The sequence below is a fragment of the Thalia democratica genome, chromosome 8 (genome assembly GCF_965202585.1).
Source record: "Thalia democratica chromosome 8, ktThaDemo2.hap1.1, whole genome shotgun sequence".
In the NCBI taxonomy this organism is placed as follows: Eukaryota; Metazoa; Chordata; class Thaliacea; order Salpida; family Salpidae; genus Thalia; species Thalia democratica.
In genome coordinates, this window is record NC_139172.1 from 21,031,358 (window position 1) to 21,092,305 (window position 60,948).

Sequence of the window (60,948 nt, forward strand, 5' to 3'; positions counted from 1 at the left end):
CTTAATTTCGAAAATTTTATAGTTTTTTTATCTTAATTAATACAATTTAAATTTTTAATTATTTTTTTTTAAACTTCAAAGTGAAAAAACTTCATAAATTATAATTAAAATTTAGATTTAAATTATCCAAAGCTTTTACTTTCTATCTTTTTAGTTATTTTAAAATGAAATTTTAGCTTTTTATTTTCGTTTTCAATCGTATTTAAATTTGACACTGTTCCGTTATCTTGTCATGGACATAATGTTAAACTGAAAGTAATACTAAATAACAGAAAGGTTTTTTGAGTCTTATTTTATTAAAGCTCTAGCAGTCTAGCTCTACTAAGGTGTTTTCTCAAGTATTTGCTAAGTCAGCAAAAGAAAAACTTTTTTCATGTTGTTCTTAAATAAAATTATCAAAAATTTATTTTAATTAATTTTTATCAAGTTTGGGTAAAGTGGGTTAGGAATAAGGGTATAAACAAATAATTTTCAAGCTTTAAATATTGCTGATTTAGCAAATATTAGGGGAAACATCTAAATTTTTAAATCGGATTTTTTCTTTTTTTTTTGTGTACTTTAGGTTAAATTTTTTGAATACTTTTTTTTGTCGTTTTATTAACCACCAGTCGTCGATTTATAGATAAAAATAAACAAGAGGTATTTAGAAAAAAAATGCTTTAATTTTCAACAATGAGACTTTTTATTAATGTTTAGTTAGTATGCAATTTTTTGTTTAAAAACTACCAATCTTAAAACAAAAGCTTTTTTCTAACACTTAAACTAATGTATGCTAATTTTTTTATTTCATTTAAATCATTTTTCTTGCTAAAATATACCCAACTATATATATTTTTTAAGTTCTAGACCAAAATATTAAATTATAATGATGATAATAGCAAAAACTATGTGCTGTTTTTTCTATCCCCTCTCAAAACACTTGTATATTTTGTCTTAATTGAAAACTTTGTTTTATTATATAGCAGAGAGAGAACACATTACGATACAGGACGATTTCAGAAATAGGGTTACTTAAAAAATTTGGGCAATTACAGGACTCTTACTTATCAACTCGCTATCTTTTCTCAACCTTGATATGATAGTCAATTGCGCTTAGTAGCTAATTAATTTTATTAAGATAAAGGCTGCATTATTCTTAACTTCGCTAAGTTTTAGGCATCTACTGGTAGTTTTGTTTTTTAATTAGTTTTATTTCATTAAAATGCAAAAACTTTACTAAAAAGCTTTACATATATTTTTCTAACTTGTAGAGTTTTTAAGAAACGTTTTTAAATTTAAAAATTGAACACTACATTTTATGGTAAAATGTGCCTACTCATTTGAAAATACTTAAGAGGAAAGTTACTGTAATGTAAGTCTTTGGAACACTGTTTATTACGATTTGTTATTGTTACTTAAAATAGAAACTTATAACATAACAAATTTAGTACGTATACGTTTTATTAATACATATAAATAAACAAAGAAAAGATTAGTCGGAACAAAAAAAAGATTTAGTCTAGCTATATTGCTTTACATTAAACTAATATTTAAAAATAAGTTAAATTGTAAAGATGTACAATTTGAAATAATATAAATAAAACACAATCTAACTATATTTCCTAAAAGTTATACATAAGAGTAAATTCCAATTTTTTATTTCATAAGTTTATTGCTCTAAAGTTAAAACAGTTTCATTATAAATTTATAAACAACTTACTTAAATAGTTAGCCACATTAATAAAAACTAAAAGTTATTATAAAAAGTTATTTGTTTACTCAAATATTTTCAAAGTTAGCACCTTAAACTAAAATCATATGTATTACAAGCATGTTGTTTAACGCTAAATTTAAATAAAACATTAGAAAAAGTATTAACAATAAAAAATTATAAATTAAAGAAAAAATGGAATTTTTTTATATATTTCCGTTAAAAAGAAATTGCAGTATGATTTAAAAAAAAAAAAGTTACAAAACAATAGAATATTTTTTTTTACATTTAGAGTTTATCAATTTAATTATTTAAGAATTAACATGTTTTAAAAATAATAGAGCTTAAGTTACTTTTGATGCAAGAAAATACATATTTTTTAAATAATTTTGTAAACCTTTCAATAACATTTTATTTTAACAAAAACAGTGTAATTCAGTTTTAGCCAACTATATCACACTTAACACATGTTTACTTTAAAGTGCTGTGTAGTGTTGCCCAAAGTATAAAACTTTTTACAAACGAATTCTTGTTCGTAATAAAGTATCATACGACTCTTTATATTGCCTTTTGTTTCAAATCGTTTTCTTTCTGGAAAAACGTTTTATTTTTATTATCACTGTTACCCCTATCCCTTATACTCAGTCAGTGACTTTTTTTTTTCTTTTTGTTTTTTCATTAATTTATATATTTTTATTTTGTTCTTTCATTTTTTTTTTGTTTTTTTTACTCTCGTGCAAAAATGACCCACCGTGCAAAATTGTAACTTGTGCAAAATTGACTCTTCGTGCTAAATTATCTTCGTGAAATTGTGTCTCCTCGTGCAAATTTATCTTTGTGCAATATAACCATTCATGCAATTTTGATCCGTTCCTTTTTACTTATATACTTAAATCTCTGTTAGAAAGTACATCTAAAACTTAGAAGATCTATCACAAAATTATTATATGGGTATGCTAGAAAAATTTAGAAAATAATAATCAACTGTAAAAGAAAATATGATGTTAATACTGTGTAAAAATGTATAAGTAACTTACTATAATTAACAAAATCTTCATATAAATAAAATTCTTATTTCGGATTTAAAGACAGTTACTTATCTTAAGATTTCCCCTTAACTACAGTTATATTTTTGCCTTAAAAATTACTGCAAATCAGTGTATGATTTCCTTTTACAAATAATTTCTTAATGCTTTCAAATCTATGTTGACATCAAAATGGCTATATAGTTTGAAATTAGTAACATCTATTTTTAAATTAGGAGCCGGCTAGTTCCGGGTTTATTTTGAAAATAAAATCTGGCCACACCCTAAAAAGCTTGAAATAATTCTGGTAGTATGTACTGTAAGTTTTAATTATACCCTTAAATACACCTAAGACCATTTTTTGTTTTTCACCGTGAATTTCAGAATGTTTAGTGTAGTTTTTCCGTAATATTTAGTATAACTTTCGAAATTCTCCCCGTAACATTTAGTGAAAGTTAAAAATTATGGCTCCTTCAATTGTCACGCCCCTTTTGGCTCCATCGGAGCTAACGGCCCAATTTTGAAAATTTTTGGATAACACTGACTTACTGTTAGATTCATATTTTTCCAAAAATACCCAGTGTAACTTTCAAAATTTCCCTGTAATATCAAGTGTAAGTTTCATAACTACTCTTTATAACACCTAAAACATTTTTTTGCTCTTCATCATGAGCTCCAGAATATTTAGTATAAGTTTTAAATTTTCATGTAGTATCTGGTGTAAGTTTAAAAACTACCTTTACATACGCCAAAGACCTTTTTTGCTCTTCATCGTGAGCTTCAGAGTACCTCAGAGTATCTAGCAGCTTATCGCCACTTTGTGAAACCCTATTTATTTTTTTAATATTCTTTAATATATTACGGAGATAGCACAGGCTCAGAACACCAGCCTAAAGCCACTTTTTGTAAAATAAGAACTGGTACATAACTAAAATCTTTAGTATATAGTTCTTAAGAAAATATCTATGACACTTTTTTAAACAAAAGTTACGACACAAATATTAAATAAATAATAAATCGATGAAAAAAAAAGCTTATTTTTTAAAAATATTTTACTATATAAACTTAATGCTCATAACATAACGTAACGCCTTAATTCCTTAAATCAAACTTATCTTATCATTATCATACACTCTGACCTAAAGGTTTTATAAATCGTACCATTTTCTTTTAAATTTATTGTGATGTAATATTTAAATATAATAACTGGTTTATTAAGCATTTTTTATCGTCCTTTTAAAGATTATTAATTAAATGAAAAAAAAATAGCTACCAAACTATTTAGATATTTTATTTATTAAATATATTATTGTTAATTATTTTTAAATAAGATAATACTTATGAAATCTCACATTGCTTTATTTAAATTTTTAATTTATAAATTTTTCTTTTCAAGTTTGCCTTTTGTCCATAAATAAAGAAGTTTTTATTAGTTAAAAGTTTATATCAGTATTTAAAACAGAGAACAGTTGTACGAAAAAAAAAGAAATTATATAGAAAATATTTAGATCTTTAGACCAACTTATCAATTTAACAAAATAAATTTTTTAAACTTATTTTTACAACATGTTTAATTATACTTTAATTCTTTTGCTAAATATCATGGAAATACATACATTAAAATAGTTTAAAATGACAAAAATCTATCAAGCGTTATAAAAGTCAGAGAACAATAATTATTTTAAAAACTTTCGAAAGCATTTGTTTTACGCATTTTATATTTATTTTTTACGACCCAAGACAGAAAGATAATGCAAAAGTTTAGAGGTATTTAAACCTAAGTTTATATGATGATTTTAAGTTTTATAACGTATACTGTTTATTTTGTAGGTAAATACTTAAAATTGTTACCAAGCCGTTATAAACTAATGAAAAAATCTTTTTTAATCTTAGTATTCAGTACTAAGTAATGTTAAATTTGATAACAAAATAATTTTTTTGTAAAGTATTTCATATTTTATTTATTATGAGTAACTTTTGTCAATTAAGAAACTGGTATTATAACTTTTGAAGTTTGAAAACATGCATATAACTTTTTTTTTTAATAAAACTTGTAGTAGAATATACTAGTTAGTTTTTTTCTGTTACAAATTGTACACAGCTTTAAAAACAAAGTAATATGAACAGTTGCTTTCTGAACATAATAGTATTTTTCATCTTACTTATATTTACAGTTATTCTGAATTAAACTTTTGAAAACTGTAGAAGAAAAAAGTGCCAGGAATTTTCATGTTACGTATTTAAATTAACCTCAATATTTTTTTTAATATTAGCATTATTTGTTTTAATTGCTTTAACTTTTATAGTTGTTTGTATGAACAAAAATGAAATAAAAAGTTCTATTTTGTTTTGCAGGGACTTAAATAACTTAAAAAACTATTTTAATATATATATTTTTTAATTTTGACCATTATGTTAGGAGTGGTTTTCAAACTGGTTTTTATCAGGTATTTTTGTTGTTTAAAGACTTTTTTTTAATCAAAATTAAGGTCTAGATTAGATGTAAAAGATTGTTTTTATGAAAAATTACTTCTATAACAAAAAATTATTTCTTCAAATATAGTCATGAAAATGTAGCTTTTATAGCTGAAAAGAAATCCAATGCACTTAGATGTGTAAGTTTAGTTAAAACTTGACGTGAAAACTTTTACTTTAAACTTAAAAGTTTCTAAAAAAGTATATTTATTTATAAAAGAAACTTATGCAAAGCAATAAAGTCAAATATTTTTCTTTAGGAACATAAAACGTTATTAGTAAAAAATTCTGAGAAAAGAGGAAAAAATAAATTTTAGATAAAATTTTTAGATTATAACTTTAGATTTTTGTAAACTTTTCTATTTAAATTGTTTAAACTACTCATAAATTAGTTAAAAATATTTCTAAAAGTTAATTGGAAAAAGTTTTTACAAACTTATATTATAACGGTAAAACTAAAAGTTTGCAATTCTAAGAGGATCGACAAAGTTATTGTATATTTAATTTAAAATGGTCAATGTTATGTATAATATATATATAATTTTGAAAATGTATCTACTTTTAAAGCAAAAAGCGGTTATTTTCCGCAGATATATTTTCTAAGTATTAAGTTAGACTTCAGTTTTATGCCTGACACACATAAACTAAATAGTTTTAAACTTTTTATAAAAATATTTAGGAATAGGTTCATACTTTTGTATGTCCAAAGTTTTACAGCAATTTTTCGTGTTGTAAAGCTGTGTGTAACTTTTATAGATTGTAATGTATTTAGCGCGGTAAGTAAAGAGAAAAGAAAATTACTGTTATAAATAAAGTATTTAGAATTTACGACTTAGTTGGTTACGTAAACAATATCATTATGTTTTATGGTTATAAAGTTTTTGGAAATTTATTTTTTTGAAATGCAATTTTTGTGTTTTCAACTTTGTTTTGTTTTGAGTTTTAGCACGAAAAACAAATTATTTATACATATATACGAAAAACCTTTAAATACTTTAAAATATATTTGCAACTAAATTATTCTATTTTCTTTTTTTTAAAGAAAAAAAAAGAACATTATATTAAAATCTTTGTATGAGATAAAGTTAAAAATCAAACAGTATATATAAAACAAGTTTTACATTTTATATTGATAATTTTGAATAATTATTAAATTACGAACTTAGGTTCAGTGAGTTGTTTTTTAAATATTAGTCTACAAAACAAACGGTTTATATGCATAAATATACATAAACAGCATGCTCTTAATACAAAACTGATGTGTTGTTTTTCAAAAACTGTTTGTTACTATAGAAGTTGTCTAAAAGTGAAAAACACACAGTTGTAAATTTTTTATATATTCACAAAGACTTTTGTTTTAATGTGTAAGTGCATTAAAAATGTATCACAACGCAAATCTAGCCGAAAGCACTTGGTGAAGCGGCTAGAAGTTATTCATTAGATTATGCTCGAAAGCCAGCGCTCTTAATCACATTACAAGACACACATGTGCGCGCAACATGCAATTAATCAATCTGTTATCCTTTGTATCACCAGTGCACCCAGCATACAGACTGAGAGCAAAACTTTTTTTTATTAAGCTCCAAACAAAACTCCAAACAAGCATAAGGCAGTTATTTTGTGATAGTGTTTTAGTATATTGTCTGCCACATGCTGTGTGTTTGCTAATGCTAAACGGTAATCAATAGCTGAGAACACCTGCTTTGTGACTTGCCTAACACGTAAGTTCTTCTTGTGAAAACAAAAAACAGTATATAAGTGTTTAACAATTGAATTTTTTTCAGTATAAAAGATTATAACTTTACAAAAGTAATTACTCTTTTTACTATTCGTTTTTAAAACGATGATTTTTTGAATTATTTTAGCGGTTACTGAAATAAAAAGATGTAAAAATATTACTAAAAATAAAACCAAAGTGGTAGTGTTTTAGCGTTTAAGCGTGAAATAAGCGTAATTAAATAAAAACAACGCGGCACAATGAAGTTCTTTGATGTGAAAAACAAGAAAGAGATAAGCGACATGTGTGAAGCTCGAATTTAAGATTGCCTGCTTGACCCCTGATCTCTTGCCGAGTGAAAAAAGGGTCGTCCGCGACCCGCATAATTCTTGGTCGGTTGACCCCGCTCGCAAAGCAAAGCTAACAGCAAAGCGCTTGCTTGCGCGATGGGAATTTCTTCAAACAGCGGCTTCGTTTCAAAGTGGCGATAAGCTGTTACGGGCGAAGCTGTGTCGAATGCGCGCACAAGAACATACGGTGAACAAAAATGCTTAACTGCTTCACACGTACCTTCGCAAAGTGTAATGAGATCAGTTCAGCGAAAATCTCAGCCGAGGGATGAACGCCCAGCCTAGCTTCGATCGCAGAAAGGTTTAAGAGAAAAAGCAATTTGTTTGAGCGGTTGAGGAAATCTAGCAGTTAACTTAAGAGCCGCTGAATCGATCTGTTCGCAACAGAACTTATTTACAAGCTTAGTCCATTTCGTATATTATAGACGGTGTAGATAAGGACATTTTGCATGATCGATTCGAAAGCTGATTCAATTATTTATCAGATAATTAAATGCCTACCTAGTATTCTCTTCTCCTATTTTTTTCCTTTTTTTTTTGTTTTCGTTGAGGATGTTTTTTATAAAACAAAACGAATTTTGACTAGTGTTAGACTTATTGTAGACAAGTTGTTAATAAAAAAGTGCTTATGTTGACTTCAGAAAAAACTAAAATCAAAGAAAAAAATCTCAATATTTTGAAAGTCTTTATTCTAATGCTGTTTTGAACTTTGTAAAGCTTTTTATAAAAACTAAGTCGTTTTTGCATAGATAAAAGTTTACCGAACAAGTAAACATTGACTTCTACTTAGCAGCTTTGCTTTTTTCTCTTTAAATTAGTGAGATTTCTCAGTTTCAATAAGCATTTAAAGCGAAAGAAAAATGGTGCATTTTCATTGTATTTACGTTTTGTTAAGTTTCGTTGAAAATTAAAGAATTGCATAGTTTTATATTTTTTCATTGATTAGAGTGCATAAAATCATTAAATCAACAAAACTCATAATTTTATTTTAGATACAGCATTTTTTACGTATTTTGTAAAATGACAAGTATTGATAAACAAATAAAGCAAGAAGGCTTAATGTCATCTAACGCAAATGCATTTTCAATTGCTTCGCTAATTGCCAAGCCTAAGCTGAAAGAAACAAACGGCAACAAGATGAAAATTGAAAGTAATGATTCAATCGAATCAGACAAAACCGGTGAGTAGTTTTGTTTGAATTTTGAGTAGTTTTGTTATATTTTTTATAACAATGTATTTGTATTCATTAAAAACGAAAACTCCACTACATTAGTCATTACTTTAATAAATTGCAAACCAAATCATCTGTTTCATACCATATTAGCAAACTATGGTTTAGTTTTTGCATTGATATGCAACAGTAAACTCTATCACTATCTAAACTGAAACAGACTCAACAAAAACAACGTCCATGTCACCCAACAACACCAACACCTCAGCGACTTCGAGCGAGAACAACGACAAAGTTGGCGGGGCGCAGCACGCGCAAAACCAGCAGACGACTGTGAGCTCGTCAAAGCAGCTGCCACCATCTTTCGAGCCCTGTCACGCCTCGCTGAAGGACGTGGAGTGCGTGTTGGAGACCAAGGAGCTGTGGAAAAAGTTCCACGAGCTCGGCACCGAGATGATCATAACGAAGTCTGGAAGGTAAAAAATGAGTTGTTGTGCAAAGAATTTAGATTGTTAGTAAAATTGAAATTTAAACTCCAAAAACAAACTGTTTGCACTATTTTGAAAACAAGGTTTAAAAAAGAATATAAATAATCAATACGCACCCTTATGTCCTCAATTTATTCTCAACGGCTAGAACAATCACAGTTTTCTAATGACGGTTTTTCATTAAAGTTTAATTTTGTTAAGTGGCCAATTTAATCAGCACCTAACTGTGGATGACGAAGTAGAGAAAAGCTGCTATCAATTGGGATGATATAAAAGATCTGAAAGCAATAATGAATCGATAATCTGTCTTAACTAGTTTTTTTATTATTTTCTTTTAACAGCCTTAAAGCTATAGAGGCTGTTGTGAAAAAAAATTTTTTTATACAGACTGTTATTTGGTAAAACTTGCAAAAATAGTTTAATACTTAGTTTTTATTTTTGAAATATTTTTACTAAATTATTTTTGACAATTTTTTTTTAATGTTTACATATACACATAGGAGAATGTTTCCAACTGTTCGAGTATCTTTCTCAAAATCGCAGTCATCAAGTAAATATATAGTTGTCATGGACATTGTTCCTGTTGACAACAAAAGGTACAGGTACGCTTACCACAGATCGAGTTGGCTTGTAGCTGGTGAGTTACGTTTGCAAACATAAAAAGTAAAATATTTTTTTTGTTAACCCCTTCAATTAAACAAGTAAGATAATAAGTATTAAAATTTAAGTAAAGTCTATTTTTCTTCATTAATTAAAAGAAAAGACTAAACTAACTGTGGAATTTTTTTACTTGTTACCAAAAAGCTTTGTATGTAATTACAAAGTGTTTGAACAAGTGCTGATATCATCAAAGTCACGTTTTATAAAAATAACTAAAGAGTAAGGCAAACTTAAAATAGAAAACAATTAACACATAAGTACTTTATAAATCAAACACTGCAATACATGCCGAAAGTATGTTTTTAAACCTTTGACTGAGTTTTTCTTCAACAACTTTTTTTTTTCAATCAAGGAAAAGCCGACCCTCCGATGACTCCGTCTCTTTACGTGCATCCCGACTCGCCGCTGAACGGAAATCAGGTTTCGAAGCAAATGTGCTCATTTGAAAAACTCAAGCTCACCAACAACGATCTCGACCAAAACAGCCACGTGAGTTAAAACTAAAAAGTATCTGATAGAATAAACACAGTTTCGGCATGCCTGCCAACTACGACTGTTTTGCTATTGGTGTATTCTAGGTATTCACTTCAAAAAGCAAACTTCAGGATTACTAGTTTTCAATTATGAATTTTCATTATAAAACAGACAAGTAAATAAACATATATAACTTCTGTTTTCATATCTATTATCTATACAAGTTAAAACAAAACACATTTACTTCTTCTACTTAAATGTTTTGTATCATAACCGTATCTTAAGAAATGTTAACAAACAATTACAGATCTTGCAGTAGAAATGCTTTTAAAACAATTGTATTAAGTAGGTAAACACTGTAATAGCAGTTTGATTAAAAATTATTTATTTTTTAGCAGGTTTCTTTACTATAGTATTTGTCTTAGAGCCATTGTCCTGTTTTAGTTTCGGTTAACTTCATTAACGAGTTTTAAAATAAGTAAACTTTCAAAATTTACACTATCTCACTTACAACTTAAAAAACACAATAAAACTTAAGCTGCTTAATTAAAATAAAATGTGCATTAGAAGCTAATCGAGTTTGTTTTAAGTTTTTTAAAATTTAATTCTATTTTTAAATTTTTGTTACTTTTTGTCTTGTTTTTTTAATAATTAATCTTAGTTGATGATATTTTAATACAAAAATTAAAGTTTATTTATGTACAGTTTTGAAAGCTAAGACATATCCAAAAAATTTTTGTCTTCTCCAATTATCAAGATCAATTAATTTTATTGTTAAGCTTTACTTGCAGTTTCGTGTTGCAACTCAACTAAGTTTTAATTATAAGCTTAATAACAAAACTAATTGCTAAAAATACTTTTAGTTGAAAGTACTTTAGAGTAAACAACTTTAACAATATAAGATTGATAAAGATTACTATAAAACATAAAACAATCTTTTGTTTTGTAATGTGATGCTAATTGTAACCAGATGATGAAATAAGTGTAAAAAACTTTAAAAAACAATTTAAATGTTAAGAAAAAATTACCTTTAAACATCTTTTTTTCTTATTAATTGGATGTCAATAGCATAAGTTAAAGTAAAACGATTACGTAAACTGGTAACAAAAACTAGCTTAAATGAATTTAACATGTAAGAACCTAGAATATTTTAGATATTAAAGCTTGATTTTTGTATAATTACTGAAAACTTTTTTCATCACAAACTAAAAGTATTTTTTTCTTAAAAATTAATGATATCGTGCTAAAAATTATAAAAGTACCTGTTTCAAATAGAAGTTGAAAAAGTTGTGACTAATAATATTTTAATATACAATATAAGAGAATTCGTTTATAAAAAAATTAAATAGTTTCGGTTAAAAAATAAAGTTTTAAAGTTTGTTTTATCAGAACTTTTTTAACCAGTAATAAACCGTTTAATAGTTTTAAACTAAAAGTTTAACCAACTTATAGAAACTAAAGGTTTTGACAGCTTTTAAACTAGCAAAGTAGAAACTAGAAATTATACTTGTATACAATCATCGACTTTAGATGATTACTAAAGGCTTTCATGTTTTTTTAGTATTTGCCTTTTATTGAAGTTTAAATAAAGTTTTGTTTTTCAAAATATTTTACTTTTTTACCTTTTTAAAATAGTTATAGTTGGAAAAAGTTTAATTATCGAAACTTTTTAAAGTCTGTATAATTTAATATTCGAAGTTAAACTATAAAGGACGTTTTTTCATATTGCTAAGTTCTTGAAAGTGAACTTATAAAACTTTTAAGTATGTTTTAAAATTTATCTATGTAAGTGATAAACTAAAAGTTGTTAATTTGGTGTCAACAGTTGGAATCAAAACAACTTTAAACAGTTTAGAGTCTGCTTCTTGAATATAGAGTTACTAGTTAAACTAATGTTTAATTTTTGTAAAGTTTTATTTTTTACATAAACTTTAAATAACTTATGATACAAACACGCCTTTAGTATGAAAAATAATTACTTAAAGAAATTCAGTAACATGAAGTAATGATAGACTTTATCTAAAGAATAGATAAGTGTTGAAATTGAAACAAGTTCTCAAACGCTTTCTATAATTATCACAAGTACTTGATTAATTACCTTACAAATTCAACAACTTGTTGTTTATCAATTATATTTGTACTTATTCATAGTTGATATTTATGACATAATCCAAGACTATTAATTTCTTGACTTATTTTTTAGTTTGTTTGTTGTTTTTTAGATGATTCTAAACTCAATGCACAAGTATCAACCTCGAATACATTTAATCCGACAAGACGGAGAGCTGGTAGATATGAAAAATCTTAAAACAACTCAATACAAAACGTTTATTTTTCCTGAAACACAGTTTACTGCAGTTACTGCTTACCAAAATCAACTGGTTTGTTTTCTAATAATGAACCTATTTGTGAGAAAAACAGTTTATAGCTTAAGATTCGAAACTTATGTCTCGACTTTCATACAGTTGAAATTAATCGTAGTTATTTTAGTTTGTCATAAATTTTATTCTACATAGCAAGTATAACATTCATATTAGTACTTACAAATAAACTAAAAATTTTGGACTATCTAATAAATTTGCTAAAATGTTTTTTGTATTTAACTTGGCAAGTTTACTTGAATGTTCTTAATGATTATAAAAAATTAAAAAAACTAGACTGATGTTAATTCGTACTGATATTTCTAAACTGTTTTGTTTAAATGTGTTTTAAGTAACTACAAAAATATGTAAACAAATTAAGATGTGTTTAGCACTATATTGTAAATAAAAATATCTATACAAAAATAATATAACTATAGTTTCTAATTAGTATAATAGTTATCAAATATTTACTATTTTTCCTACATTTGTAAAATGGCGTGATTATTTGCAGGTTTTTCATTAATTTATTTTAGCAAACAAACTTAAGTAATCTTAAAACTGCGTTTGCACATTGCTAGTATTTAAGCTAAACTAGTATATATCTGTTTATAAAAATAAAAGGTAGTTATATAGCATAAGAGGTAAAGTATAAAAGAAAGATAAAAGGTAAAAAAGCAGTTGATTATAAGTATTTTAAACAAAACATATCATATTTGATTGTTGAACTTATCAAAACAATCTTAAACTATATAGCTAAAACTATAACCTTTTAAGAATAAGTAAGTTTAAATCTAAGGCTTCAAAGATCAGAAATCGAAAAAATATGAATATTCTTACTAACGGTAGGGAATATTATATACATACAGTTTTCTTTAAGCTTTGTTATAATTTCTGTTAAAAACTAACAAAAAACAATTTGAATTTTATTTCCTTTACAATTTTTGGTTTTCTGTTAAGTTCTTAAAGTTAATCGAATCAATGCACACTTTAAACCGATACATTATCTTTTAACTCCTAACAGAAAAGAATCAATAAAATAACTTAAAGAAGTCAGGAATTTATATTTACTGCGTGTAGGGGAAATAAATACGAGCAATAATAACGCGTGCTGCTGTTTTCTCGCGATATTTTAAACGTTTCGCTTATCGCTAAATCACTTTAAGTTGTCCAATAAATCTGAATATTCCATCACTAACCACAGATAACTCGCCTGAAAATTGACAGCAACCCATTTGCCAAAGGCTTCCGCGACTCGAGCAGAATGAACGATTTCGAAAGGTGAGCTTTTTTTTTTGAGTTGCGCAGACATTTTAGAAAAATAAGATCAAAAATAAATAAAAGCTGCTTCTTTATGACGCTCGCATCTCATAGCGTTGTCTTTGACGCGTCACGACTCTCCCTTTCTCGTGTCGGCGCATGACTGTGACAAATATTTCGCCGCGCTAAATAGCAGTGACGAGAAATTTGCCATTGGAATCGGCTTTTGCCACGCGCTCCCACTGCGACGAGGTGCTGCTGCTGCATGGGGCGCTATCAAATTGACACGGATGGCGTTAAAACGTTTATTGATTGCGCACGTCGTTGCCAGGTTTTCACAGCAAATTTGCTGAGCTCATCGGTGTGGGGGGTTCTTCTTAATGCTGAGAAGCGCAATTGAAAGCCGAGCTGCAGGGAGGAAGCCGGGCTGGCTCGCTGCCTTCAGCATCATATTTTGCTAAATTGCTTTTACATATTTTGCCTTCATCGAAGAAACTGATAGCATGCGTAGAAAGTTTTAGTGAAAATTAAATGCCAACTTATTATTGAGCTTTTTAGTTTATTAAAGCATTGTTTTTCAGTTTTGTTTAAATCTAATTAGTTGTTAAACTTAAGAACGGATTGAAATAATTTTTTCTTGCGTTAGGTAAATGTAAAACTGTTTGTGTAGTTTATTTTTCTATAAAACTTTAAATTTAGTTTAGCTCGCTTTTATAGACAAGTAATTAGTTAATAAACCTAAGTATCAGTACATACGTTTAAAATAAAAGTTAAAGAAATTTTAATATACACAGCCATTGATTATTTATTTTTCTTTGCTATAAACTAGAAAAATAAGCTTTTAAATTTTTAAAAGAAACATAAACCTTTAAAAAATACTCTAAAATTCTTACCAAAATACAATTGTTTTAAAACTAATTCTTAAAGCAATATAAAAATTTAAAAGAATAAAAAATTGACATTAAGTTGTTTTTTCTGAAAAAAAGTTAACTAAAGTATTTATACGAGATAAAGTGATAAAAATAGTTTAAAAGTTTAACAAAAACCCATTTTTTCATCAATTTAACAGACGTTAATTATTATCCATAAAAACCTTATAGACCATGAAAAAATTATATATGTATTTAATACAAAGCCTGCATGAGTTTATGAAAACTCCTTTATAAAACTTTTGTTTCTTAAATTTTTACACAGATAATTCAATTAAACTGAAAAAATAAAACTTGTAAAAAATAAAATAACATTAATATTTATCATAGTTTTTTTTTTAAGTATGACTGTCTACACATAAAAGTTATTAAAAACTTTTATAAGTTTTAGATTCTTACGGTTAAATTATAAGATTTATTGTTTGAATCTATGTGTATAATGTTTACTGATTAAAAGTAAACTTTGTAAATGTTAAGATACAATTAAAAATTTTATTATTTTTTCAAACGGATTTAGAACAAACTAACTTAAGGTTTCAACTTATATTTTAATCTACATCTTAATCTTCATGATTAATCTACATCTTCTAATTTTAAACACAATTTTTTTTTTTTTGTTTATAACTATAAATTACAGTTGCTTTAATTTATAGCTTTTAATTAGCATATAATTTGTAAAATGACAAAAGATAAACTATAAATTTTTTTAAGTACATATGTCTACATCGATGGCTTCAGTAAATTTTGGCGATGAAAATATATAACTATTGTAATTTAAACAGCTAGCTGTTTTACATGCTATAAAAAATTAAATTTCAAAACTTTAATTTTGTTTGTTTTTCGTTTAACAACAAAAATAAGGAATAATAATTAAATTTGTGATAATAACTTGATGTCTATAGAACAACCAATATTTCTTAGTTTCTATTGATCACATTAAAACGTCTAAAAATACATTAAGGATTGCATAAACTTTAACTTTTGCACAAATGCAAAGATAATTTGATAAGAACTGCAGTTCAGTACCAGAAAAACTTTGAATACATAAAACAAAACTTCAAGACTTGCAAAAAGAAACACGGATTAAAGCAGCAATGTCAGATTAACTGTGAATTTGTGTCACATTTCAATACATGTGCGTGAAAATGCTTGCCATCGTAGGCAGCACAAGTCAGAGGCTAATTAGTGGAAAAGTCTCCAGGAAAAGCCGCTTGCCACTTAATCGCTTCAGATGCTCGCAACTTGCACTTGATTTAGCAATTAGCTGAAGCATGCGCGCACAGCAAACTTCCGATTTTGTTCTTTTGTCTTGTTTTGCGTTTGAAAATTTTTCCCAAAGGACGCTTCATGGGGTCGGTTTCTTGACAGACAAAAGACGTTAAGACAAGTTTTGCGCTGTTGCCTCTGCAGACGACAGTATCACTGGGGAGGCGCGCAAAAAGAGTTCGCACACCTCAAGCCAAAGTGACAACCCATAATTAAATTAGGATTTGAAAGGGTTTCTCTGAACAGTCCTTAAACTCGATTTTAATGTTCTTGTCGGCTGCATCTTAATCAGCCAAACAAACGAAACGATGAACATTACGATAGCATTTCAAGTTGACATCAAAAGCCTTAGAAAGGTTTATTGATTTTCATTGTGTATTTTCTTCTGGTTTAATCTTAACTCGGTTAGTACATATCACGCCACGGGTTGCTCCCACGGCGCTATTTTGAAAGAAAAAAAAAACTGCAACAAACGCAGAAGAAAGTTCTCGTCGCCAACTTTTAACTCGATTTCAAACGGACCACAACGCCAGCAAACTTAAAAGACGTGTAATACCATCTGGATTTATCGCAACAAGTTGAAACGCTGCAGTGAGTAAAGTGCATCGGCACAACTGCTATTTCCGCTCGGTGTTTATCTTTTCACTTAATAAAAATATTGAGTTTCAAACGTTGCTTCGTTTCAATTCACTTTTGAAAATAGACTTTTCCTCGATAGTGTTTCGTATTTATTTTTACGAAGTTTGAGTTTGATTGATATAATTAAAAATAAACGTGGCGTTAAGATTTTCAACACCAAAATCTTGGAGTAATTTGTAGGAATAGAAATGGTAATATTTACTTGTATAAAAAAAAGAGTTTTGAAGTTTTTTATTTCTATGCTAATCTATTTTTCTAATAGTTTTATGTACTATTTTAAATAAAATTAAAGAGATTAAATAATATTTCTCACTTATGTTTTTTAGAAATTTTAAGAATTATAACAATTGGAGATAACAATCAAGACTTCATTTTTTAATATTTTTCACCTAAACTGTTTTAGTACAATAAATTTCTTAAACTGTTCTAAAATGCACTGAAACATTGTTTTAACTTATACTTAAAAATAGTATTGTTTACAAACAAAGTTTATAAAAAAAAACAAATTTTACTACATAAGTTAATTTTAAACGTCTTTTTATGTAATGTGGTTAAGCTAATAAGAAATATATATGCTCATCCTAATTTACCATAAAAGTCACGTAAATAATTTAATAAAGAATACTTAGTATACCTTATACGTGTTTTCTTCTTAAGTCTTAATGTTTACCAAGTGATATAAACTAAAGAACTAGCCAGCTGTTCTTTAACAATTAAAAAAAAAGCTATAAAAATACTAATTATTCTTAGATTTTTTACTTACCATATTTTATTTATCGACAAACATTCTTTAAAAACAAAAAAACAAAACTTCTGCACATTTAAATAAGCAAGTGTATTATTTAAGAAACACTGTCATGAGCAACTACTGGGGGTGGGACGTTTTAAGACGGCGTACTAGATGTAGAAAAATGCAATCCTTGGTGGGCCGGAGCGTTTCAATTTCATTTAGTTCACAAATTACTCGATTAACCGTTTTATTTTATGTGTTTTTTACAATATCTAATATAAGTTACGAAAAACTTGTCTAAGACCTTGTTTTTCTGCTCTTCATTTCAAATACCAGAAAATCTAGTTTAAGATTCAAAATTTGCTTTAGCTTAGACTTTGTAAATATTAGCGGACACGTCCTTTTCAATCTGTGGACCGTACGTTGCCCACCCCTAGTCTATACATTACTTACTAAAAAGATGAAGTTTAAAAATTTAGTAAAAACCAAAGATAATACCTTAGTATTGAAAGACCGACATTTCTGTTTAAAGTTTTTTATACCTGTAGCAAAAAATTGTTCAAAAATGCATTTTCTATAAAAACTTTAATATTCTGTTGTTACAAAACTTGAGTTTGAGTACAGTTAAATTTCAAACTTTTAGTTTTATTTACAAAGTAATTTACGTTTCCGAACATACTTCCGAACTTAATTTTGAAGTTGTATGGTAAGTAAGTAATTTTTAATAAGTAATAAGTAAAATTTTTAAACGTTTTGAAATTACAAATTGAAATTTGACTTTGTTGTTTGTTGCGAACTTTAAAAAAAAACTTTATTTAAAGAGACCCGATTGAAGGAATTCTATCAGAATCGAGAATAGTCCAACCCACAACTGCTGCTGTGAGAAGATTGTTCCAAGAAAACCCTGATAGAAGTTTAACATGTTCTATTATAACATTATAAAATTTCAGAATCATATACGACCTTAAACAAAAAATTACAATTTAATTCTACAAATAGAATACATGTAAACTATCAATTTGAGATATTCAAAAATATCAAAATAAAAACTCTTATGGTTATCATACTTCTACTAAGAGTTCTTATTTTTTGTTTTGTTTTATCAAATACATTGTATTTTTCTACGGTAGCTGATGAAGAAAGCAAGATGCTTTTTCAATCTCAAATGAACGCATCCAAAGACAACCAGGTACAGCAGTCTTTTGCGCAAAACTTTGCTGCTTTAACTCGCTTCAGCAACACAAACTCATCTAACTTGTTGATGATGCCGTACAGACTGCATCCGAACTTTTCGTAAGTTTTCGCATTTGGCTTTATGATCTTATTGATTTAAGTTTTTCTGAATTATAAGTATCGTTGTAATTTGGTTTTAGTGATTATAAAGGTGAAATATATTAAAGTACTTTAAAAATATACTTGTTATATTTAAGATTTAGAGCAAATCGTTTTTACCTATAAATTTAAAAGACAACAAATTTAGAAGAATAAGTATAGTCTAGAATTGAATTTGTGTAGCTCAGTTGGTCGAGTTTGATGATGACTAGTTTTAATTTAAAGGTTTCTTGTTTAAAATTTCATTATTAGACCTTTTAAATACTAATTGCTAGTTTTTCTTAACTTTATCGAAAAGCTTTACTTGTTTAAATATAGTTTTTTACTACTAAATGAGTTCATACTGTTTTAATAATAAAGTTAAAACTTTTTGTTTATTGAAAAAAGTATAAGTTAATATAAGGTTTTACGATTTAAATAAACATGCTTATAATTGTCTAAAACTACAGTGGTTACATTAATATCTTTTTATGTTTTTTCTTTGAAACAAATAAAAAAAATTTAAGTTAAACTCACAACATAAAAACATTTTAAAAAGTGAAGATTATGAAACTAACAAGAAAAGTTCAAAAAAGCTTATAATTTTTTTGAATTTAATAAGATATACAATTAAAAAAGTCTAGTCAAGGTAATAATATTTTATAAATTAGAAATCTTAATTATTATTATTACTACTTTTATTCATAAACTTATAGAATTTAAAATTAACTTACAACTTTGATTAGTTTTAAATCTTTATTTTGTTTGTCGGGAAATAAAAAGGTTTTTATTAACAATTTAATCTAATAAAATACATTCTAAGGGGTAAACTTTCTAAAAAACAACAAAAAATTAGTAAAAAATACGTACAAGTATCTAAAGAAAATTATTAGTATCTTAAGAAAAATCTATATAAGCTAAGTTTAAAAACTTATAAAATCATACTATCAAAGTGTTAAAACATTTCAAAACGTTTCTAGAAAAAATGAAATATGTACAAGAAGTATAACGAGTTGTTTTACATTGTATTTAACTTTTTATTAAATGAAAGAGTTTAACTTAAAGTAATTAACTAACTATTTTCTTACATTTATTTTTTTTTAATAAAATCACTGTTGGTAAAAGTACTATAATGTGGTAAAATTAATATTTTTCTACAAAATACTGTTATAGAATAAAAAAAAAAATTTTGCTGTTTTAAAAACACAATTGACTTACATTTTGTGGCCACGGTAATCACAGCAGAAAACATATGTTTGAAAGTGTAAAAAGTCGGATTAGATTACAGCAGCTACTTGTACTAAGTTTTCATTTAAATTAAATTTATTTTTTATTTAAATTCATACTCACGCGTTAGACATTTTGAAGTATATTTTCTCACTTTTAAAGTATTTTTTTGCTACGAGTAACTTCTTGTAAAACTTTGACTTTTTGTTTTTTTTATTAATATTTTGTACTTAAAACTAGCTTAAGAGAAAAAAATCTTACCACATATTATATAGTAATTTTTTTTTTGTATTTTCTATAGACTTTAATTATAATCAGATATAAATTTATGTAGTAACAGCTCGTAGCTAAAATATATCACTTTTAATCAAGCATGTGAAACCAATAAAATATGTCATTTGATAATAAACTTTTTTAGTAATATTTACAGAAAATAAATGTTTTTTGCAAAAGTTACTTCGAAGTATCAAAAAAATTTAGCCAATAACATTAAGACCAATTAAAAACAGTTCTTCTTTAAGTTTGTTACAGAAAAGTTTTGTTCGTTGAAAATTCTTTAAAAAGTGTACAAAATTTCGTCTGATTTTATATTAAAAGTAAATTAAAGTAGTTTTTTTTAAGAATTTTAAAGAAAAGTTTTTAATTGTACATAAAATAACTGATAATTTTTTAATTCAAACAGCTTAGTGTTGCCGTAATTTTCTTAATAATTTGCTGAAAAATATTGTTAATAGTTCTAAAATAATAAACTTTTATGAAAGCAAGATTTTTCAACAGTTGTTTTATGAACAAAAACATCACTTAAACTTCTAAAAAAAATTTTTTTTGAAAACAAGGTGTGTAGTGTGTACATAAAAATAAAAGATTTTCAAATTAATAAAGATATATAGTAATTAATTTAAAATAACTACGTGACAATAATTTATTAGATTAAACAACAAAATAGTTATGTTTTTTACTTACAATTATTAAGATTATATTCTGTTTAAATACAAACTAAAAAACTACATCAAAGATTTAATTAATATTATAACACACGAAGAAGCAGTAAATTACAATTCTATATGTATACATAGATTAAAGTTATGTTAACCTTTTCGATTTAATTTAGTTTGAAGCCATCTGAAAAAAACCTTATTTATGATCATACTGGTTCTAATGTTTGTCTGTACTGCTTTCTAATCTTTGTTGTGTTTTAACTTATTTAAAAATTTTTGTTTTGTAATTTACTGGGTTGATTAAAATACTTTTTCTAAACTTTCACTAAAAAGAACAACAAAACCTTATTACTAATTTACTTAACTATAGGTCAGCTTTCAATTTCTTACCTTCGTTTCAACAAAACCAGCAACAAAGAGTGCCGGTCGCTCAGCAGCAGTCCAACATACAGGCGGTGGCGAATGCAATTTCCAACTACCACCGCATCCTGAGGAGGTTCCACCCCTACTTTGCGGCAGCCTCCGGATCGTCCACTTTCGTCGCAAACAGCAGTCTGACTAACCGCTACTCCCTGAGAAATTTTAACTGCAGCAAGCCTAAAAAAGAATGAGTTTAAGTACGTAGGTAAACTTTAGTTCACCCCTTTTTTATTTTTTGTTTTCTACGGCATTACGAAAAATCAAAACGTTCTAGGTTAAATAAAAAGGATTTAGGAAGTCTACTTATTTGTTTCTTACAGAAATAGAATTTAAACATTTGCATATTGTAAGGCTTGTGATGTTAATAGTATTAATTATTGCACATAGTTAAACTACAACGCACAAAAAAATTTAATTAAAAAAATTATTGAATTGAAAAGTATCTATCATAACTAAAGTTTTTACTTTAAAACAATGTTCAAGCTTCTATAAAATTGAAAACACTACAATGTTTTTATGCTCTAAGCACTTATGTAATTGAAGTACAAACGAAAGCATCTTCAAGCTGCTTATCTTTTTATGTTGCGATTGTTTTGTTTTTTATAAACAATTTTTTTGAAAATAAGTTAATTTAAAGACCGTTTTTTTATACCTACACATTTACAGGCAGTATATATCCTTTAATATCTTCTACTGCTAGTATGATTTTTATAACTTGTAGAAAAGTTCCACAATAAAACTTTCTTTGTATGATTCTTTTACAACTTTTACTTGTAGACAATTTAATCAAAACTAGCTTAGTTAGTTTAAAATTATACTTTTTCAAGAGTTTATTCTAAAATACTCTAAAATATTGGTTGTAGTTAAATTTACTTCTTTAAAATATCCAATACTCGATTTTTTTGTTATACTACTTTATCTAAATAATATTAAAACACTAAATGTATCTGTTTTAACTAGTTTTATGAACAACTTTTCTAGTTTTTTTTTATAAAAACGACTGCATACATTTCATATTTTATTTCTAATCTTTTATAGTAATTTATTACTAGTTTAATTAGTTAACTTAAGTTAAAAACTTATTAAAAATTGCTTAGTGTTTTTATGTTGATTTTAAAATCTCAAATGTATATTTTCGAACTATTCTTTTAAATTTTATCTTACTATGACTTTAAGGTGTTTTATTTTTGTTTATTTTGAAATTTTTGTAAACAAAGTACTATAATATATCAAATATAAAAACAAATATAACTTGTAATTTATAAGTAACAGTAATTTTAAAAAAGAAATAAAGTTTTAATGATGTTTATAAAACACATAACTGAGTAAAAACAATAAATAAGCTTCTTTGAATAAAATACTTAGACAATATAAACTTTTCTTACTGATTAAAAATAAGACAGAAAAGTTTTATCACATTATCTTGTTAATTTTACTTGAAAGCCTACATATATTACCATTTAATGCTCGAAAGTACAGTAAACTTAAATAAGCATTTTTAGTGTATGTATTGAAATGGTTTTTTTGTATAGTTTTAGTAGCTAAAATTAGTTAAAAAACCTAATTATTTTTAAATAATTAACGGTTACGATCATATGCTCAAAAAGCTGTAAAAACTTAAAGTGTTTATACTCTAAGTTACAAGCTTTAGGACACACATGATACTATTTTGGTTTCAACACAACTTAGTTTTTGTTTTTACTTTCAGTACTATCAGTAATTTCAGATTAATGAATAAATTATACAATAAAAAACAAGTATCTTACACAGATTTTACAATTTACTGAGCCTTATAAGGTTCATTAAATGTTATCAATCTAAAATACTTAAAGTGTTTTTTATAAGTTTAACAACTTGAGTAAAATATAATTATACAAATCATAACTAGAAAACCGAAAGTAAAGCTGTACTACAAATTTAGTCGTGAAGTTTTCTATACATTATTTTATCTTTAGTCATACTTAAAGATGAATTTTTATTTGTGGTTCTTCCTAAAAAAATATGTATAAATTGCTTTCTATAGAAATTATTTTAACTATGATCGGTAGCTGTGCACAAAATTCACTTTAGTTGTTTAATAATACCAAAGTTTGTTTACCAAAAGTTAACATAATAAAAGAATATCTTATTAATAAAGTTATACTCGTAACCAATCAGTAGAGATTAGAAGTTTATAGCAAAACGAAAGTTTTTATCGGAAGAAAATATTCAATTTATAATGTAAACTAATGTATCAAATTAAACAGAAAATAAAAAAATAAGTATGTGTTATTGTACAAAACACAAAACAAACAAATAAAAAGCTTCCAGATTAGAAAAATAAATTACTTGTGTAGAAAAGAAAAGTTTTGACAAAATTTATTTTTTGTTTATATCTAGTATTTTGTTAATTTTATTTTTTAAAAGTATGAAAAATACTTTACGTATGTAGACAAATTATACAAATACTTACATGTGTAAAGAGTTAAAAATGTAAACTATTAATTATAAGCTAATTTAAACTACTGTTCAGGTTCACTTTCTGTAGATAAATATAAAAACAAAACTTGTTATTTGAGCTTATTGGAATTTAAAGAAATAAGAAACTGAACAAGTATACCTTAATTTTATTTATTACATTTCGTAAGTTACTGGTTTAATTTTCATCTACATGTTTAATTTTTTTTAATTTTACAGAAATTTTTTTCAGAAAAACATGATAGAAAAAAAAAGCTGTTTATAAATAATCTGTTTGTTAGTAACTTAACGAACTTTTTTAACTTTGACGAACTTAAACTTTTAAATTCATTTTACTTGGTTAAATTACTGCTACCAAAAATTAAAAGATTAAAAAATTCGATTCTCAACATAAAGTTTTGATAATAAGCTTACATATTTAAAAAGATATTTTTCATATTAAGGGTATAGGAAACTTTACACTATTTTGCCTTAAAAGTGTATTGCATTACATACCAAAATTATCAAAAAACAACATGATATCTTAATCTTTTATAAATATATAACTTTTTTCGATAAACAACTTTATACTAACTGTTTTGCACAAATTTTTTTGTTTAATATCAACTAAAAAAAATGTTATGTTAGTTAAACATTTATACCATATATGAAATCAAAATCTGCTGTATTTTTAAAGTAAAAATAATACAAATTTTGTCAAAAAAAAAATATTTTTATTTATTTTTATTAGTTTTTTATTTATTTTAAGTCTATACAATTCAGAAAAACACACAAGGTAAAAAAATTTAAATTAAAATGAAACTATGTAACATGTTAAGATTCTACTAACAATTTAAGTAAAAATTAACTATGATACACTTCGAGAACTTAGCCATAGTTTTGTTAGATGTTTAATAATAATTAAATTTAAGACTGGTAATTTTAATATAAAAGTTCTAAAAACTTTTAAAATTAATTACATGCTTTTACTCAGAAAAAAGCTATTACGAGCAAAAAAAAATCGCTTTTTAATTTACCAACTTTTTTTAAAGTTAAGCTTGAAATAAATTCAAATAAAAAGTTTTAAAGTTTATTAACTTGTAACGTGTAAAAATTCAAAAAAAATTATTGTACGAAAACAATTAAAAACTGCTGAGTTATTTTTAAATATTAAATATTATTAAAAACTTTTTTAAATTTTCAATATCTAAAGAATTAAAAGGAATTCAGAGTAATGTATTATAATTTTAGTTGGTACACACGTTTTAAGCCATATATAAAAGTTAATGAATACACCATTTCAACTATATTCTAATGTACTGTTCTTAAACTAAATATATTATGTAAATTCTTAGAAGATCTAAAATCTAAAGGTTATTCTAGTTAGGTAAATTATTCAAAGGTCTACAAAATCATTTAATATTCTTAAAACGATTTTTTAAGCTATTAAAAGGTTCTATTTAATAATTTGTTTTTTTTTGAAAAAATTTATAAAACTATTGATATGAATAAGTTTGTTTTCTATAAACCTGTTAGAAGAACATATATTAAGTGGCTAACTTGATATTCAAATTTTTAAGCTGATACCTATTTTCTATACAAAATTATAAAAATTATAAAGTAGACAAATTATTAAAAAAAAAAACACCAAACCGAATAACTTGCTTAATAGAATATTTGTGTTCTTTTAACAAAATTCAAAACCTTCTGAAAATTTTTTATTAAAAAAAGTTAACTTAAGAGGTTTTTTTCTTTATCGGTATCGGAACATATAACTTTTATTGATGTAGTACAAAAAAGACAAAATATAAATTAGCATATTAAAAAAAATACTTATATAAATAAACATTTACCTAATTTTAGTTAAATACGCAAATTTTTTTAAAATATTCTTATTTAAATTTTTCTCAACAACTAGTAAACTATAATAAATCATCAGTAATTGTTAATGATTCATTTATGCTAAAAATCTTTAACTTTTTTTCATGTCATTAATGCTAAGATAAAACTAGTACTAAAATGTTTTTGTTTATCCATAGTTTAAAATTAGTGTTATTTCTTGTTACCTTTACGTTTACTGAAGACATCGAAATAAAAGGTTGTATAATTTAAAAAAAAAAAGTTTTTAAACCAATTTTTAATCTATATCTTTTTTTATTAAACTTTTCTTTACTTATAGAATAGAAGTTAAATTTTTTTTTTTTGTTTAATAAAAGTTCTAAAGTTGTAAATTTTATCTTAAGTTAAAGCATTTGCAGTTAATAAAAACAGCAAGTGGCTCTATTGAAAATATTATTTTAATATTGTAGCACTTTAACTCATAACAATTAAGTTACTTTGAATAAAACGTTATTAAAAAGAAAACTGTTTAGACTAGAATTATATTGTTTTTTACGCTTACTAGGTTTTAAGTTTTCCAGAAAAAAATATTCCAATATAAGTTATTAAAAAAGACGTATTACTTATGTCATGTTGTGTTTAGTAAAAAATTAATTCAATTAATGCAATGTTTTATTAAAGACTGCCCACCAGTAGAAACAATTGAAAACGGTGTTGTTAAGTGCAGCCATGGCAGATCTGTGGGAAGCGTTTGTGAGTATTTATGTGACACTGGGTATTATATTAGTGATGCCTGCATAAAGTACAACGAATGCATAGATGATGGCTTTAAGAATGGAATGTGGAAGTTGATGACACCATCGTGTCAAAAAAGTATTTCTTTTGCTATAAACTACTTGTTTTAAGTTATCTTTATTTTTATTTAACAAAATAACAAAGTTTTATGATCTATTAAAGTGTAAAAGGCTATTTTAAAGTGACGCTTAACTAAAAATTATAACTGTTTAGTTTAGTATTTCAATTTTATGATTAGTTTTGTAGTAGTTAAAAAAATAGCTAATAGTATAAAACTTTTTTTTTTTTAGAATGGTCGGAAAAATATCTTAATTGTTTTCTACTTATATTTTTCTTCTATTTATTGAAAAGTTTTGGTTGATTACATGCTTTCTTTTTAATGACTATATTTAATAAGTTAAAGTGTAATTCAGGCTGTTTTAAAACCATTATTAAAAAATATATGTTGTGTTAAACTAACATAGCAAAAAGCAAAAGTAAACAAAAAATACAAATTTAAAAGCTAACATAAAATAAAAATAAGTTGAAAATAAAAAATTATAATTGAAGCAGAGCAAAAAAAAGTTAGTAGGTTTGTTTGTTATTAGTATATCATGTTTTGTAAAAAGGTATCATAACTAACAGTTGTATTAACTCTAAATATAGCTCCAGAAAATTGTTATTATACATACAAATTGACGCAGCCATGTCGAAGCTGGCTTGAGTGCAGAAAACTATGTCAGCAGTTCGATGGAGATTTGATATCTAAAAGATTACAGAAGACAGAAAGTATAAATGACAGGTAGTAAAAATATATGAGAATTCAGTTGTTTTAATATAGTTATTTTAACATAATCTTCAAATATTGAAAATATTAAGATGTTAAGAAATAAATATGGTTAATACTTTTAGCATGTATAATTTTTGATAATAGTTTTTTAGAAACTTATTTTTATTTAGTGATGAAGCAGTTTTACTTTTTTACGCCTAAGTTTTTAAGTATATTTAAGTTTATTTTAACAAATTTAAAGTATAAAAGCTTCAAATAAAATATAAAAAATTTTAACAGAAAAGTACTCAATTTTATTATTGAGCATTCAAAAGACAAAAACTTGTGGGTTGGATTAACAGACTTACTAGAAGAAGGAGTTTGGGAGTTTTTAGATGGATCTGTTGTTAAAGATCTGCTTAATGACTTGAATTATCAGCTGGACAATAAAGACGGAGAAGAACATTGTGCACATTTTGAAGCAGGAAAACAGTTGGAGTTAAACGATCAAAAATGTAATTCAATCCAAACTAAAGGTGCTAAGTTTTACGGTCTATGTGAACTGCCAAATCAATTTTGTACTTTAAGTTGAACAACTTAAAAAAAATAACTCTTAACATTAAAGTATTGTTGGTATGTAAAAATTTCTATTTTAAACTTTAAATAACTAAACTTTGTAAAAAAGTTTCAACTTTCTCTTTTTTTCATAATAATTTATTTACTAGGTGTGTAAATTTCGAAATTATTGTATATCAAATTAAGCAAACTTTAGAATGATAGATTTATATATTTTTCTTTTTCAAACAAACATAAGTTAGCAATATTTTGAAATAATATTTTTACTTAAAACAAAGTATTGTTTTTTTTAGCTCTGATTAAACAAAGTAATGTGTTTTTTATTTTAAAAAAGTGATTTTATTAAACGAGACGAATACTTTCCCTGAGAAAATAATTTTTGTTAGCTGTTTAAAAATTTGATTTAAAATATCAAGTTTTGAAAAAACAGTTTTTTAATTAAAGCCTTCTAAGAAAAATTTAGAATGCTAAAATTAGACTTTTTTTAAGTTTCACCGTTTTGAAATTCTAGTTTTAGTTGGTTAAAAAAAAACTATTTGAATAAAATGTTTTGTAAGAATAGATATTTAATTTTAAAAGTTTTTTTAATGAGTTTTATAGTTTAATGATTACATTTCTCTTAGTATTACATTTATATTGAAATTTATAAATATCTTTTGAACAAAGTTTTCTGAAAGGTTTATTTTTCTTTAAAATCTTTTTGGAAAATAGAAATGACAATACGTGACTTTTACTGTTGTTATAATGTAATACAACTTAGTCAACTGTAAAAATACTCTCGTTTAGTTCTATAATTATGTTTTTACTAATTCAAGTCCACAAAAAGTAGTTTCATCATAATGGTAGTACTTTATGTTTTATAAAGTTTATTTAGTAAGCTAAAAGAAATTATTCAACAATTAATAAAGAACTTGTTTTTAGAAAGTAATTATTCAAACACTAGGATGTTAATAATGTTTTTCAAAGACATATTTTTAAATTTCTATTTAATATTAAAGTAATATACTGTCATATACAAGTATACCGTTTAAACTTTTCAAAAATATCCTAATAAAACAATTTATTGATAGTTTTATTACTACTGCTATAGGTTTTTAAAAAAGGCACAATAGAATAATTATTTCACGAAAAAAAGATTCAAAAAAATCATTTTAATAGGACTTTCTATTAGCACTATTCCTTTTTTGTACTACTGGTTAACTTTTTATGGTTATTGAATATTAATAATCTAAATTCTACCCTTATGCATAGAAATTTGTTGCAAAAAACAAACTCTAATTCTTGTTGTAACCAAAGAAGAGCATAAAAACCCTAATTAGTACTACTTTAGATGTGAAAATTAAGTGAAGATAAGTCTTGCTTACCTGGTCTATATTGTAATTCATAAGACTTGTCAATAGATGATGTTGTTTTTACCTAATTTAATTTATTAGTAATTGTTCACTAAACTGTACTTGAAACACTTATACTATACATTATTTTTGTTTTACGATAGAGTAAATACCAATAAATTTACAATAGAACTTTTTTTCAAGATATACATCTTCTTATATTAAAATCACACTTCGCTTTTCGTTGAACTAGTTCATCCAAATGCAATGGACGTTTTAGATATGAAGTAACACTACATGACTGGTTAAATAACTACATAAAAGCTTATAAAAGTTTTCGACTATTATTGTTGAATTAAAGTTCATTAAATTATTTTGAGTATGATTTACTTTTTTACAAAATTCTTGAAAAAATTAACATTTTCAAGAACTTTCATTTAATTCAAAAAAAAAAAATAAACAAGTTATATGTATATAACCGTAGAACTTAAAATACGTCAGTAATTAAAAAGTAGTTTTAAATAAGCGCGAAATTTATGTATAGTGGCTATGAATTAAACAATATACGCATTGAAAAAATACCTGAGTAACCGCACAATACAACAAAAATTTTAAGTTTCTTTTATGAAATTTTTTACATAAACTACTCACCCATATACTGTCATGTTTCTTTTATTTAACAATCTCATCTCCCTATCTGTAATTCTACCATTAAATTTTTGAAACTAATGCATAAAAACTTAATTTTATAACTTTAGAAAATTTTGAACAGTTAATATTTTTTAAATGAAAGAGGTATGCTTGTGTTGCAATATTTTCAATGACAAAATAATTATAACCAATAGCTATATAAAAAAAGATTTTATTAACCAGTTTAGTTCTTTTATATACCTATTTTTTGTTGTAATGTAAACAAAAAAGATAATAGTACTTCTAACCATTTTTATTTATCAAACAAAACAATTAACTAAAACAAATTATACTTTGTTTAAATAAATTGATATACAACTTATCTTTGCTTTGAAGGCTTTAAACAATTCTACAATGCTAACTATTTACTGATGTTTTTTTTTGAACCATTTAAATTATCATCAGCTAATAGAAACCTTGTATTAGCTATAAAATATACATTTTATAAAAAATCGAACTTTATTGAAAAAAAATGATTCAATAATACATAAAAAGGCATTTGTGGTAGAGACAAATTGTAAAAGACTTCTAACTTTTATTTTTACTACATCAACTGAATAAATATTTCAATTTTAAATTTTTTAAAGTGAAAACTATTTTGAAAATAAAATCTTTAAGAGTTTAAAACATGATTTAAATAATTTAAAAACAAAAGCAGATACTAAAACTTTTTACCGAACAAAACAATTGGATTAACCTTTATAGCTTTCTACATTTGATTTGGATATATAATACAAAATATTGATAAAATATTAAAACTTTTTAAACATGTTTTATTAAAAATAATTAATCTTCAAGCATTCTTAAATTTTACAACAGAGAGAAAAATATTAGAGTATTACCTCGAAGTAAAAAAAACACAACAACAAAACTTTCAGACACATTTAGATTTGGAAACTTAAGGTATACATTAGTAAGGACATTGTGGTTAAAGCCACTTAGAGCTGACATTTTTGCTTCAAAACAGTAAAAGTTTATCTTCTTAATAAAAACCCTTAGACATAATGACATTAAAATATTGACTCAACGGTTTAGCTATGGCTTGATTATACTTAATATGATAAAATAGTTTAAAGTTTTCTATGATTCAGCAAAAAATCTAAATCAAATTATTTTTTTAGAAATATACAACAATATAGCTTTAAGTGCAACATGTTTTTATAAAATGTACCAAAAAAACTAAAATTTAAATAACAAGTAACAAAAATTTTCAAGCTGTTAGTCAAAATTGTATGAAAAAGAAATTTAAAAATAGCGGATAGTAGAAAAAAATTCAACATAATCAGATAGTCAACGGTTTTTACAATCCTATACAAACGAAGTATTAAACTAAAACCTGATAAATAATATCAAACACTGGATACGTTTTAAAGTTGCTGTACAAGTTTATACAGTCTTGCAAGCAGCGTTAAAAGGCAACTGATACTATTGGACGGTAAACAAACCATCAACCACTTCTAGTTACGTTCAAATAGCAGAGTGAATTAATTGCGAGCATTAAAGATACAAAACACTAATATTAAAGGTAGTTTGTACCGCGCAGCTTTGTCCAATACGACACCCTTGGAACCTTCTAATAAATGTTAAAATTACACTCTTACGTTGTTTTGTTCAGTAGCTTTTAGCTAACAAGCTATTATAACTTATAGCTTTTTTTATAGCCAGTTAAAGTTACTCAACATGAAACAACTGCTTTTCAATTTTTGTAAACTTTTTTATAGTCAACAAGATTAAAACATTTTAAAGATTGTTTCTGCGCATATTTTTTGTTTTAAACTAAAACCAAAGTTTTAAGACAACAAAAAAATTAAGACTCAAGTCTGGCACCATTCAAACTTAAATTTTCAATAGGTTACTCAAATAAGCCTAGAACTTTTGAGGAAACAAACAAGACACTTGTAGACAAACAAATACTGAGAGAAATTCGACACAAAACCCATGCGTTGCGTTCTGAAATGTTCCAACATGACTTGAAGCGTAGTTGGCTGAAAATAAAAGTTAATGTATAAAATTCATTTTTAAAACTGTCCTTTACAACAATTAGCTTTTTTATATATAAACTAATGATTTATTACTAGCAAAAATCAAAAACTTCAACCTCGGCTACAGTCAAAAAAATTGCTTCACAAAACCAAGTTTAACTTTACCAATGGTAAAATAGTAAACACTATAATTTTTAACCTAAAAAAAAACCTAATACTAAAAACTTCTTTTTGTAAACTTTACGCAAATATCAACTTTAAATGTTTTTAATAAACCAAAAAGCAATTTACTTTTTCCAACGTCAACCCGCCGTGCTCCACGGCGAACATGAGGACTTCCAGCAGGATGAACACTCCGCACCTCCCGCTCCCAGTCGAGCACTGCACCATGATCTTCGGCTCGTTGTTCCTCGCGAACACCGGCGGCTGACGGCGAATCGACTTGAAATCGTCCATGAACGCTGCGAGTTGTCAACAATATTTGGCTAGAATTTCTCTTTGTATCAAGTTTTTGAAACAATAGCGCAATTGCGAGACTTTAAAGGTAAAAGTGAATAGACCATTACTGGCTTTATCAGTTTCTATAAAACCACTTAAAAATGTTTTTATAAACTTAGAATATAACATTAAATTGACTTTTTTTTTTAATTTTATTTAAACTCACAAAACGAACTAGAAAATGGGAAAAATACTGTTTTTCAATTCGCCCAAGAGATCTAGTGATCAAAAAACTCAGTCATTTTACACGCAAACAAGCACTCACCCACGAAATGGTTCGGGTTCTCGGGAACTCCCGTCGCCGGCCACGCGGTGTAATGGAACATTATGACGTCACGATACTCGTTGTCGCGCTGCAGCTGCAGCGACCTCGTCACTCCGACTTCCGTCACCTCGACCTGCCTGGTGGTCACGTTGAACTCGCCGTACTGCTCGCACGAACCCGCCTCGTCACCGGGCCAGTACCTCGACACGTACGCCCTGCCCGGCTCCTGAACATTTGATTGGATAAAACTCATTTTCTTCAAAAGCATAAAGTTTATTTTATAGTAAATAAAATAAAACAGCTTTAGTTGCAATTTTCAATGTACTTATTCAAACACATATATAAATATTAACAGTCAATACATAAAAAATTTAATTCAAGTTATTTACTTTATTTACCACAAAACATAAAGAATGTTTAAATTTTATTTTTCAACTTAGTAGAAAACAGCACTCACATCTTCGTTGCACAACAACACGATGACGGTGATGCCGTTCTTCCACGCCAGGTTCCACGTGTCGCGCTCGTAGTGGCGGATCGTGTTCTGGCAGCTTATGTAGCTGAACGTCGACCCGCACATCTCAGCCTTCATTATAAATTACCACGTGAAATACAAAGTTTAGATGAACACAAAAAAAAGGTTGCAATAAGTTTTCTGAAAACCTTTCCATATTTTATGAGTTTTTCTAGGCTTTTAAAAGTACAAGATTTTTAGTCCATTTTTTTACTTATTTTACGGACTTGTATTATTAGTTTAATAAGTTTTTTACCCAGTATATTGAGCAATTTTTTTATAGTCAACACAAACAGTGGTATAGTCTACTTGTAATATAGAATTGAACTTAAGGTAAAAAACTAGCTTAAATAGTATAAAATTATTGAAAAAATACTGTAGATAAATGTGTATCAGTAACCGTATATGATAGATTTTCGTATCTAGTTAATTTTCATTAATTTACATGTAAAAACTGTTTTGAATTCAAGGTTTTTTAGTGTTTTTTGATCAAAATTCCAGGCTTTTTTTTTGCATCAAATTATAGGTTTTATAGCAACCCTCAGGGTTACCAAAAGTTTTTTTGAAATTACTTCATGGTTTTCTGAATTTCTTCGAGGTTTTTTAAAGAAAAAGTTATTTGGTTCAATTTAGTAAAAAATTAAATTTAAGGTAAAAAATTGTCTTTAATAGAACTACATTAAAAAGATACTGTAAAGCTACTTTAGCTGTGTTATTTTAATAAATATTTTTTTAATGATATAAAATAATTGTAAATGATAGATCTTTCAAACCTAGTTACAATTTTATTACTTCACATAAAAAATATTTTAAATCCCAGGTTTTAATTGGGTTCGAAATTTCACGTTTTTTTTTCTTTTTTCTAAAATTACAGGATTTTCCAGATTTTTGCCTAAACTGTCAAATTCCAGGTTTTTTGGGAACCCTGAAAAACTTTTCACGTTATTATCGACTGTTGAAAACAAAATTAAATGTTTAATAGATATCCATATATAACAAAAAATTAATAAAACTTTTAAACTTTTAACAATTTTTATTCCAGTAACATATCAATACAATTTTTTACAATCTTAACAACTTGAATTTTAGAAGCGTTGACGTATCCCGAAGGGTTGTTGTCGCTGGGGTCGACGGTCAGGCAGTTGTTCTTGTACGGCCGGAACCTGTCCAACGCGTTGGACCGGTTGGATATTATGTGCTGCTGGTCCACGATCTCACCCACCATCTTCGGTATCTTGTCGTACTCCGTGTGCAGAAATCCCGACTCTATTATGCGCTCGAGCTCAACCACCTTTGAAAATTATTTCAGCTAGAGCGCATTTTTGATCAAATTAACTACAGTTAAATTTCTAATTAAAGTGTTTTTAATGTTTTAGTCAATATTCACATAGTTTTTTTTGCGTTTAACAATATCTAATACATTTTTTTAATCACCAATTATTTACGGTTAAAATTTATTAAAGTGTAATAGTGTTATAAAGTTCTAACATCACGTATTTGTTGATTACCTACTTAGGAATTTAATTGACTAAATCTACTGTGAAGTTTAATGATTATTTATTTATATGCTTTTCTATTAAGACCTAGACATTTAGCATTCGATTTCAGTTTTTAAGCTACACTCTAATTAAACTTAAAAAAATATAAAAAAAATTCAATAGGTTACTGATAAATTTATCATCTCCAAATCAACAATAACACTGTTACTTATTTTAAAATAGTAAAGTTACCTGAAACATAAACATTATAAAAACTTTAAATTAGACTGAATTTTCTTAAAAATTCGATAGCTTGAGCGTGAAATTTCAACTCACTTATTAAGTACAAGTTTCAACACCGCAAAAAAAATAATTATAAACGTTTTTTTAATTTAAATACAGAAATCTAACACTTTTTATTTAGTTTTCTATTTACAATAAAATAAAGAAACTTTTAGAGCTAAAATATTTTTTACAAAGAAATATAACAACTAGTCTTCTTAAATAAAAAGGTTATAATAATAAGATACCGACAAACAGTTTAATTTATATTAAAAAAATACAATAAGCGCATTGAATAATGAATTAAAACTTGATTCTAAAATTAACGTTTTATAATACAGCTTAAGGTTTAAACTCTAAAGCTAAAAAGTAATACTGTATCTAAGTAAATATTATTTTTATACAACTAGACACAAGAAAACTTAACTGATGATTGATATTATGTTATAGCCAAAAGACCAGTTGATTTTGTAATAAAAAAACAGAAAATAAAGTGTTGATAGCTTAAAGATAAAACTGAAAGGAATTTTTATTGCCTGCCTTAAAATGGGAGTTAAAAATAACTGAAAGTAAGAATAGGAAAATTGGAAAGTTAATACAGCCACATTTAGTCATTTTACAACTTAATTGAAAGTAATTTTATAAAAAACAGCTGTACCTAATAATAATTTAAATATGAAAAGATAATGGTACAGCTGTATTTTCGAAACAAAAAAAAAGTGGAAAAAATAAATGTTCAAACAGTAATCACAAGTCTAACCCTTTCATCATATTTTATCGTGCAACTGTTGTCCATGGTCAACATTTCAGATTCATTCTGAGTTATAACTGGATTCCTGCTGTTTGAACAATTACATTAAACATGTTAGTTTTATTGAACTTTTTTTTAAATTGAGTTCCAAAATATTGGTATAGAACTTAACATACTTAAAAAGTAACTTATAAACAGGAAATAATTTTAGTATTATCAAATTACTTGTTTTTGCGATTGTTGCAACTCAAACTAGCCATATCATTTTGAATGCGTAGTTCTTGAATCCCTAAAATTTTTTTTTTGTTATTTGCTAAATTTTCTATCAAGTTAACTTGAATCCATCTTAAAAAAGAAAAGTTAAATACATCAAGTAAAAAAATTGTAGATCCAAAAAACTCTGCATTTAAACATCTCTTATCTTTGATCTTTGTGTAAATCAAAGTTTAAGCAAAACTCTTAAGTACGTCAAAATCTAGTCAAAAATTAAAAAGTTATTGACCACAACGTTTACCATAATAAAAAAAGTTATACAAAATTCTCATTATTTTTTTAACTATTTAAAATATTAAAGTAGATCATAACTATATAATTACTACATTTAAAATAGTTTTATATAAACAACAAAAACCTCCATTATCATTGATATCTCCGTTTTCAGAAACAACCTCATCATCGCCAACATAAAAACATTGCTTCATTTCCTATGAATATTTATGATACTTTAGATCCCATAATATTTAGGAGACAATTCTTATATATTGTATTTAAAAGTTTGAAGTTTTTCGTTATATAAATTAAATTCTTTATTTAACTTAAGTATTTTCGACAGTGTTTTTTACAGTTGTAGTTTTTAAAATGTTAGCGCAAAAATATGAAGAGCTAACAACTTTAATGATAATCAAACAATGTATTTTTTGTTTTATTTTATTTATTGAAAAATAATAAAAGCAAAAGTAACGAAGTATAATCGTAAAATGACTTGAAGTGAGCTTATTGGATAAATTTTGTAAATATTAACTTACGTTTATAGGAGTTTTTATGTGATGTACAGCGTTGTCTTTGTATGGTGAACCCTCCAAACGAACTTCTTGAATTTCTCTATCTGTCCAAAAAAATATTACTAATAATAAAACAATTAAGCCTCAAATTTTCATTTGTTGGCAAAGAAAGTTATGTTAATAAGATGATTTTAAACCACTACAAAAAATATGACGTTTATTACATAATCTTTTTTCAGATTGAGTATATATTGAAACAGCTAGTATTTCATAAGACAATGGTTATAATTTATTTCTCAAACACAAAACAAAAATTTTAAGGTTACTGTAGTAACAAAATTAAACAAAAAAATACAGCATTAAAATATTTTGTTAATTTTATATCATATATTTTAAAAAAAGGTTAGTAATACTTTGAACAATTTCAACTCCAAAACAAATGTTGATTACTATTTAAAACTTATCTTCATTCATCTACGAGAATATTTTGGTTATCAAAAAAAAAAATAACAAGTGATAACATTCTGCTCATAAACAATATTTTTTTGAACTATACAAAAGCTTATTATTTTTATGGTGTGGTATTAAATTCTTCTGGTGTACTTTCAGTGCTATAAAACAGAAACAACTCAATACGTTTATATATAACACAAAAAGCATGAGAAAATCTTATTTAGAGTTTATAATGCAATGTTTATAAATAGGTCTTTGTGTAACTTAAAAAGATTTGCTCAGCAAATGCTACAAGCATTTATCAAATATTTACCCGCGCAACAGACAATAATTCGTTTGTTAATCCTTACTTACATTTATTATTTTACCTCACGATTGACAAACAATAAACAGTTCAAGTATATTTGAATATTTTTAGCATTGCATTCTTTGGTAAGATTTGGTGAGTAATTTATTATAAACGTAATCAAAAGTAAAACTTTACAAAAAGCTCCGGGTTCACTTCAGAAACTGGGAATGCTTTTCGCATTTTTTATTTAAAAAGTATAAAGTAACTAATTCAAAAATTCAAAACTTATCGTTTTTATTTTTCAACTAAAACAGATAACTAAATTTCTGTTTGATTTAATTTTGATCATACAATTAATTAAAGAGGCATCTTTTTTTTTAATTAACTGATGTTTTAAAGTAATATATTTGCATTTTCAATCAAATAGAATTAAAAAACGTTTTCCTTATACTTTTTCTACTTTTATTTTAATAAAAAAATATTTTGAATCAAATCTATAAGTATTTTGTCTTGTTTAAGCTAAAATTTAAATCATCAATTGGTAAAGAATAACCTTATTTTAGCTTATTGATAATTATTATATAATTATCACAATTAAACATGGTCATTGGTCATTATCAGCTTTAATTTTATTGTTTATTTTGATGTTCAGTTGGTACTTCATTTTTAACTAGTTATCTGTGAACAATGTATATATATGTTTTAAGCACTTATTTGTAATTCTATATCATAACGTAAGAGAACAACTTCTACTAAGATAATATTAATATAAAGAGATTTTATTTAACCACGTTTAATTATCTACAGAGACTTAAAAAAACTAAAAATAAGATTGCTTTCAACTAATATTTCTTTATTAAATTAACTAGGTTTCAGAATCAAACTAAAACATTAGTATTATTTACAACATAACAACTATTTGTAACTTACCACTATTGTGATGGTTGTATATCAGACTACTTGGCTGCAATGCTGGAGACTTGGTCGGTGTGAATCTTGCGTTCACATTTTTCCCGTTTTGATCAATTCGGTTTCTCAAGTGAACTTTAACCTGATAAAAACAATAACTAGTAAGGTACAGTGGCTTCGTTTAGACAAATATATATGGTAAATTACTGAAAGTGATGATACTAAGTTTTCAGACGTTCATAGTTTATTCTTTATAGAAAAAATTGAATTAAATAAGTAAAAAGGTCAAACTGTGAGTTAATCATTTGTTTTTATCAACTTAACCCGAAATGAACATTTAATCATAGTTATTTTAAGAAATCAAAAACATCACTAGTACGACATAGATAAAAGTTTAAGTAGGTTAAACTAACGTTATTTATACTCATTTCTGGCATGTTGTCTTTTGTCTGCAAATTAACTTATTTAAGTTTTTGAAAATATAAATATATCTTTTAAAATATATTCTATGTATACAATAAAACAAACGATGATTAAAATGACTTATTTTGATTCATATCAAAAAAATTTTAAAAAATGATAGTTATATAACAAACTATATATAACTCATAGTAACATCAAATTCGCTTTTAAAATAAGGTATTAGATGCAATGATAAACCTGAAAACACAACGAGTTACAACTGAGAAAAAAAAATACTTGATATTTTATAATGATATATACGAAAAATATTTTACAAACTTCAAAGCTCTGTCTAGAGGTAGAATTTTCAAAAAGCATTTCTCTTGATGCAGCTGTCTTCTTACTTCTTAAGAAAAGCTAAAAAAAAGTATTATGTAATTTAGTTTATATTTTTACAATACGTTTTCTATGACAAAGAGTTACCATTAGATATTAAAGACTGACCCAAACATCAAGCATTAACTTCTCAGATTACAACATAAAGGCCAAGCATCAAAAATGCATAGATGTACATCGACATAATGTCAAAGAGTATATATTATCAAAAAAATTCGTTAATAAAGCATGTATAAAAATTCAAAATTTCAAGCTAACAGTTTGTTAATACAAAAAAAAATTCGCTGGAATATATAACAAAAACAATTTGCACAATATTTTTTTTTATTGAACTGACATATGTTTCTCTGTATTAAACAAGTTAACACAGTTCCACGGAGTTCTGTAAAAATTTATAGTGCAAGAAAAGAGTAATATAATAAAAAAAAATTAAACACAGTAGTTTATATTTAAATAATCATAACGCAATAAACTAGTGTTAGAAACAAAAAAATACAATTAGGAACCTATTGAGCACACCAACTTTGATTGCTTATACCCCAAAAGTTACTTTGAACTTTTATAAGCGATTAAAAATGTCTGATAGCTCAAAAACTCTACAAAATAAGATCGACTTGTCAAAAACAAGGTAAACAAACTTGTAAAAACCCCCCTATGTCATTAATTTATGTTTTATAGTCCGACTGTTACAAATTCTGAAGAGGAAGTAAATCAATAAGCACAATTTTTAAATTAATTAATGATAAATTTTATACTACTCCAGTTTAAATTTATAAATTTCAGTTTAATTTTATTACTTGAATTTATGAATTAATGCTTATTGATGTACTCCCTCTTCAGAATTTGTAACAGTCGGACTATAAAACACATATGGCTTATCTTTAGAAAATACACACATTCACCCACACTATATTCTATTCTTTTCTTGTAGTATAATTTTCATAAAACTCCGTGGAGCTGTGTTAACTTTTTAAGAGAGAGAAACATATGATAGTTCAATAAATAAAAAAGACTGTGGAAACTGTTTATATTAAAACATATATAATAAGTTTATTTTTGTTACTACTTTTTCAAGTAAACAAACTAATAGTTGGAACAGCTATAAATTAAAGAAAGCAAGGTAGTACAAAATCAAGTAGGTTAGAAACGAAAATTCGGGAGTAAAATTAATTTGTTAGTTGTTTTTTATTATTTTTATTGTGACAAATAATAAATTGATATAAACTGTTTTATGCTTATATAATAGAAGCTTACAGCTCAATTTATTTTTCATAATAATAAAGGTTTGCTAAAGTAAAAAAATATCTTACTGAGAAACTATTGATATTTCAACCTAAAGACGTTTTAAGATTAACAACTTTTAGAGACAGTTTCGACTTTATATCAAAATATAAAACAATAATAACTAAATAAACAACTTGATTTCAAACTATATGGTCACATTGTCTATCAATATTCTAGCTACCTAAGTGAATATTATTATAAATTTTTTAAACAAACTCTATAATATAACTGTAAACAGTTTGGCTTAGTTCTTTTCAAATCAATTTGCTAAAATATATCCAAATATATTTATAATTGAAAAAAAAATGAACATGTTAAACGTTATGCTACAAAAGCACTGTTACTCTGCAATAACTTAAAGACATTGAAAAAATTAAACTAAGTGAACCCATAAAATGTAGGTTAAGTATTTAGTAATGCGTATGTTAACAATATAGATAAACTTAAGTTTAAAAGTCAAGTACTTGAAAGTAATTAAGAGTATAAGTGTAGCTAGGAAGCAACTAAGTGTTTTTCAACTTGTTTGTTACAAAAATTTCAAGTGTAAGAATGCAAAATGCAACATTGAAATAACACAGACATACAGAAGTACAAAAAATAAAACTTGTGAACAGCAAAAAAGGTCATGAAAAAATAAATAAAAAACAAAAAAAAATTCAAAGAATTTCATAAAGAAAAAAAAAGAAATAATTTGATATATTAACCAGATACAGCACTAGTTTTTGAAAACTAGTTTTTTTACTTAAAAAAATTTAGTAATGCGTTTTTTTTATGTGAAATTTTTTATTTTTATTTAAAGCGTATTGAATTTAAAGTATTGTAAATATTTATTTAAGTCATATATGTTTTTAGATCTAATGGTTCTGTGGCAGCTTATTTTTTTGCTTTTATATAAAAAATTTAAAATATATGCAACCTGCGTTACATACCTTTTAAAAAATTTATCAATATCAAATTACGAACTAAAAGTACGTGCAAAAGGTACATAGCAAGCGAAGCTTATAATTATCACAACCATGATAATACAAAGCAGAAGAACTTTCAATCAAATCATCAAGTACATCAGTGGCAAACCGAAAGAAAAAACTCGTGATTCAAAACACAAGAAAAAGAGTGCAGCTCATGCTTTAAACCGTCCAGCGTTGAAACTAACTTCGCTCAGATCGTTGTTGTTCACGTCGTCCTCGTTGTACGACTGCAGGGTGCACAGCGGCGTCTTCGGCAGGACGACCCTGCCCCTGCCGCCGTAGTGGTGGTACTGGTGCCTGAACTCCTTCACTATCAGGTTAGGGGTGCTTGCGCCGGCCGCGGAGTGCAGCACGTGCGCCGACGCGGAGTGCGGCAGCTGTGCAAAATCGTTGTAAAAAACCGCTTGCTACGAAAAACTTGAAGAAAAAACAGCGATGTTCTGTCAGTGAATGACCTTTTTTTACAGGGGAAAACCCTTGCTCAGGGTGTCATATAAGGCGTGGTATCCCCAAAGTGAGCGACATCGTCCCCTTGGGAGCAATTTTGGCTTATAGGGGGTAATAACTAGTTAAGCGGTAGAAAATTAAAAGGGTGCTTAATTAGATTTAAGGTCGGTAAATAATAAAGATGGCGATTATAAAAATGAGTATGGGAAATCATGATAACGTATACTTTATAAGATGATAATTTCAAACTAATGTTGAACGAACCTGTGAAGACGTGGGAAGGACGCTGTGCTGGTCGGCGAGGGCGGGAGTCGAACCGGCGATGTTGTAGTTATCAGGGTTTTCACCAACCAGAATGTTGCCTTCGTTGGAAGTAGCCTTCACTGCGCGTGCATTCCCATAATCAGAAAAGTGCAAGCTCTTTCTTCTGTTGTTAAAATAAAGTTGTTTTTTTAAGCAACTTTTAGACATTAAGAACTTTATTTTTTAAACCAATTATCTTTTTTTGTTTGATATTAAAAAATTACGTTATTTAATTATATTTGCTTAATTTAGATCAATAATATAATCATTGTTTACAATATTTTATTATTATGTTAAGCCAAGCTATTTTTTAAACTCAAATTAATATTTATAACTTATATAAGGATTTAGGCTTGTGTAAAGGTATCTGTCTAGATTTCACTTATTTTCTTCTACGAAATTAAAATACTTCATATTCTGTAAAAAACACAAACCGGTCGTTGAACAGCTGGCTCTGGTGTCTGGTGATGTTGTTAGGGTTCTTGATGTAAGCCATGTTACATTGGTTGGCGTAATCGCCTCTCGCCGAAATCATGGAGTGGGGGCGCGGGCGGACCTGCGACTGGTGACCTGAAGGGTTTCTCACTATGACCCCTTCGTTCGCTGCTGTTGATCAGATTAAAAAGTTTCAAAACTAAAATTTTTAGCTACAATGAAAATTTTTTAAATAATTTACAGTCTAAAAATTTTGCTGAAATACTAAGCAACGCTATAAAATCAATTATTAGCAGGAAATCTTTCATACATTCACAATCACAACTCACAAATAATCTTGTGATTGGCCAGCGAGTTGGAGCTGGGCAGGTTGCCGTTGTGGACCAGGTTGGAGTTGATCTGGCCGCTGTGGCTGCTTCCCCCGCTGTGGTGCTCGAAGTTGGTCGACTGCCGCCTCCTGGCCCGCAGCGCCATGTTGTAGTCGGGGCACTTCTGGTAGGGAGGGAGGGGCATGCCGTTGTAATCCTGGTGGCTGTTGATGCTCGCGCTCGAAGCAACCAGCGAGTTTCTATTGAATTGTGAGTGAAAAACAAAGTAACAAATAGCTGCAATTTAAAAAATAAAGCTAATAAGTGAAATGAAAATATTACTAAACCTTATTGTAATAACATTAAATTCGAAAGTTAAAAAAAAGTCAAAGTTATTTAAAAATATTAAACATTTTTAATCAAGAAAAACTTGTTGATAGTTTAGTAAAATAAAAATGCATCAAACTACTCGAGCAAAGAAAATACAAAAAATTAACCTGTGCGACTGATTCGACAGTGAAAGGTAGCTGTTTCCGACGAGGTTCTGGCTGGTCCTCCTGCTGCCGTGGTACATACCTTGAGAGTTGTTGGCGTGCTGGTGGTACAAGCTGCTGTGGGAGGACATGTAAGCCTGCGGGTCCAACGAAGACTGCGAGGAGTACAAGTTGTACTGCGAGTCTACCAGGTGGCCGTTGCGCACTTCAATTTCTGTGAGTTCGTTCAAGTTTAAATCAGTCGTATATAAACTTACTATCATTTTCAATAAAATTTTTAAGTAGGTTATTTAAGATTTAACTGGTATTGATAACACTAATTTAATAATAGCATGATTTCATTTAAAACTGCGTCGGTTTTAACTTTTACGGAATATGTTTGAAGAACTACTTTGAATTGTTACAATATCTATACTAATTTTAGAATGTAACCATTCATATTATATTGATGGGTTTAATCTGTAGAAGAAAAATGTTAGTAAACTTTTTTATAAGACACTTGCTTTTCACTACCAAGGGCAAAGCTTATTGAAAACATAGTGCGGATCAATTTAAACTACCTCAAATATTATTCTATATCAATTTAAACTATGAGTAGATGTTTAAATTACAAAATATTAAAGATATCATAAATATTTAAGTATTACGGATAACTAATTGCATTGCTTAAGTAAATATTTATAGTATTGCACGTAGTTTATTATCGTCTCCACTGATCTCTAAACAGACTGACTATTATCATTTAAATTAGTGCAATTATTATCATAAAATTAAATTTATTTATAAAATTACATTACAAAATTAAATTATCATAAAAACGAGTGCAAAACCAAACAGACTGACTATACATTTTTACTATTCTTCTAAATACCTACAAACTACAACAAAAGATTTTTTTAACAGTCTTAGAATAATAACTTGCTGATCGTAACTTCACTTTTACTAAATATTTAATACGTAAGCTTCATCTGTAAATTTTTAATTACTTATACAGTTAAAACTATAAAGACGACAATAAAAAAATAAATTTATCAACCTTCAGATTGGTTGCAAACTTCTCTCATCTTGATTGAGGTTGAACTTTCAGCATCCTAAATACAGAAAACTCAATATTAAAAAACATTTTATACTTTGCATAAAATACTTTAAGATGAATTAAAAATTAGCAACGTTGTATAAAATACTATTGGTATGAAAAAATATAAACTAATTTTTTGAGCATTATATAACTTTAAATTATACAATTTCATTACATTCTGTATAATGACTAATTAGAAATTTTTAAAACAAGGCTATCTTAGAAGTACAAATTTCATACTCAAAAATTACTTTTAACAACAAAAAATAATTAAAAATAAAGAATAAGTTTAGAAAAAACTAACTACTATTACTAAAACTATTTTCAATTTCTGTTTTTATATATTTCTTAAATTTAGAATATAAAAAACAATATAAAGTAAAAATAAATTTCAAGTTATTTAGTGAGATTAGTTTAAACTTGATTCAAATTGGAAAAAAGGAAGCAGTAAAGGAAGTAATTGAAAGCAACTATGTTCTTTATTGATTTATGTAAGGTGATGAATCTTAACTATTTTAAGACGCATTTACAACACTTACATAAAAGCTTATGTTGTTTTAATTTTAAGTTCTTAATATTTAAACAAACAAACTGAGTCTCTATTTTTTCGTAGAGTTGGACGCCTTGTAATTTTACTTTTCCTATTCGAAGCTCCATTTTTTCTGAAAATAGATACAGACATATTAATACTCTAAAAGTAAATGTCAAAAAGAACCTTTTACTTATAAAACTATTATATAAATTACATTTCATCGTAAGGCAATTCATTAAAATTAAACACTTTGTAAATAATGCTAAAACAAGTGAAATATATATATATATATATTGTAAAGAGATAAGACAGAAATTTGAAACGAGTAACGAACGTTAACAAGGATTATACGAATTTTTATTTTTAATTATACATATACAAACTAAAACTTTAAGACACTAAATACTTCTTGTACAACATTGTACTCGACTTTACATTGAAATTTTTTTTATAAAAGTTCAATGTATAAGGAATATATATTCAATAAACGCTTAAAATTTGAAACACCAAAAAACTAAAATAAAGTCCATGTTAGTGAAATTTATAAGACTTTTTGATAGAGAATAAACTAATATTTTACTAAATATTGAATTTGTAGAAAACAAAATATACTTAAAAAAACAAAAAATTATACTATACAAAAGTTTTTTTATTATTTAAAGCTTTAATTTATAATTCATGATTTTAATTAGACATTAAGTGCAAACACAGCTTTAGGTTTAAGTTTTTATTGAAAAGTAAGACTTACATTTAATGCCAACAAGTAATAAAATAATTTTAAGATGAACAAACTTAAATTTAGTCTTTACATGTAGTTACAAAAAAAAAGTATTAAAAAATTGAAATAAAATCTTACTCATTGTAAGTAGTACCATTCAACTTTCCAGAGTCGTTTTCATTTCCTTCCTTGTCTTCTCTCAGCTTTAGTTTTTCGTGAAATTTTTTGTAGAGCAAAAACACTTTACCCATGTACTTCGCATTTTCACTGTCGTTCTGGCAGAGATAATAAAAAATGTGATGAGTTATAAAGCATAAAGTGACATAGACGTATAGTATTGAAATTTTAAATTAATATCATATCAAAAAAATTAAATTAACAAACTGTAGTGAATTGCTTTGACTTGTTCAAATGCGGTGCTTCTAATATAAGATTGTATCCTTTGACAGAGCTGTTGTATTCGTGCCACAAAAATGTTTCCACGCCGTCCGGTCCGGCGTCCGGGCTTATAACTATGATACCTTTGCAAGAAGTTCCAATACTAACACTCATGCCAACTCCGCTTACCTAGAGGAAAAATTATTCAATTAAATATAAAAAGTAAGATAAAGTTTAGGGCTGAAATTAATAGAAAATATTCAATGTTTAAACTTTTTTTGTTATATAAAGTTTTGAAGTAATAATAAACGTGCTAACTAACTTATTTGTGATCCGTTTTGGTGGGAAAAAATCTGACTTTGACAAAAAATTAAGAAAATAGTGATGTGCACTTTAACAATATAGTTTACATGATGATCAAAACTAGTTTTATGAAATCTAAAAATATTTTTAAAAACTTATTTTTAATTACTTTGTTGGTACTTTTTGCTAAATGACAGTAAATCTGTTGGCTAAAGCTTGGAAGCGTCATTGTGTGCTGTATGTATTGCAGCTCAGCATCGCTCGTAAACAGATTTCTGAAATAAAAAAATACTTTATTCAAAGGCTTGACTATGAATTTTTTTAAATGTAATTAAATCTAAAAGTTCAGAGTAAACATTAAATCGCCTTTTTTTGTTTTTTTTTTCTTTAAAAAGCAATACATTTTGTTTAAAATTGACAATAAGTAACTATATATAGTATAAAATATTTACGCATATTACAAAAATGATTTGATTTGAGACACAACATAATGCATACAAGTTTGAACTTAATTAAACAAGTGATAATGTAAATCATAACTTAAATACACCTTTATATTAACTGGTATAAAGCATTCGGTAGTTTATAAAGAATAAATTATACAGAAGTAAATTTTCATACACTATCAAGGAAAGCTTGGAGATAAATTATCTTTTTGTATACTAATTACAAAATGAATTAAACAATCAAAATATATTTTAGCACAAACTTTATACATTTATTTTTAATAATTTTGAATGTTAACTACTTTTTTAGCATTCAAATTATCAATAAAGTTTCTAGTTTAAAAAAAAATATTATTTTTAATTAAATTGTTTTTATTGATTTTAAAAATCATATACTTCATATGAAATCCTTTAAACATTTATGACACAGAAAAAAAAACCTTCCAAATTTTTATTCATTTCAATTTAAAAATAAAATACTATCAATAAAACTCTATAAATAAAGTGCATAATACCTATAAACATAATGATTTTTTTATTAAATTAAAACAAACTTTCTTAATTTCACCAGTAATTATTATTGAAGTTATTTCTTTCTATATGCATATAACTTAAACTTATTAAAAATGTATGTTTACTAATATGTTTTAATATAGCAAAAAAATCTGTTTTTATAAATTAATATAAATAGATTTTTTTAATCAAATATAAACAAAAAAAAATGTTGTTAAATACATTGAATATAAGTTAAAACTATTAGTTACTGTAAATGGTAACTAACAACTTGCTTTTGTAACACTCAAGAATTTCTTCATAAACTATTTTCATTTGAATTTCATTCTTTGTTTCAGAATAATTCTGTAATAAAATTCTATTTTAGTTAAACGTATAACAAGTTAAAAAAATAACTATAACTCAAACTCATAGTTTGCCTTACTTTTGGAATTAGTAGGTGCGTATCATTTATATCAATGATGTAGTCTAAAGTGTGTATTGATGGATTATAATTTCCACTGTCAGCTATAAAAAAAATAGAATTAATTTTACACTTACATTTTATTAAGATATTACAATACAATGTAACAAGTTAAAAAATGTAGTAAGAAATACAGTAAAAACTATGGGTATTTATCTTATCAAACTAACCAGCAAAAAAATCTTGTTAAGTAAATTGCTATTTTAATTCAAACAAAACTTTAACAAGTTTATTATAATGCAGTATTTTTTATATGTTAAGAGAACACAGAATAGTTACTTTAAAGAATCAGTCTTTTTTTTAAATACAACAATAAATTAAACACTTCTACAGATTATATTTTGAGTTCACAACCTTAAAAAAAGAATAGTATAAAAAAGAACTTTTTCTGCACAGCTTGTTTGATGTACAGAACTTACACATAAAATGTAACTGCATGTTTTTAACTTTTATCATAAATTAAGTAATAATCAAAATAATTGTATAAAAAAAAAACTAGTTTATCTAATATATAACCTGACAAAAATTTACTATCTTTACAAAGAGATAAATAAAAATTAATTTCTTTAAAAAAAATAACTACAATTTACTGTAATTTAAAATTTGAAAAAAAAATCTTTTATATAGTAAACCTTGCAAAAACAAGCTGGTGAGTTCAATAATATCTTTGTCAGAACAGGAAATTTTTCCAGTAATAATATCCTCTCGAACTTGTAAGTAGTAAAAATACCTGTATTTTAAAGGTAACCTTAAAACTAACTCAATTTTTTCAGAAAAATTTCTTAGTTAGTACCTTTAAAGTTAACTGTTTCATAATTTAAAAATTTAAAACAGACCTTGTAACTTCCTGTTTTATATAACTAATACTGGGAACATAAAAAATTATTCCTAGTATAACAACAGAATCTGATGAGTATTTATCTAGATGCTTCTTTATAGGTTTATCAAGGTCAATCCATCTAAATTCTTTGTTCTTGTTTTTCAAGTTGTACTTCAAGCCAAAAAATTCCACCTAAACAAGTTTTATCCATCAAAAACTTCAAAAAAATTTTTAGTTAAACCATTCTTATCTTTAATGTTAAATTCTTAAAAGTAAACTAAAATAAATTTAGTATTACACTAAAAGAGTTAAGCTAAATAATAGAATAATATTTGAAATTATTAATAAGGAAACCACAGCAAACTAGAAAAAAAATTGTTAATTATTATTAACAATTAAATTAACTAGAAAAGTTAATTTGTTATTACCTCATCAATATTGTTTTTGCTCAAAACTGTATTAATGCAGTCTCTTCCAGTACTTTCTGTTGTTACACTACATTCTGTATGATTTCCATCCAGCAGCTTAACTTTGAGCTGAAAGTTAAATTAGATTTCATTTTATATTTGAAAAAAAATGTATATACCTCCTTCATTATAAAAGTTTAAAGTTTTTCTAAAAACAATAATTTTTGTTTTCAAAAGTAAAAAATAACTCTATTGATTTTTTATAACACATTTCATTTTTTTTTTTAGAATTTTATCATTTTTTTAATAAAACTACTTTATTTAGTGCTTTAAAAACAGTATTTGAGATAGGTTTAATATGTAGAATAAAAATTCAAACAAATCTTACTAAAATATTTTTTATAGAAAACAATATCAATATATCTGACTTGTAAAACTCTTTAACTTAAAAACTTATCTAAAATAATCTTAAAGTAATACATGTTAAAAAAATTGTTTTCAGCAAAAACTTAAAACTTTTTTTTAATGGGAGGAAAAGACTTTAGTTGATAGATCAAAACTACAGTCTATCCAACTGTTAAAACTTTATACCATAAATTTTAACAAAGCTTGTTCTAACTTAAGTTTTAGTAGTAAAGTGAGTTTATTGTTATTCATTTAAGAGCTAATCTTTATCTTCAAAAGCATTAACATATGTTTTAGTTTAAAAACAATATTTTATTATTCTTTCTAAAATTATTTTACTGTAAAAATAGATTCCTAGACCTTTTAAAGAGAGAAAGAGAAAAATTTCACTTAAACATAAAACTATTAAAGACCTCTTTAACAATACTTTTTTATCATTTTAGAAGAGAAGTGGAACTTTATACATATTTTTTTTACATTTAATTCTACGTTTGCCTTTTGCTTGGAAAGCGCTTGTGTAAAATATAATTAAAAGCATATACTTGCTGGCAATCCCAAATAGGACTAAACAACATCCATACATATCACATACAATAAATATATGTACTGCGAATTGATAAGAGATCAATAAAACATTAAATAAATAAATTTAATAATTATATAAATTTTCTTAATTAGTTAAGAAAAATAAATAAAAGTTATTTTAACTTACTAGAAAAGAGTTTTTCTGAGATAGAGTGTATTTTTCTTTTTTCTTTCCTCTAAAAAAACTAAAGGGCATTTTAAACTTAGTGTTATTTATCTTTGAAATATATTTGTTTAATTTTAAAACGTTTAATTTATACAGTAAATAATTTATAAATGAGTTTGACTAAGAATTAACAAAAATTTTAATCTTAGTAAAATAATAAAAAACTTTTTTTAATAACTTAAAAGCTACAAAATTATGAGATGAATAAGAACAATATATATTTATATATATATATTTTATATATTTTTTTTTTTTTTGTGTCTGCTATCCTTAAAAATATTATCTATTACACTTACGTTTAATGTGTTTTACAACTGTATAACTAAATCTAGTTTTTCAAAGTTTTTAATATTTTTTTTTAATTTTTAATAACATACTAAATCAAATTAAAAATTTATTCTTTTTACAGAAAATTTAAATGTAAAATATTTTATCCATATTTGTTATACATTTGTTCTTATAAAGAACAAACACAATTTCTAATGATAGATAATAATTATTTTAATATAGTGGTACCATACTTTTATATAATAGGATTGTTATTCAAATTAATAAAGTTAAATAAACACAAACTAAGTTTTTAAAATGTGTGATATAATTTATTAACAATTAAAAATGGTGATGACTTCTTTCTTACAAATCTATGGAGTTTTGTAGTATTTATACTGCAATAAAATATGATTAGGTAAAAAGGCAACAAAAAAATTTAAAACCAAATGATCTGCAAAATAAGGAAAAACGGCGTGGCTACCATGGTAGACTTGGGTACCAATGCAGTGAAAATAAGTGTTACTATTTTTCTAAAAATTTAAGTTGCCTTGTTTCAGGGTTGGTCACTGGTTTTTGGCAAATTTTCTCCAGGTTTTCAAAATTCTTTCGGTTTTTTAAAGTACACTTTTTTGGGTCTACTTTTAGTAAAAAATTAAGTTTAAGGTAAAAAACTGTGTTAAATAGGATAACAAAATTGAAAAGATACTGTAAAGCTACTTTACTTATAAAACTGTTGATGATAACAAAAAAAAATATCTCTATGATAGAATTTTTGTGTCAAATCAAAATTTCATTACTTCACATTTTAAAATGGCTTTAAATTCTAGGTTTTTTAGTGATTTTGTTCAAAATTAAGAATTTTTTTAGCCTGAACTATCAAATACCAAATTTTTCCAGGATTCCAGGTTTTGTGGCAACCCTGCTTGTTTATAATAGTTTGTATGTTTTATATTTCTTCCAATGACTTTATTTTACTTTTGTTATACTTTTAAAAATTTTATAACACATGAGTACAACAGATTAAATGGTTTCAATGCTTGAGAAAGAGATCTTTGAAATTTGCACAAGAAATATTAATTACCAGAATGCATAAGATGTTAACATTTTCTTTGTCCTCTTTATATTTTGCCAATAGCCTGGTGAATGATTAGCATGTTACTGTTCCACATTTGTTTCTTGTTAAATTTAGTAGTGACTTTGACATGTTCATGTAGCTTTAAGACATTTAATGTCTTAATGAGAATCTTAATGAATTATTTTTCTTTAGGTCTTTCTCAAAAATAAACTTCTTTTTTTTACTTTTTTTCTAATTTATTACATATAGTTTATTAAACAATAAAAAACATGCTTAGAATATTTGGTCCTTGGACCTGGTGAACAAAAAAAAAACCTTTTGGTTATCAAGTTGTTACACACCAACCTTTTTAATGTCTTGTCCAGGAGAGTTGTTATATTTACAGTTGTTGTATTTACTATAGTTGATCAATAGAATGTTAACACTTCAATTTTATTTTTAAATATGATTCAAGTATTTTTTTATTAGCAGTAATGATTTTAAACGAATTGTAGAAAAAAAAATTGTTCATATACATTTAAGATACATAAGCCATATTAATTGAGCCAAACCTCTTTTTATGTATCTAGCATAACTTAAATCACATTGTTATTAGATTATTTAATTGCAATGAAAGTTGATACTTAACATGCGATTTTAAATTTAGTATTATTTAAACAGCACCTAGTGTAGTTTTAAATTCTATTATTAGTAATAAATGTGCATAGAACAGGAATGTACTAAAACTATCTGTTGCATTCAGAAATTGAGGTAAAGCAACTTTACTACAGTTCTCTTTTTGGCTTTATATTTGTACAAGCCTCTAACGAAGTTAATGATAGTGAAAAGACTCTCTAATCTAATGTTTATGTAAGTTTTTCATATTTTATATGTTTTGTTTCTCTTCTATTTTTATTCCTGCCTCGTGAGAAAAATAAAGAAATTAATCTTGTTAGACTGGTAAAACCGTCAAAATAAAAAAGGTCCAAAAATTATAAACTTTTTATTTTTAAAGCGCATTTTTTTTTCAATCATTTCCAATCTAAGTGGTTCTTTTACTTAACTGTTATTCTGTTTGCTTTTTGATGTTTATATTTTTTTATGCGCTTTAAAAATAGCTTGAATATTTTTTTACGCTTTAATTCTAAAACTAGCTAATTCTTAAAAAGTATTATTTCAATGTCTGTTTTCGAACTTAGAAATATTTATAACGTCATCGTATGAAATTTTTTGTTGTTAAGCTACATTAGAAAAGAAATAAAAAAGTACTAAAAGACACATAACATTTACTTCAGGTTAGAAATTTTAGATGCAAAATAACTTCTTTTTGGTACTAACTTTAAATAGAAATAGGAGACAAAAATTCATTTTGCAATATATTTTTTGTTAACTTAAAGTTTTTTGATCTACGCTTTTCAAAAGTTCATGTAGATAACTAAACAGATTTATGTAAAACAGTAAACCTAATAAAATTGTAAGATTACGCGTCATAACAGGTAAATAAAATTATATGTACAATGCAATGCTATTTAAAATAATAAAGTAACTTTAAAACTATTAATAAAAAACTTTAAAACTCAAGACTAAATTATCAGATACTAAACTAATTATAAACTTAAGTTAAGACAATTTATAAAAATAAATCTATCAAAATTTACGTTGATACCAGCTTTAAAAGGTTTTGTATGGCGTAAAAATACAAAAAACTTATTTAACAAAAACTAAAGTAAAAGTTATTAATAAAATTAAAGCTAAAGTACTAGAAATTTAAAGCACTAATAGCAAATTTATATAAGAGGAAACAAACTTAATAAAACTTTCTTTAAAATAAAATTAAACAACTAAAACAAAACGTAGTAACAAAATTACAATAAAATAAATTAATTAGAATCATTAACAAATTTTTGTTTGCATAAACTTGGCTTATATAGGTTTTATAAATAAAGATTTTAAAACACTTAAATGATACATACTACGTCCTTTACAAACAATGGAAAACATATTATCGTTTTAGTTTTTTGAGCATTCTAAGTCATTTAACAAATGTTCACCTATTGCCGATTAGTAGGACTACATCAAAACTTTTCAGCCCTACGAAACACGGCCCAAATAAATATTTACTATATTTATGACTTCCATATTTAGAAAAGAAAACCAAATTAGAGAAACCGTAAATAACACTTTTGGGGCAGTAAATTTAAGAATAACTCATTCCACCAGAAAACCCCTTAACAGAATTGTTAAAGATCTCACTTCTGATCCAGAAAAATGCAACATAATTTGTAAGTACAAATTCCACTGTGATAGTGTGTATATTTGTAGAACTTCGCAACGATTTCACATAAGAAGAGACCAGCATGTTACCAACGCCTTAAGAAACTGGATGACCTATGGGACAAACAAGCCAATAAAAAGTCTGTCGGCAATAGGTGAACATTTGTTAAATAATTTAGAATGCTCAAAAAACTATAAAGATAATATATTTTCCATTGTTTGTAAAGGACGTAGTATGTATCATTTAAGTGATTTAGAATCTTTGTTTATAAAAAGTAATAAGCCAAGTTTATGCAAATAAAAATTTTGGTTATAATTCTAATTTGTTTAAATTGTTGTAATTTTATTACTAACTTTCGTTTTTGTTGTTTAATTTTATTATAAAGGAAGTTTTAACAAGTTTGTTTTCTGTTGTTTAAAATTTCTATTAATGCTTTCAATTTCTTGTGCTTTAGCTTTACACTTTAATGTTTGTTAAATAAGTTTTTTTGTATTTTTACGCCGTATAAAATATTTTTAAAGCTGGCATCAACGTAAAATTATAATAGGTGTTTTTTTTTATAATGTCTTAACATTATGATTTATTTAGTATGTATCTGATAGTTTAGTCTTGAGTTTTAAAGTTTTTCATTACTAGTTTTAAAATTACTTTATAATAGCATTGCATTGTACATATAATTTTATTTACCTGTTATGACGCAAAATCTTACAATTTTATTAGGTTTACTGTTTTACATAAATCTGTTTAGTTATCTACATGAACTTTTGAAAAGCGTAGATCGAAAAACTTTAAGTTAACAAAAAATAAATTGCAAGATGTAAAACAATTTATTAATATATTCTTATCTAGATTTCACCAAAATAGTACAATGCATGCTTAATTGATAGCGGTGTAAACACAAAATGTAATAAAATAAATGTCTTCTTATTTTTAGAACGGTTGTATATTTTGTTAATTAACTAATTGAAGTATAACAAACTAAAAAAAAACTTATCATTGCCGTAAAAAATTATTTCGTAAATCATTTTACTTGAGTATAGCAATGGTTTGTGACTTTTTTTCTCTAACATAAGTTATAACAGCGAAGCGACTATATATCATAGTAGGACCGCAACTCGTTTAACTTTAGTTATTGACAGGAAAGCTATAATTCTAATGAACGAAGAGCTCCAAACGGTATAAAAATACATCTACAACTAAGTTAAGTCAATAGTAAGCAAAAAGTCAATCAAAGTATTAGTTTTTCTTAAATCAAATTTAGACATATTTAAAATGGGTAGCTGTCAAACTTGCACGAGCGTACAAAATTGCACGAGTGCACAAAATTGCACCAAAACACTTTTGCAAGAGTGGATAAAACTGCACGAAGGGTCACTTTTGCACGAGCAGACAATTTTGCACAGGTTGAATGTCTTTTTTTTTAGTTTTTTTTGTTAGTTTTATATTTATTTTACTATCACTGTTACCCCTAACCCTTATCCTCGGTCGGTAGATTCATTTTTCTTTATAGTTATTAACTTTATTTAATTTTTTTAGTTTTTTTTCAGTTGTTTTTGTTTTTTTTTTACTATCACTGTTACCCCTAAGGCTCTAACCCTTACCCTCGGTCAGTATTTATTTTTTCTTTTTGTTTTTCTTTCAACTTATCTTTTAGTTTTTTTTTGTACTTTTTACTCTCGTGCAAAACTGACCGTTGGTGCATAATTGTCTTCGTGCAATTTAGTGCCCTCGTGCAAATATTTCTTCGTGCAGAAGTATCTTCGTGCAATTTAGTGCACTCGTGCAATTTTGTCTTCGTGTAATTTTGACCCGTTGCCATTTATAATTGTATAAACAACCTTGAGATGAAAAAAAACAAAAACCCTTGAAGAATTTTTTTCTTATCCGTTTTATTTCTTTTTGTTAAAAATGATAAAGTCTGTAGTATTTTCTAAAATAAAACAAAAAGTATAATATTTAAATTTTTTGAACTTCTTCTATTACTAACTAAACATTTAAAAATTGAGAAAAACCAATACTTTTTGGATATTTTATCCAACGAGGGCAACAAAAAGTTGTGTTTTTATATAGTATTGATGGAGATTTTAAAATAACAAATAACTTTTAAATGTAGTTTTAAAATAAATGAACACTAAAAAAAGTTAATTGTAAAAATTATGCTAAAAAAAGCTTTAAATTAGAAAAAAAAAGTGTACTAATTGAAACTATTTTATGAAAAAGATAATCAGATGATTAGCAAAAGTAATATTTTTTGTATCTAATTTAGTTGTTTTTTTTTTTGCTATATTGTATTTTAATGTCAAGAACTGAATTTATACTGCTTTATTTTTGTTTAATTCATACTGCTTTATTTATTACTATTCACATAAATAGTTTTAGTCGCAATTTAATGTTTGCTGCCTTTTCTTACTCAAGTGCTTAACACGTTACTTAAAAAAATAAAAATAAATATAGCTTAAATTATAAAAAAAAAAAAAAAAAAAATAGTCGTTGTAATTTTTTTGGAGTTTTATGCATTGTTTCTAGCGTGAAATAGATTGTTTATGTTTTTTTTTATTATTAAAAACTCAAAACTTATATTTTGTTGCTAAATTAAATATCTACTGAATTTAGTATCTGGTCAAACTTTGATAAAGTATAAAATTCAACTGTTAAGCGAAAAACTTTACTGTATAGGTTAAATCTATTAAATCCATATGACAGTAGTACTTGGTTTGATATTATCTTTGCACAAAGTTTATCGCTACACTCGCTGTCTTTTTATACAGTTAAAATTTTTTATTAATTAATAAACAATAATAAGAAAAAAGTTAAAAAACTGCATCTTGTGTTTGTTAAACACTGCACTTAAAATAAGTTTTACAAAATATTAACAAAATATTTAATTGACTAACTTGAATAGAATAGTTTTACTTAAATTTATATTTAAAAACATTAAAAAAACAGTTTAGGTTACGTGCATGGAAAAAGTAATAAAATGTGAGCACATTATATTCGTTATTGTTATAGTCCTGGACATTGCATTAAACTATATCCTGGTGTATGACTCGATAACCAAAAGGTTTTTTCGTACACCAGGTCCGTGGACCACATTTTTGAGCGCTTTTTACATTTATGGGAGTCGATAACTTAAAACCTATAATTTAATATTGTGTAAAAAAAAGTATTTTAAAAAGCTTGATTGCTTGAAATCTTAACTTATGGTACAAAGTTTAATATCTTTAAAGAAGTTTTTTGTATAACCAAAATTAGGAGAAGTCGTTTATTAATGTTAGTTAGTTTGCTAAATTATCTTGAGTTGAAGCCATGTTAAACAAACTCGTTCAAGTTTAGTATCACAAAAGTTAGTTTTGTTTTTTAAATACGAGTCAAAAAGAAGTACCATATATATTGTAGAAATTAAAAAAAAATCATTGAAATATATTCATGTACTAAACTCATGTTTTAAACTCAATCATAAATATTGATACAGTAACACTTACACGTATAAACAATTAAATTCAATTTTACTAAAACGAGCACCTTATTTTACTTTCTCAATATTTTACAGTAATATATTTTTCAACTGAAGTCAAAGGGGATTATTTTACCTTCATTACCTTTAAAGAATTGGTTTTTACCTATTTTCATATTAAGTGTCTGTTAGTTCCGACTGTTAGAAAAGCTCCCTACTATTTTTTCCCGAGTAATTTTTCTTTTAACATACAAACTTTTCAAATATCAAAACTTAGTGTACGAAAATAAAGTTTAGTCTTGAGGTCTGGATTATGGGTTAGAATGAAAACTGATAATTTTTAAACTGGTTTAAAAACTTCTTTTCGTAGTACGGTTAATTTTTATCTTAACATTAATTATATATAATTTTAGATTACTACTTCTTCAAGTCTTTGTATAAAAAAACTGAATCACTCTTATCTATACCAACAAGTTTTTAAACGTCAAATAAACAGATTAGCAGGTTAAAACTAAAACTTTATTATGTTTAAAGCATGTTGGTCTCGATATTTTATAAACAATAGGGCATATTTTAAATAAACAGTGTTTTTTCAAACTACAATGTTTTTTGTATTTCTTTTAAACATGAAAAAAAGAGTTTAAAAGAAAATCTTAACTAAATAGTTACAAGTTCGGCTCCACTACTTACTCACAATTAAACTATAAACAAATTTATATATATTTTTTAATTGTTTAAACTATTTCTTTTACAGTTTTACAAAAAAGAACAAAGTAAATCTAAAAAGAAATTCTATAAGTTAATGTAAAGAATTATACTGTAAAGTTTTTATAGAAAGACTATTCTTATGTATGCTTGAAAAACATTCTAGTGCTTTTAATCTAAAGTAAGCTTTGTTCGTAATAATTAAACGCTTGTCCCCAAAGGCAACTAAAAGTTTTATAGACAAACAAATACAGATTTCATACATACCTTTAAAAATACTTTATAGCTTAGCTTAATTGATAAATAAGTTTTATGAGCTGGTCATTGTTAGAAAAATTAGTTTCAGAAGTAGAAAATCATTCAAGTTTGTTTGGAAAGTACTGGTTTTCGTTTCTGTTTGTTTTTAGAGTAATCATTGTTATAAACGTTGGAGAACAGGTTTAAAGTTTTTTTTAGTGTCTACAATTTGGAATTTTGGTCAAAAAAGACTAAATAGATTTAAACATATACACATATAAATATTTAAGAAAGCTTTGAATCAGAAAAAAAATCATGAGATAATGTTGCATTAAGTCTAATGATTACAGAACTTTAAAAACTTTAATTACTAAAAGTTAAACTTATTATGATTTTTAAAAAAATGTAAATATAATTTACTGATCAATTATCGTATCAAAATAAACAAAAGGGGCTATTTAAAATAACTGATTCTTCTGTAGTTTTCTAAATAAGTTTATTTATTTTATAAAGGTCTACAGTGATGAGCAGTCGACATTTACTTGTAACACTCTGCAGCCAGGATGCAACAACATTTGCTACAACAAGTTCAGTCCCATCTCTCACATTAGGTTTTGGGCTTTCCAAGTAAACATAAATGTACTAAGTATTTGTTGTTTAGATAGCTAAACTTTTAAAAATAGTTTGAAAGATTTAAAAAACTTTTAGTAAAAGATTATGCTAGAAGAACGACAAAAACTCGTAAGTATTTGTAATCATAACTAATTTTGTACTGATAGTTATTTTGTTATTATCTTGTTGTTTTATTTATTTAAGAGATGTTTTTGTAACAGAAACTTACAAAACAAAAACAAATATTTTATTATTAATAAAATATTTTCAACAGATTCTTTTAGTATCAACACCATCAGTAGTTTTTGTTATTTGGGCAATGCATAAAATAAAAAACAGTGAAAAAAGAACAAATAACATATATCAGGTCAAAAATTACTTTTTATAAACCTTCATATAACAGTAAGGGTCTAAGGGATGTAAGATAAGTTTAAAAAATAATAAATTTTTGAAGATGTTACTATACAATTTTTGAAAATATTATTAGTATTAAGTTATAAAACCATATTGCACATACAAAATATATAATCTAAAAGTAGATATATTAACTTCTTCGTCCTTCACGAAGTTTTAAAGCGATGTATTTTAAAACAAATACCATGCTGTATTTAGACGTTATCTCAAACTATATTTCTAGCGTAAAAAAATATAAAAGTGATTAGTTGTCTCAAACATTTACTTTTTTGTTGAACGTCTTAAGGTGAGCTTAATAAAAATTTAGGCAAAATATTTTTTTTTAAATATTAACCATATTTTAGTCTTTTAAGTTTTGTTTAAAAATATATCTACTGTATTTTTTATTAAAGTAAAATTTTAGTTTTAGATAATTAACTATTGCTTTTTTTTGTAAACAAAACAAATTGAACGAAAGTTTTATTGGGGTTTTAACATTAAAAATAGTTATTTTAAACGCTAATGAATTTGCAAAAAAAATATTTTGTAGCTCATGTAAAATGTTACATATGTGCTTAGTTGTTTAATAGTTTATTAAATAAATAAAATTAATTTATATTGAAACTTCTAACAATTGCTCTTTGTTTATATTTTATCACTTAAATTAATTTAAGCTATCTAAAAATTTTCTTTTTTATTTATTTTAGTTTACAAAAAAGAGAAAAAAGAGGACGGAAGAAAAAAAATCTTCAGAAAAAAACTTTTTCAAAACAGTGGAAATAAATAAAATTGATCAAAAAGATTGTGTTTATATAAAATCGTTAAAAAGGTCAATGACTAAACTAATACTAATTGGGTATGTTTTATTTTCACCTTCCAATATCAAAGTGTTTTTATAAATGCACTATATTTAAAACCAAATTGATAAATAAACTTAACTTTAAACTTTCCAATAAACGTTTACGCTTTAAACTTTTAGGTACTCAGTACAACTGCTGTTCAGAACTTTAATAGAAGGAGGGTTCCTGTACGTTCAATACAAACTGTTTGAGTTCAAAGTTCCTGAAATGTACTTGTGTACGACCCATCCTTGCCCGAAAAGAGTTGAATGCTTTGTTTCAAGACCGAAGGTTTTAATTGAATTTTAACGACGATACATAACAAACAATTCCATCTATTTTAATTTTCTTAATTTATTTTTTAAAGACTACATATGTCTTTTATTTATATATACAATTTTTAAATTAAAATAGCTGCTGATGCAACTTTTCTATATGTAACAGGAAAAAACAGTTTTTCTTATGCTTATGTACGCAGTTTCAAGCATTTGTGTGTTGGTTGACATATCAGAACTATTTTTGTTAATTTGCAGATTATCAAAAAAAAAAAAGAATAAAGGTAACTTGAAAAGTAAATAAACAGAAGTTTAGATTTTTAAAATTATTATTTTACAAACCAATGATCACTGTTTTAATATATATACATACTAAACGAAGTAGTTTTCTTAGGATACAGTGTATTAAATATTGAACATGATAAAGAAAACGACATAAAAAATATTTGTAGGACTTAATATAAAAAAGACCGTTAGGTCTAACATATTACTATAACATACTATTATACTACTGTTTTTTACAGCAAATAACTTTTAAAGACTTGAAGACAAACAGCTAGCAAAAAAGGTGTAATTGGAAGTTATGAGTTATAAATGTAAACTTAATAAAACACTTGGAAATTTATTTGAACAATTAAAAGTCTGTTTTCTGCTTAATATAGTTTTAACTTTATGTTTTTAGTTAGAACTTTAACTTTTTTTTGTCACTTCTAAAGCAAACTACCAAGAACACTGTTGTATATCAAGAATAATAAAATGATATTCGATGGAAGTAAATATAAGCCTTTTTAATTGTAATGTTGTTTAATAATTGGACTTGAAGCCTTTTTATTGTAATGCTGTTTTATATTATATATATTTGTTACAATTTGTCTAATTTACGTACTTATAAATTTAAAACAGCAAAAATAAATTTCAAAGTAAATCTTAAGCGTTGTTTTCATTCAATGGTTTCTGTGTAAAAAACTTTTGAAATATTAATTTTTCACTATGTAAAATCTTTGGAACTTATTTTC

General features: G+C 25.7%; 3 protein-coding genes across 5 annotated transcripts; 2 read left to right on the forward strand and 1 right to left on the reverse strand.

Annotated features, from left to right (window-relative positions):
• Positions 1–8,277: 8,277 nt before the first annotated feature.
• LOC145842995 (uncharacterized) lies at positions 8,278–21,321 on the forward strand. Its single transcript, XM_082950465.1, has 9 exons — positions 8,278–8,437; positions 8,649–8,904; positions 9,417–9,553; positions 9,929–10,065; positions 12,273–12,431; positions 13,615–13,691; positions 18,056–18,147; positions 18,365–18,527; positions 21,081–21,321. Exons 1-9 carry the CDS (start codon positions 8,278–8,280, stop codon positions 21,319–21,321), a joined length of 1,422 nt encoding a protein of 473 aa, XP_082806591.1.
• An 8,884-nt stretch (positions 21,322–30,205) lies between these two features.
• Positions 30,206–49,861, reverse strand: LOC145841927 (tyrosine-protein phosphatase non-receptor type 14-like). Of its 3 annotated transcripts, none has more exons than XM_082949235.1 (28): positions 49,780–49,861; positions 48,684–48,791; positions 48,272–48,447; positions 48,068–48,165; positions 47,397–47,479; positions 47,241–47,317; positions 46,183–46,288; positions 45,717–45,899; positions 45,471–45,607; positions 44,675–44,744; positions 44,041–44,095; positions 43,008–43,218; positions 42,532–42,770; positions 42,202–42,373; positions 41,729–41,891; positions 41,203–41,394; positions 38,709–38,786; positions 38,381–38,416; positions 37,989–38,109; positions 36,341–36,420; positions 35,947–36,019; positions 35,541–35,604; positions 35,325–35,400; positions 33,883–34,095; positions 32,748–32,876; positions 32,291–32,516; positions 31,819–31,988; positions 30,206–31,530 (listed from the first exon to the last, which is right to left on the reverse strand). In XM_082949235.1, exons 1-28 carry the CDS (start codon positions 49,846–49,848, stop codon positions 31,402–31,404), a joined length of 3,534 nt encoding a protein of 1,177 aa, XP_082805361.1. In that variant the 5' UTR covers positions 49,849–49,861; the 3' UTR covers positions 30,206–31,401. The 3 variants fall into 3 exon arrangements, with proteins under 3 accessions (XP_082805361.1, XP_082805360.1, XP_082805362.1); XM_082949234.1 differs by having other exon boundaries at positions 35,325–35,403; XM_082949236.1 differs by lacking the exon at positions 41,203–41,394 and having other exon boundaries at positions 35,325–35,403.
• Positions 49,862–57,888: 8,027 nt separating this feature from the next.
• Positions 57,889–60,236, forward strand: LOC145842996 (gap junction gamma-1 protein-like). Its single transcript, XM_082950466.1, has 6 exons — positions 57,889–58,014; positions 58,327–58,440; positions 58,700–58,768; positions 59,369–59,373; positions 59,798–59,948; positions 60,102–60,236. The coding sequence occupies exons 1-6, from the start codon at positions 57,889–57,891 to the stop codon at positions 60,234–60,236; spliced, it is 600 nt and encodes a 199-aa protein (XP_082806592.1).
• Positions 60,237–60,948: the final 712 nt, after the last annotated feature.

Excerpts from the sequence above, each read along its gene's own strand:
- LOC145842995 (XM_082950465.1), top strand. The coding sequence starts at position 8,278 with ATGACAAGTATTGATAAACAAATAAAGCAAGAAGGCTTAATGTCATCT. Across the intron at positions 8,438-8,648 it reads AATCGAATCAGACAAAACCG|ACTCAACAAAAACAACGTCC; the intron begins GTGAGTAGTTTT and ends AAACTGAAACAG. Across the intron at positions 18,528-21,080 it reads AGACTGCATCCGAACTTTTC|GTCAGCTTTCAATTTCTTAC; the intron begins GTAAGTTTTCGC and ends ACTTAACTATAG.
- LOC145842996 (XM_082950466.1), top strand. The coding sequence starts at position 57,889 with ATGAGCTGGTCATTGTTAGAAAAATTAGTTTCAGAAGTAGAAAATCAT. Across the intron at positions 58,441-58,699 it reads TTAGGTTTTGGGCTTTCCAA|ATTCTTTTAGTATCAACACC; the intron begins GTAAACATAAAT and ends TATTTTCAACAG. Across the intron at positions 59,949-60,101 it reads GCTTTGTTTCAAGACCGAAG|GAAAAAACAGTTTTTCTTAT; the intron begins GTTTTAATTGAA and ends TATATGTAACAG.
- LOC145841927 (XM_082949234.1), bottom strand. The coding sequence starts at position 49,848 with ATGCCCTTTAGTTTTTTTAGAGGAAAGAAAAAAGAAAAATACACTCTA. Across the intron at positions 41,395-41,728 it reads TCCTTCCCACGTCTTCACAG|CTGCCGCACTCCGCGTCGGC; the intron begins GTTCGTTCAACA and ends GATTTTGCACAG. Across the intron at positions 38,110-38,380 it reads CAGAAATGAGTATAAATAAC|GTTAAAGTTCACTTGAGAAA; the intron begins GTTAGTTTAACC and ends TGTTTTTATCAG.